The sequence below is a fragment of the Uloborus diversus genome, chromosome 1 (assembly GCF_026930045.1).
Source record: "Uloborus diversus isolate 005 chromosome 1, Udiv.v.3.1, whole genome shotgun sequence".
Classification (NCBI taxonomy): Eukaryota; Metazoa; Arthropoda; class Arachnida; order Araneae; family Uloboridae; genus Uloborus; species Uloborus diversus.
The window spans coordinates 95,221,051-95,293,139 of NC_072731.1; the positions used below are offsets into that span (position 1 = coordinate 95,221,051).

The 72,089-nt window shown below is 31.1% G+C and overlaps 1 protein-coding gene across 1 annotated transcript; it reads right to left on the reverse strand.

Annotated features, from left to right (window-relative positions):
• Window positions 1–27,824: 27,824 nt before the first annotated feature.
• On the reverse strand, window positions 27,825–42,901 carry LOC129232523 (uncharacterized). The gene is made up of 2 exons (XM_054866692.1): window positions 42,689–42,901; window positions 27,825–29,405 (listed from the first exon to the last, which is right to left on the reverse strand). Exons 1-2 carry the CDS (start codon window positions 42,899–42,901, stop codon window positions 27,825–27,827), a joined length of 1,794 nt encoding a protein of 597 aa, XP_054722667.1.
• Between the last annotated feature and the right edge of the window lie 29,188 nt (window positions 42,902–72,089).

Below are 72,089 nucleotides of genomic sequence, written 5' to 3' on the forward strand. Positions count from 1 at the left end.
ATTCATCGAATTAAAGACTGCTAATTGACGGTCTATAAAAGATCATCAGATTTTTCTCATTACTGAGAATAAAGGAAAAGTTTACAGCCGATAAAATTTCATTTAAGGAAAATGTTCACTTTTTGGAATACGTTTTTCTTTTAAAGTGGATAATAGCAATAAATCTCGTTATTATTTTTACCCAACTGTGCGTGCACAACGCAAATGAGGGTAATGTGTTTATGAGTTTGCGTATGTATGTATGTATGTTTGCTCCTATGTGGCGTTGTAGAGGCTAAACGCCTTGGCCAATTTCGATGATTCTTACGTCAATCGATTTGTCTTGGGAGTGTCACTAAACACATGACAGTAGTAAAATTCACCATATCAATAGTTCATCGCCCTATTGTCGATTCGGTATCGTGTCGCACGCTACCTGCGTGCGACACAAGCAGTAGCTATTTATTTTCTCGCATGAACAGCTATCTTTGGAAACTTGGGATCATTCCTTTCTGCAATAGTAAAATTCCGTAAACTTATTTAACAATATTTATAAGAAGTAGATGCAATTGGGTAAATGTTTTTCTGAACCTCCTGCAACTTTTAATTCCTCTTCATCTTCCATAATGAATGCCATGTAACTGAGCCCTGATGAATTGAGTCTACAATCTCTCTCTTTATCCGTTGCCGAGAATTCCAGGTTTTTTGTTGGGTTTTTCGTGTTGAGAGTCTTAATTTTAGCTATTCTTTACTTTTACAATTGTCTCTGGCGGATTTTTTTTCACGTTTTTATATCTGGGCCAAAGTAGCTCGTAATTTTTAGGTTAAGAAATATGTTGTCATTGTCAAATTAAAAAAAAAAAAAAAAAAAAACAGAAATGAAAAGTACAACTATACTAAGGCATAGAGTATTAAATAATGCTCAAAAATAGGTACTTCAAAAACTCTTAATTGATGTAGAACTGCTTCTACATGGAGGAGTTTGAGAGCTTATAAAAGCACATGTTACTACAAGGAACGCAGAACCGCTAGTGTTTCTTTTTGAGAAGAGTTATAGAACTGCTTGGTATACGTATTTGAGTGCTTGGGGATGCTCTTTAGTAGAATATGTCAAACTATGTTGAAAAAATTGCGTCCTGAAGGTTGAAAGAGGACGTTGTATCTTTTTCTCCATTTGGGCCAAAGAAAGACCCTAAGGCCAAAGTAGCCCGCGTTTAGGGTAAGTCATAAATTTATTTTTTTGAATTTTCTTGTTAATCATCAGTTTAGGAAAATTAAATTTACCCTCAGATTTTTTTATGGATATTTCTTTCCTTTACCAATTTTATGCTTAACTGGAGAATGTGGAGCAAAGTAAAATAGCGAGACTAAGTAAAATGGTGAAATATTTACTCTGCTTTTTGAACTACCAATCCTGTAACATTTTAACTAGTAGCACATGTACTCGATTCCATTCAGGAAAAAAAAATAGCACCGCAAATTATTAAGCATATGATAAGACAAGCAATTTTCAAATATTGACACTCATATTGCAATGATTTGTTTTAAGTCAAAAATTATTTTTGTTGATCCAAAATGATAATGCTTTTGTTTTTAACATTTTAAATATTAAGTGAGACCTTCTAATATTCGCTGATTTATTTAGTTAATATTAATCTAATTTGCATTTTAAATATATTGTACAATTAGTCAGGTAGGGGAATCTGGGGCAAAGTGAAATGGTGAAATATTTACTCCGCTTTTAGCGCCACTTATCTGGTAATATTTTAACTATGTAGTAACACATGTAGTCTATTCCAGTCAAGATAAAGTTACCTCAGAAAATAGAAGAATATGATAATAAAAGCAATTTTCAAAAAATGATACTCATATTGTAATATTTTGTTGAAAGTCAAAAATTATTTTTGTTATTGTTTAATGAAAAAGTTCTTGGTATTAACGTTTTTAATAAAAATTCAGATCGACTAATATCCGGTGCAGTATTTATTTGTTTAATATCAAGATTATTTGTGTTTTAAATACTTTGTACAGTTATTTAAGTGCATGCGGGGCCAGTGGAAATAGTTCATTTCGTTTACTTATTTAATACTGTATCAAATCAATTGCGTATTTATTCATTATTTTTCTCTCTCATTTACGTTCTTTAATTTAATAATTCCGTTATTTATTCAATCATTCCCTCATTTTCTGATTCATTCACTATTGCATTTACTCAATTATTTTTTCCCATACATTAATTATTTTTTAAAAAATGTTTTTGTTTATTTTTTCCTTTTTTTTCTCTATTCATTTATTCTTTTATTTACTCAATCATTTGTTAAAAAATGCCTTTAATTATAAAAAAAATCATTCGAAAAAAGAAATTTCATTTTTTCACTTTGCCTCATGGAAAAAAAGTGAAAATTTTCCACTGTTTTTTGGAGGTACAAGTAACTGCCCAAAATAAGAAATAATTTTTCAGTGCAAGTTTTATTATAAAATATATTGTTCTTTCCTTATGTACCGTAAATTTTGGAACAAAATTCATTTTGTTCATATTTCATTTTACCCCACATTCCTCTATATGCGGGGTAAATTGGACGGAGCAAAGTGAAATAGTTTATGTTATTTCCTCACTCAATCATTTACTAAAACACTTGCATATAAATTTATTAATTAATTTATTTACATATCTGCATTTAATCTTTCCCTTATTTACTCATTCATTCACTTATTTTTTTATTATTTCACTCATTTTTTACCCATTCATTTATTTTTCTTCATATATTAATTTATTTATTTTAATTTTTCGTTTATTGGTTCAGCATCTTTTTATTTATTCATTAAGCATTTTATTCACTGATTCATTTGTTCAAATATATCTTATAATTGAATAGAAAAAAAATCATTAGAAAATATTTTATTTTTCACTTTGCCTCATGAAAAAAAAATCACTTTTTTTAAAGGTGCAAATTTACTGCCAAAAAATAAAACTGTTTCAATGCAAGTTTTATTATAAAATACAATGTTCTTTCTTTGTGTACTGTATTTTTTAAAACAAATTTCCAATTTGAAATTCCAAATTTCTAATATTTTTGAAAAAAAACTCAGTAATCTCCTTTTTTTTTACTTTGCCCCACATTCCCCTACTCATTTTGGTGCAAATTGCTATATTTATTGTTACTTTAATGCACTTTTTGTTGCTCTATGAAATATGAAAGTAAAATCATTACTTGCATGCATTTAACAGCGGACGTCACGAAAACTTGGAAGTAGGTTTCCCCCACAATGCTTTTAAAGTAAAATCAGTGCATAATATTTCATCTTACTCTACAGTTTAATCTAGTTTCTTTACTCGAGTCTTTGCACTGTGCAGCTTCTTTAACTACTAAAATCACAGCTTCAAGTTGCGGAAGCATAAAATCAGCCCCAAAATGGGAAAATAAGACCTCTCCCGCAAACTTCTGGATATTTGATGAGAAATTAATAAAATCGTTAAGGAGTAGCGATTAGCTTGAAGTATCCTTCTGAACGTCTAATTGTAGTTAAATAATTCAGCTGAAAGAGTATGAACTAATTTTAAGCTGGAAATAAATTAAGTTTAGAATTGCTTCCGATATAGTCAATTAGGACTCTCAAAGAAGCCTTGATATTGTTAGTGTCAGCCACTAAGTAAAACGTACTTCTAGTATTCTTCTAATACGAAAATTAAAAGTTACAGAGACAGTGAAATGTGTTTTTTAATGTCCATGTATCAGATTAATTGACTCTTGAAAAGTTTAAGAAATGGGGACTGTAATTTTAGTAGCGATTTGATAAAAGCTTGTACTTTGGAAGTTATTAGGAATATTTTTTATCATTGAAAGAAAATGATTACTCTACAATATTTATGCTCAAATGAATATAACGATAGCAGTTGTTATCCTCTTTAAATTCCAGTTTCTTTACCATTTTAATTCAATTTTATTGTACGTTAGAACTTTATTTTAAAGTTGTCAGCGTATTAATTTATGGTTTTTCAGTCCTATTTACTTTTCTAGTTGCATCTGATAGTTATGTTTTGGAAATATTTCTCTGTAATAATGTATCATTTTTTTTCCAAGATAAATTGAAATATTACTGCCAAAAATAGTTTTTGCTGAATATTACAAATAAGCTTTTACTAAATCGATACAGTTTTGCAGCAAAGGTTTAATTGAATACATATTTGCTCATCTATATCGTTTTGTGTCAATATTCGTGTTCAAATAAGGTATTCTGATGAACTTCTGGTTGGACAAATGTGTTTCCTCCAAGAATAAATGAATGTTGTAAGATGTTTTAATCACTAGCCGGATGCCTTGTGGGGAGAGAGGATGATAGCATTCCTTAAATGTATATGTAAAGTACCGAAGAATTAGAAAGTTAGAATTGGCCATAAGTAAAAATTATATTCTCCGGGGAGGGGAGTAACTCCAAAAACTCATTTTGATGTACCACTGTTTTTTACATTTCTTTAAATCTCATAACATATGCATTTTCAAAAGATATGACTTCGTTAACATAAACAAAACTTAGCTTTATTGCCGTCTGAATTTCCAGAATAGAGAAAATATCTTTTAGCATTCTCTCAAATCCGATAGTTCTGATTTTTTACTCAGTTGTTTAAGATAGTGTTCCATTAAGTAATCCAAGTTTTTGACCTTGAGCGACGAACGGAGTCGAATCAAAAACCGAAAATATCGTGAAATTTTACTTAATTATATATTAGTGGTATCCGCACGGCTTTGCCCTTAGCAGAAAATTAAAAGGTTTTTTCTTGTTCTCCTGTATATTTACAAACAAATAATGTATGTTGAATTTCTCGAAAATTGGCTTGCCCATGTTATGGTTCCACGTTATGAGAACTTGGTAATTTACTCGTCCATCATATGATAATTTTGCTCTAGAAAATGTTCTTAAAATTGGAATAGAAAAAGAACAAAATCGAATTTTCGAAAATCACTTCCAGGTGTACATCCCATGCTATAAATTAATTCTGTGCCAAATTTCATGAAACTCGGACGAGCGGTCTAGGCGCTATGGGCGTCACATAGATCCAGCCAGAGATCTAGACAGACCTTTAGCTTTATTATTAGTGATATATATATATATATATATATATATAAATATATATATATATATTTTCACACAAACAGTCAAAATACAAATGAAAAAGCAAATGAAAAAAGCGAGAACATCAAAATGGAAAATGAAAAAGGTGAACCCAGAACCAACACTTTCTCAAGGGGGGGATTGGTCCTAAAGTTCACAAGGCCCTTTCTGTCTAGCAAGAGGGAAGGTCCCAATAGCTTTCCTGGGTTCACCTTTTTCATTTTCCATTTTGATGTTCTCGCTTTTTTCATTTGCTTTTTCATTTGTATTTTGACTGTTTGTGTGAATATGTTTGTACTGTTTTTGTTTCTAGCAGCTTTGCGCTGGCATTACGGTACACTTTTGTATTTAAATGTATGTTTTGTATTTTAAATGTATGTATATATATATATATATATATATAGTTTTAACCCTAAACGACTAATTTTTCAAAAATAAATGTTCTGAAGGTTTTAAAAGTAGATTTCACTTGCTGCAATATAAATCAAGAACTATCTCGTTAGACCCAAAAGTTTTCAAGATAAAGCCTTCAGAATGACAAAATATTGCTTAAACTTGTGAGGTTTGAAAAAGAAAATCTTTTAACGGCTTCATCTCGGAAACTATAGGGTCACAAGAGAAAGTTCTGGATTCATATTGTAGCAAATTTAGTCCACTTCAAAAACGTTCATAGTAGGTATTATTGAAAAACTAGTTGTTTAAGGTTAAAATCTAAAAAAAAAAAAAAAAAAAAATCCACGCGTCCAAAGTTTCAGGTTTTTTTTTGGTTTGTGAAAAGGTTGTGTCCGTCGCTTCAGGTCAAATACTTGAATTATTTATCGTACCAATATCATAAACATCTCAGCAAAAAGTTATAACTAACGGACCTGACGCAAGTTGAGATCTATATGGTTACTGGAATATTCAGTATGTACTGAAGTTTTACTCGTTTAGCAAACTCTTTTCTGATGATTTTATTTACGTTATTTTAGGAAAAAGATGAAGAAATGTATCGACAAAAGTAACCTCTTTAACTGATATTTAGTGATACTTCTACAAACAAATCAGTACATCATCTTATCCATATAAATGATGTGTGAGTACTTTTGAATTTATACTCTTAATTTTGTCTTCATGAAAAGCTCTATTTATATGATATGTAAAGAAACAGTTCAACCTTACTGGTGCAGGAAATACTTTTGACCAGTCTGACATCAACATCAAAACGAAATGATGTATTAAGAGGAGTCGGTACCGTATATACGCGTAATGTAAAATTGCTAAACTGTATGTACCTTTTTCTCAAAATGTTTTGAAGGTAGAAATTTACAATTTCACAGTTTTTTTTAAAAACATATCCAAGTGTCTGCTGAAGTACAATTTTGACGTAATTCTGTTTATTTCATAATTTATTTTCAACCACTGATCGCGTTTAACTGAAACAAAAGAACGTTTTCTACCTTACAAACAGCTGATTATGAAAATATAAGTGAAATGTGGAGTAAATTTCTCAGTGATAGTTAAAGTAGTTTTTTAGAAAAGGAATCAAGAGTTTTTTAAATTGACGTTTTGAGAAAACCGCTTTTGAAAGTAAAATTGTGCGTATATTTTAACACGTTTCTGCCTCATTAGAAATTAAATTGAGTTACTTTTAACCTACATAGGAACATGACTTTGTCATCACTTGAAAGCTTTTGGTTTGAATACTTTGGAAATACTAAAACTGAAATTTATTTTTTAATATTTTAGGGTACCAACACTCTTACATTTTTCAAAGAAATAAGCACTCAAAAAATAAAGTAACACAATCATTACCACAACAGCTCATTTTTTATTTGGTTTTTTAAATATTTTATCCACAATACTTTTCCAGGACATTGACATTCAATTTGAGCATTTTCATTGATTTACAGTAGTTTTCACCTAAGTCCTTTTGATGCACGAATCAAAGAGTCGACTGATGGTTCCAATGACTCCTGACAGAAGCGAATAAACACAAGAGCAATCATGAGAATCTATACATCCAAATCAAATCTTGACGTCACAAACCTTCATTGTCTTTATCAATTCAATTCTCATAGCTTCAGTTCGATTGAACAACTGAGAACGAATAGAACAAGATTTCATTTTTTCCGTGTCTGAAATTCAGTTCCTTGATAATAAATCATGTTAGGAAGTGTAATTTTCAAGTAGTACAGAAAAACAAAAAATAAATAAAAGAGCAGCGTTTGTATTGCATGCCTGCACATATTGTTCTTTTTGGAGTTCATTTTACAAATAAAACATCAGGATTTTAATTAAATTTTATTGTTAATGAAACGGTTAACATAAATATTAAAGTAAATGCAGATATATCTTAGAAAAATTAAGCTACTAGGTATTTATAAAGTTCATATTGTAATTATTGCATAATATTTATGCTAGAAGATAAGAAAAATTGCAAAATGTAAACATAGACATAAAATTAAAATTCAGCAGGGACTTTATTATCCATCGTAGGACAAAAGTTTCCCTTTTGTTTCTCGAGTAAACATGTAAATAATTTGCTATTTTTTAGCTATAAACTGACTATTGAGAAATGTTTTAAACATGTTTTATCTTACCAAATGTATGGAAGAAGAGATGCTACAACATATATTAATGTAAGAATTAATTTTAGCAAAATGTCTAATTTATAGATGGTTTTAAGGAGACATTTTTAAGGGGACACTGGACGTTCAAAAAAAAGAAATCTTTGACAAATTTTTGAAATTTTTATTTTTTAAATTTATTTGAATATGAGGACAATTTTGTGAGTTTTGTTTTATTTATTATAGTATAGAGATTGACTTAAAATAAGTTTCAGTGTTGTGAAATCAAATTAATTACGCAAGGGACTTTTCAAAGTTTTGTTAATTATCGTTAAGGTTGTTTATATTTTTTTAAATAATTGGTCTTCTAATTGAAATTTTTTAATGAAATTTTATAGTTAAGTTTGTATTAGTGTTTAAAGTATATGGTTAAAATTTCACGCAAATCTATCAATAATTGAAAAAGTTTGTTTTCAAGGTCCAGTGTCCCCTTAATTGAAATTATTCTTCTAGTGAGCAAGCAGTTTCAGTTTCCATTCCCTAATTAAATTGATTTTAATGGATCAGTCCGAACAAAAGCTGCAGAAACTCTAACTCAGTACGCGATATTTATTTCATGCTGAGTATGTATTTATACAAGCATAGAAAATCAGATGATATATTAGCATCTATTACCTACAGAAAGGAATATAAATTAACTAAATACTTTAACTATCGTTGACATTTTAAATTTTAATTTAATTAAAGAATACAGTTAATTTGTAAAGGGTACAAATGCTATTTTAAACTGACAAATGCTATATTTAATCTTATATTTTTAGCTGTAAAATTGTCATGAAAGTTCAACCTATTTCTGAGAGAATTTTTGTTCATTCATTTATTAAACTTTAATAGTTATCTTCAAAATTTCTTGTATTTTATTAAAAAAATCTTCGCTTTTCTTTACTAACTAGTGGTACCCGCACGGCTTCGCCCGTAATAGAAAAATTAAAAGACGGTTCGCCTGTATTTACAAATAATGTATGGTGAATTTTCTCGCCAATTGGCTTGTGCCCATGTTACGGTTCCTCGTTATGATAATTTCGTAATTTACTCTTCCATCTTATGATATTTTTGTTCTTAAAATTGAAATAGAAAAAAAACCACATCGAATTTTCGAAAAATCGCTTCGAGGTGCACACCCCCATGCTACAAACTAACCCTGTGCCAAATTTCATGAAAATTGGCCGAACAGTCTAGGCGCTATGCAAGTCACAGAGATCCAAACATCGATACAGAGAGACTTTCAGCTTTATTATTAGTAAAGAAGAAAAGAAAGAAGAAAGATAAAGAAGTAAAGAAAAGAAAGATAATTTTCAGAACAAATTCTTTCCCATTTTATTAAATTTCTGTGAAAAATGGGCTTAAAATTGGAATAGAAAAAGAACAAAATCATTCTCTCTCCCATTCCACGTCATGATAATTTCGTAATTTACTCGTCCATCTTATGATAATCTTGCTCCGGGAAACGTTCTTAAAATTGAAATAGAAAAAGAAAAAAATCGAATTTCCGAAAACTCGCTTCGAGGTGCACACCTCTATGCTACAAACTAACTTTGTGCCAAATTTCATGAAAATCGGTCGAACGGTCTAGGCGCTATGCAGACATCCAGACAGAGAGACTTTGAGCTTTATTATTAGTAAAGAAGATAAAGATAAAGAGTAAAGATAAAGAATATAAAGATAATAAAGCTGAAAGTCTCTCTGTCCGGAGGATGTCTGGATGTCTGTAGGATGTCTGTGACGCGCATAGCGCCTAAACCGTTCGGCCGATTTTCATGAAATATGGCATAAAGTTAGTATGTAGCATGGGGGTGTGCACCTCGAAGCGATTTTTCAAAAATTCAATGTGGTTCTTTTTCTATTCCAATTTTAAGAAAAAAATCATAAGATGGATGAGTAAATTACGAAATTATCATAACGTGGAACCGTAATATGGGCACAAGCCAATTGGCGAGGTACGAAATTATCATAACGTGGAACCGTAAGATGGGTACAAGCCAACTGGTGAGAAAATTCACCATACATTCTTTGTAAATATACAGGCGAACCAAAAGACTTTTTGATTTTTCTATTACGGGCAAAGCCGCGCGGGTATCACTAGTTGAAAATAAAATAAAACATTCAAAATGAAATTAAAATTTTAATGCTAAGTTTTATTTTTCAAAAGTATGTCCTCGTTCATAGTTATCTATTTATTTTAAAAGATATGTCTCTTATAAAATATTCTGCCAGAAAGTAGCCTGCAACGAAAATAAAACTCAGAGTATATTGAAGTAAACTAATAATTTTTCCAATAAATAGTACTGACATTTAAGAAAAAACCATAAAAAAACCCATAAAACACGATGTTGTTCATGTGAAAATAAAGAATTTATTTTTTGTGACCCAAAGCGGTTACTATTCATAATCACATAAGAATTGAGCAGCAAGTGTTACCCGCATATTTACAAAAATTCCAATTCTTATCTTGCATATAAAATGTATATAAACGTTATTTGTCATTGCGATCAGAAAGCAATATTTTAATTATGTTTTTGTCCAAGGAGTAATAGAAGGGATGTAAGAAATGACTATAGAAATATAAAAACAAATTTCAAAAGTGATGCATCACTTTTTTAAGTAGAATATGAAATGCAAAAAAAAAAAAAAAAAGACAAAAATCCATTTTTATACATTTTGAAAATTAATGTCCTGTAAAATATAGTTGTTTCATCTACTCTTTTGGTTTTTTGTATGTTGTTTTCATGCAAAAAAGTGATTTTTTTCAATCTTTAAAATTATTTTTTAATGAATTAAATTCAATGAAATTCTCTCTTCCAGAACATTTATATTCATTTACTTTAAAGCAAAAAATATATATATATATATACACAGTTAAAAATGGGTATTCAAAAATAATGAAAATTTACTCATTTTTGAATACTTTCATTACTCAATATAGCTCCGAATCAATAAGGTTCAATTTTGAGAAACACATGTACTCATTTCATGACTCGTATTTCTCGTATGTTTGTATTTGATGCCACATTTACTCATTTTTGAATCAATTGTATTCAAAAAAAATGAATACATTCAGAGTTTCATTTTTGAATACATTTTTTTTAACAGTGTATATATATATATATTCTTGTGCTCGGAATTTTCACATTTTTGTTTATGATTTTTTTTTCAGTAAAATAAAAAAAAATAGGGGAAAGAGAAAGATATTTGAAAAAAAAAAAATATTTTTATTGAATCTTTACTAAAAGGTCGATGTCTGAAGTAGCTTGCATTGCATGTATCTTTATTTCCTATTCATTTATGTCTTCTTCCCATATCCGTCCTTTTTTCAGAATTACCCTTATTAGCATTATATATATTTAATTATATTTCTCAGAAATTTTAAACCGTGAAATAAAGGAGTTTTATTTGTATGAAAAGCCCAGATTAAACTATTTGCTAAGCGTATTCGTAAGTAAGAGAGCAGCAGAAGAGAATTTAAGAAAGGTTGTTTTATGACTTTAAAAATTAATCACAATGATTGCAGATATAATAATGTGCCAAGGTCATGGTTTATGTGCAAAAGTAATTATAGCATAAAATGGCAAAGATTTTCCTGCAATAACATAAGTTATTTTCATCACACAAAAATTTTGAAAAAATAATCAGTTCCTATTCAATTGTTTAGCATTTGCCAAAGTAAAAACTGCGAAAACTATTGGAAATTTTGTTTAAATTTTAACCCTTTCACTATCAATATTTCTTACCAGAGAAAAAAGTCAAAATAACAAATAAAATATAATTTTATGCTATTCTAGAAAAATTTAAAAAAAAAGTCACCAGGGGCGCAATCAGCGATACACATCGCGTCCTTGTTAATGTAGTTGAGTATGTTTAAATCTTTTTGTCATCATACATTTAGTAATCAAATGAAAAAGTTATAGCAAGCAAATGAAACATTTTATTTTGAACCTTTCAAGCAATGTTAACGACGTATTTTTTGAAGACACCGCGTCATGTTCTGCGTCATCTCTTTTTCACCCACATGCGTTTAAGATATCGACAGAGCTACTGCGATATCCTCTTTGTTTTGAAAGTGACTGAAAAACACAAGATCACGTGATAGACAATTAAAATTCGACCAATCGGCTGAGGAAAGAAAGAACTGCCGGCAATCGCTTCGCTCAAAGTTTGTTTCTTCGATTCTCGATCACGTGACGTATGCGCGTATTATTAATTCCGCCTACTTGTTGTGTTTAGTTCTTATAAGGTCTATGGTTTTAACCTAACCAGAAACGTAATTCCACCGGATGGCTATTTGTCCTGAAGTCTTCAGAAAAATTGTAATCTGCTCTAAACTGGCAGTGTCCACATTCATCTAACACTAGACACATGAAGACACAGAACAAGATTTAAGTTTATTTAATATAAAAACACGTCCCCCTTAACTTGTGAACTCAGCTTTGTAGGCGGTTATCCCTAAATCAATATGCAAAATATTTTTAATACTTACTGCAAGAAGAAGAAGAAAGCATGAACCCTCACTGTAGTGCAGAAACTTAAAACACTTAAATGAAAGTTATCGAGCAAAAAGTATATTTGAGAGCGAATATTCACATAGATTACATAAAAAAATATCTCAAACTATATATAGTATATATATTTGTAATTTAGAAAACTAGAAATATTATTATGAAAATTTATCACACAAATGATTGAACAAAATGCAAATTTTGGTTCTGTGCCCCGCTTCGAATACATAAATCATTCAGAGATAAAGTGGATTAAGTCCATTTCGACTAATCCACTTTAGCTCTGAATGTAATACATTTTGGCAGCGAAATGTTATGTTCATAAATGAGAAGTTTAGAGCTAAAGTGGATTAAGTCAAGAGGAACTTTTTGGGCTTATTTAGATTTGTATGCCTCACATATCTTTTGCACTTATTTGCAGACACAAAGTCAAAGTAATAGAACGTTTTTGTTACTATTTCCAGCATTAAAATTTAAGTTTAACTTTGCATATGAATGTTAGAAAAGGTTTAGTTCAGGTTGGAAAAATACTGTAAACAACTAAAAACGTTGTGATAATAAGTTTTTAAACTTGTTTCTGCACTCTCGCAAAAAAAGGTTTAACAAAGTATACCATAATATCTTCATTCACAAGCAATTACATTATTCTTTCAGCTGCAGAAAGATATAAAAGTCCGTTTACAAACATTATGCTGACTGGTTTTAGAACATATCACAGATGCGTTGCTAACACATGGGAGAGGAATTTTTGTTTAAAGTGTACACAGTACTTCATTAAAAGAAACTTTACTCAGATGAACTAGTTTTTAAAAAATACAAATAGTTTGAGGTTAGTATTTAGTAATTGAAAAAGTTCAAAACTTCACAAATTACTCAGAACTACATTATGTTTTACATTACTGAACAACGCAGTTAAGTTACGCAGTCAAAAATGTTGATGTTGCATTGAATGAATACACATTTTTAATTAGAGAATGTTGCTATATTTTTTACGGTTTGGGTAAATTTACTCTGTTATTTATGTCTGTAGCTTGATATACTTTTATTTAAAATTCGAAAAAAATGACCTTTTGAAATTGGGATAGAAAACTGGGTTACAAAATTTCTAGATCAGAAGGGGCTGTCTTTGAAATAGTTCTTTTAAAGTTGTATGCGCCATTTTATCTTGTCATATTTAAAATTGCTATTCTTTTAAACACTATCTCAATCTTGAATACGACAATGTATGAAACCTTTTCACTTTTTCAAAAACGGAAACTGATCATACACATGTGTCTTTATTTAAACTTGGTAATTTTTCACTTAAAAAAGAAATTTTGAAATTTATCTATTGTATTTTTGTATTGAAATGAAAAAATTAAATAACTGACTTAGTCTCTACTTAGAAAACTGAGAGAATATTTTTTTTCTTAAAATTCATTTCATTTCATGTCCATCTCTATTTGGTGTATCATTTTGGTAAAGATCATTTAACATTCAATTACAGGACATTATTTATCAAGGAAAAAAATAAATATATTTTTCTTCTAATGTCATGCTAAATGCTCATGTGTCGTGTTCATGCTCAAAATTCTAGAAGCCATAGTATTTAACAGGATTGTGGATTCGGAGTTGAAGAGTCGGAGACGGACTGATTTAGGGGTAAAAGAGTCGGAGTCGTTTGAAAACATGCCGACTCCGACTCAGGGTTTTTATATATTTTTCATTTTCACTGACTCTCATTGCATTTTTTAAAAAAACTGAATAAGAAAATGCTTGTCATTATGGCAACCAGCTGGCTTGATTGTTTATCGAGCTTTCTGTAACAGCTACCTTCGCCGTCTCCTAATTCGCTTTTTTTTAAACTTTATTTAAGTGATAGCAACTGTCAGCAAACAGTTTTATTTTCTAACATTTCCTAAGTGATCACTTTCAAATAAAAATAATAATATTTTTTACCTCCATCTCAGTTATAAAATAGTAAGAGGAATGTATGAATCGCATGAGCAAGTCAGGATCTTCTGAGGGTGCTTGGTAAACTTTGAGGGGGTTCTGAGGGTGCTTGGTAAATTCAAATAAGTGTTGGCTTGGCGCGAAAATGCAAATCCAAAAGATCCGATAAAATATAAATGTTCTTTTTTTTTATTTTAAATCTACTCTTTTTTTAAGACTTTATCTAAGAAAGCTTAGTTATCACTAAAAATTTCAAAATTAAATCAGTACATGATTTCCTTGTTACAAGACTTATTAATTGTAGTAAATCCTAAAATCTTGTTATTAAGGTTTAATTCTGAAGCTGCCAATGAAACTAAAATTACAAATTGAGCCAAGAAATGTAGCTATAGTAAAAACTATTCGTACAAAGCTGTATACCGCTGCATTTTGGGTAAAATTTGCTCCAGACGTACATGTACCCAATCTTTCCCCGCAATATAGTGCAATATTTTCGTTGAAATTTGTAAGATAAAATTTAAGAATTAGAGGGATATTATTGGGGAAGTTTTCCAGAATTAAAGTATTTCAATTTTTAATAACTCTGAGATTAAGTTGAGGTGGTACCCACCAGATGGGTGTCACCCAGGAGGGGGGGAGGACCGCCTCCTTTCAAGAAAATGTTTTTGACTAAGCAAGAAAAAAAAATCCCTTAAATTACAGTTTTCAAAAATTGAAAGCACAGGATTTGATCAACATCTGTTGGTTAAACATTAAAGGGAAGCAAATTAACCCTATTCATTTTTTAATGGAATTTTTAAGCAATCTTACTTTAGAAATTTGCAACTATTTGATAATTTGATTTTCAAATCGAATTTCTAACGTTGTATACGTCTTAGGTTTACATTAAAATACAACGCGAAAATTTCATTAAAAATAATTAATATTTCAATCTCTGTTTAGGGGTTTCCCCCTTCCCATGAGAAAGGGGCGATTTGGAAAAAAAAGGTAAATAATAAAAAAAGCCGAAGTCGAACGTTTCAAAATCCAGGAATCGGAGTCGACAATTTTTCTTCCGACTCCACAGCCTTGGTATTTAACATTTTTTTTTTCTTTTACTTGTGAGTACTTACTGAAAAGAAATCAACTCATAGTAATAAAAAGCCAGATTTTACCTATCTTCATTTGAAAGTGAAGTCTGCAAGAGTTTTGACTGGGCTCTGTCCAGGATATTTTATAGGATACTATATCTTGTGAATTTAGGAAAAAGAAAAATGAAGAATTTTCGTAAAATTGAAGTATAAACCATTTTGAATGTATCAATGTACATTTGATTTCCGTACTATTTCGTAAATAAATGAGTTTATGAAAGGTTTGGTTTGGTCAACTGGAATTTTGTCTGTGGAAGGTCACTTTTAACCAGTAAGAATTTCGTGAAAGGACCGTAAACGGTGCCAAATTTCCTCTGGTGAGATCTTTGGTTCTATAAAACTAGCAGTTATATGAATCAACAAGTATAATAACGTTAGAATTCATTTTTGGAAGGCAAAGCATCTATGCATTAAGTGTTTCGAACATTTTAGTAAAAAGTGCTGAGGATATTGTTAAATAAAAGTAAAAATTTAAAAGAAAAACTAACCCATTCGAAAAACCAAGCTATGTCTTGCTTGGATCCGTTAAATGAAACACGGCAGAAAACATTCCATTATTTTCGTCATCGAACGTTAATTAGTACTTACATGAGATTTTACCTAACATTCTTAAACATCTACTAGAACAATTTCTTGTCTAACAATCAGTAAAATAACCTCTTCACAAAACATATATGTACATATGTTCGTACAATCACTCGTTTGATAAAGAAAGGAGGTCCTCTAAGTACCCAGGAAATCTGGAATAGGTATAAGGGTGAAATAAAATCTAAATAAGTGCCTTGCTAAAAAGCAGTAAGGGAAAATTTTAGTAACTTTTTCTTGCTTAATTGATTGTTATTGAAGGCTCCTGAGTCCACAAATATGAATCTGGGCATATAAATTACCAAAAAAAAAAAGCTAAAACAAACTTATTTATTTTTATATTTTAGTATTGCACTTAGTGCAGTATAACTTTCTTAAAAGACAAAAACTTAACATACAATTCAATTGCTAATCTCTTAAATTATGTCTTGTTTTATTTCAGTTCATTATTATATTCATAGTTCTATGAAAATATTTTAAGTACTACAAGGGTGAGTCGAATAATGTTTCTCTTGTTGACTGTGACCAGAGTTATGTCAATACACAATTTCAAAGCTTTGAAATGATATCAAAGATAAGACATAATTTGTTTTTCCCAATTAGTACCAAGGACATTGAAACATTTGTCATACCGCTTGATAAGCTTCAAAAGACCCCTTCAAGAAAAGTCAGGGCTTTGCATACGGAAGAAGCTTTTAACGGCCTGTTTAACTTCAGCATTGCTTCCAAAGCGCCTTCCGCCGAGATTCTTCCTCAAAGCCACAAACAGGTGACAATCACTTGGTGCATGATTAGGACTGTATGACGGATAGTGTAGGAGCTCTCAACCAAAAGTTGCAATATGATTTTGTGTTGTCGTCGCCAAATGTGCTCTCGCATTGTCAATCAGCATCAGAACGCCAGACCTGAGTAGGACAGGTCGCTTTTTTCTAATCAACTCTTTCAATTTTGACATGATGTCACAGTACCGCTTCGTCTGTATGTTTCGCCCTTCATATAACAGAATCAGACTTCTTACCGTGTTGATATATTTTGAGGTTATATCGTTTTTTCTTAAGTATGGTAGTACCCCTTTGTGCAACTTAATGCCACATTTATGTATAAGATTTTTCTTAGAGCAAATATATCTCGAGAACGCATTTTATTAAGAGCAACCTAAAGAACATGTTTTTTTAAGAACTATAACAGCAGTGAGCGATTATGTTTTTTTTTTAAGTACACTTTAAAAATGAATGCAAAATAAATTAATGCAAAAAAATTAGATAAAATAAATTAAATTAGATAAAAAGTAACAAATTGCGTTGATTTTATTTATTAGTTTCAACTAAAAAAATTTTTTCTAATTCGCACATTTCCATTTCCAAAACCTGGATTTAATCGGCTACGAACTCGATTACTTACCATCCAAATACATCTGTGCCGTACTTAGCTTATGCTATTTGAGAGAGGGGGGGGGGGAGCGCATTTAATTTAAATGCTGATATACATTATGGCATTATGTGTATTAGTGTGTTTGATTTTTGTTTTGGTTTGTTTGAGTTTACGCTATTTTAGGATTTATTCAATGTTGTAAAACTACTTGACTTATTTCAACTAAAATCATGCGTCTTTGATTCAACAGCACTTTAATCAAATTCATTAGGGTTTGTGTAACTGTACTTTTTTTTAGTCGTAAAACACTGGCTTCTTTAATATTGTGTTTGTCAGAGCTGCTTTTAGTTTTTTTTTTTTTTTGTATATTGACTCAAAAAAAAAGTTTATGCCCTAAAAAGTGAATGAATTTGCGTTCCAAGACCAGATTATAGCATTTGACTAAAGCTGCTATTGCTTAGAGACAGTTTCCAAAAGAGCTGTGTTTAGGATTAAAAATTATTTGAAATTGAATCTAGAGACACGCCTAACAGAATTCTTAAATTTAAAAATACATATTTTGTACAATACGGTCCAGTTCTTTTTCCAACACTGAACCCTTCATTCTTTCATTATGAAAAGACAGTCTGTTTAGAAATTATAGCCAAACTAATTAATTACAAAAGAAAAATGCATGCATAATGATTTTTTTCCAATGGTAAGGCAATGCAAATGAACGGTTAAAATACTGGATGCATAATATAACCATGGAAGAAAACAATATATACTTTAAAGAATGAAGTATTAAAAAACTTGGAATAGAAAATGAAAAAGAAATACAGAATGAAAGAAAGAAGATAGATTTCAAGAGAAAAATGTAAGCTAGAGGAATGGAAAAGACACTGATGAAAATCAGTCGCTTTGAGTCAGTAGACAAATACTTTTAATTTTGCATTGATTTACTTTTTTTTTCAAGTATACAAAAATAACACGTTACTGATAATGCCGAGTTTGCAAGAGACTATCCATTGGCCGCAAAGCTATGCTTGATGTGCAATAGAAGCAATAAATAATATTGTTGGATATCTAATTAAATTGCCCCAAGCAAATTATTCCACAATGGAATCCTGCAGATAGCTCGACTCAGCAGCAATGTATGATCCACATGGCAATCCCCCTTGGCTATCTTGACTGATGCAGGAATTGCTATAATAAAGGGGCAACAGATGAACCACGTCACAGTCACAATAATTATAACGCAGATATGACGTCATTGCTAGTAGTCCTGCCACTGTTGGGTTCTGATATGAAACATCCAATTTATACAAGGGGTCGGACATACATTGTGCACTGCTGGACCAGGACTAATGGGTTAAAATTAGTCTCCCGAAGGCATTATTCGGCCATAAAGCATGTTATTATAGAACATCTAAGTGAGTTGTTAGAAGTAAGAATTTCTGCCCGTTGTGATTGAAATTAAAGTATTGAATGAAAATTGTAGATATTTGATATTTTTTTAATAAACGTGTTAAGTATAAAACCATACATAAAATATAAAATACTTCAAAATGTAAATGATATACCTTCGTAAAACCTCAAAAAGACACAGCCCCAATAAATAGGTACTTTATAATCATTAAAAGAGCTGTAGTCTGAAAAACAAATAAATAAACAAAAAAACTACTAAAAATGGTTGTATCAAATTAATTTCAAAAATAACTGCTGTAAGACCAGTTTTGGCAACAGAAATAAATAAATAGAAATACTAACAATAACTGTTTCAAACCAAAACAAAACTGGAAAATCGAGTAGAATAAATGGCGATAACTCTTACTAAAAAATTCATGGTACTATTATCTAAAATTAAATTATATTTGTCAAGAATAATTTGTTACACATTTTTGAATATAAAAAAAATTTCACTAATTTGGTTGGGGCAAAATTTACGTATGCTCATCCTTTTCCTTTACCGTAAATGCGGATTTTTTCAACAATTGATGGGAATGAATAAGTCTTATTTTTATGAAATGACCATATGATTTAGGATAATTAGAATATTGTCCACGATTGCTTTATATTTTTTATAACCTTTGGGGGTGGGAGGATTTAAATATTTTTCTTGCATTTAACAGAATTAGAAGATGCAAAGTACTAATGTGCATTTTTCAAGAACCTTATCTTTTTTATTAGTAAGAATTCAAAAAACACAAGTATTTTAAAATTCTCTAAACTAATTAGGAAAATTAAACATCACTATTGAAAAATTATTCTACTTTAACTATGGCAATATTAGGTATTAAGAAAATATAATAAATTATTATGTCAAGCTCTATTTTCTAGTGTCTTTGTCTCAGCCGTTGAAAGGCGTATTTATTATTACCTTTTGAGTAGTCTTAAAAATCCACAACATCACTACGTGACGACAGGATTAGTAATTTTTTAAGTACATATTTGTAAATTAACAAGATTGATAAATTTGTGAATAAATAGGATTAGTAAGGGACTCTTGTGGCAAAAGTATCGTATGCCGGAGGTTGTGGATTCAATTTCCACCGGTTCCCGGGGAGATGTTTCCTCTGTTTGAGCGGTAAATCTTTCTTATGTTGTCTTATCTATCATAAATAAAGTAGTTTAAACCTCAGGGAATGGCACCTAATCCTTCCGTAGTAATTATTAACTACAAATACGTCATTAATAACAGCAGGATTAGTAAAAAATATGGAATGAACGGTGAAAGATTCCATTGATATTCGTCGATAATGATGTGTGCTGCAGTATCTGACTCAAACCGAAAAAAAAAAAAAACATTGATTTAAGAATAGACTGAAAAGAAAACAGATTTTTAATCGACAATGACGTCACCCAAGGCCCGACTACCTAAAAGTGAGGCCCAAGACTCATAATAATTTGGGGCCTCCCTCTCTGTTCCACCACTTTGTGAACAAAACTTAACTTTGCATGAAACTCCCAAGAAATAAAACTTTCGAACACATATAAAACCAATTAAATAAGAGAAATACTAAAAAATACTAAGTTTCAATAGAGTATTTTGTAATTAAAAAAACACCAATATTTTATTATTTTCTAAAAAATATAATTCTTTAATGCAGCGTATAATTTTTAAAACAAAATTAGGGGCCGCTTAGGAAGATGGAGTCCCAGATCCAGGCCTAGTTTGGCTTTTGCGGTAATCAGGCCCTGACTTCACCCATTGACATCTTAACTAATGTCGTGCATATACTTACCGTAAATGATCAAACATTGACGAATCTTCCATCAAAGTTTTAGTACAAGTTAGTGAGTACTTCTTGACTTTTAACCAAATAATGTGAATAAAAATATTCTTGAGAGCAGTAAAATATATAATGTGTACTCCTTAGACAATTATGCAATTTAAGTATCAAATTTTCTATTGACTTTTAGTAACCTGATGATCATTTTAACCAAGATCTAATTGTTATGTTTTTTACTTAAACTTATTCACTACATTGTAGTACTTCTTCCTTCCATTGTAGTACTTATTTTCATCCTACGTGTTGAATTCTTGACATTTCACATATTAATTTTAGTTTAAAGGAAAAATAAAATGATTTTTTCTCCATTACGAAACAGTTACGTAGCTTTCTTGAAATGCATGATTACTTCGTCAAAATCATTCTGAAATAAGTTTTTTTTTTGTGATTATAAGTAAAATAAAGATTCTGAGCAGTTTGTGAAACTTTGATCCCAACTAGAAACTATTTATCCACATTAAAACATACTCTCAATTACACTGCAAGTATCACACAAAAGCTGCAAGTATTGAATAAACTTCTCACTCACACCTGTTTATCTGGCATGATAAATTAAAACTAGATTTCAAAAATACAAAAAAAAAAAAAAAAAAGCAAACATCACATCTTAATTTTTCTACACAAAACCTCTTTATTGCATGCGAAGAGAATCCTCTTCATGATGTAATATACAGTATGAAAATTTCTTTACAGCATGTTTGATAAACAAACGACAACTATATTTAACACCTGTGAAGCATTACAGATAATAAATTAATAACATTAATGATCACAATAATGAGTCTTGAGTACGATGAGCATCACTGTTTAGCAATATTACCCATTGTTCTTACCATTAGCTCTTTTCTTTGTAAATATGCAAACCACATACAAAGATTATAATTTCTAACAAAAATGCTATTGATTAAGCAAAAATAAAATGCATATAACAATGTCAAAATATGGAGACTGACGGATCAGAAAGTTGTTTTTTTAGTTGAAAATGTACACTGACGTAACATGCCTGTGTGTGTGTGTGTGTTTTTTTTTCCAAATTTAACAAAATATTGCTACTAAACGAACTGTCATTTAGCCAATTTCAAGAATAAACTGAATGTATTTCAAAAAAAAAAAAAAAAAAATCATACGTAAATACAAATTAAAAATAGTTTTAAATAAAAATGTCATGTGTGCTAAATGTATAAACAAGTTTTTGCTTTTTGATTATTTGATCACTAAAAAACACGGGTCTAATTTGTGACTACAAGACACATAAATGGAATTCATTATTCATTTATATAAATGACATGATCAGATAATTACTTACCATATTTTTAAAAATCCATTCTTTTAAAAATTTTGCAAATTGGAAAAAAAAATACAAACTTAAGAGAATGAATTACTTTACGTTAAAATTTAATTTTTTTTCTTTATGTGTGAATGTCAATTTAAAAAATGCAGGCATGTATTCCAGATAGCTTTTTCAAAGAAATTTTCAAAGATTTATTTTTCTCTCCATCAATTTTTATTTTTGCATGATTAAGATTTAATGAAAAAACTGTCTATCATATAAAAATAATAATGTAATTTTTTTTTTAAACTCATATCAAGATTATTCTTAATTTTTAATCCAGGTTAAACATTTTTAATAAATTCATTACATGACTGCTTAGTTTTAAAGCTACAATAAACCATTTATACGACACTTAATGTTTTGGACTAATTTAAAAGTCGCCTTTTACGGTTATAAATAGCTTTCCTTGACTGAAATAAGTCATATTATTCACATAAAACCAAAGTTCATAACAAAATCTTTTCGAACGTATATGTACAAATGTAGAAAAAATCGTCTATAGATTGGGAAACAAAGAACACAGTTCTTTGTAGTCTGAAAACTTCTTATTCACTCAATTTACTATATTTTACAAACATCATAAGTCATTTAGCTCCCCAGCAAGCACTCCTTTGGCTTAGTGATATAATTCAAGGCAGTAATCAAACCACATTTTTGGAGATGTTCCATTAATGAGCAAAATAACAAACTTGGTTCGGTTGCAAATAATCCTTTAAACTTTCAGCATCTGTTTCAAAGGTACTCACATTATTACTCACTTTAGAATAAATAGATTAAGAACACTAAACACTCCATACAATAGAAATAATTTCTTTTGCACATAGAAGTAATAATTAACCTTGATTTCAGTTAAATGCGTTTATTTCACCGAAAATGTCTGCTACTTCAATTGTTTCAGCTTATGCAAAAATATAAAAACATAAATTACATATATACTGAAATTAATAGACACGAAAAGATAGATTCAGAAAATTCCCTAATCGACGTAGTTATGGTGAAAACGGAAAATTTTCAATAGTACAAAAACATACGTGATTACATGTGGTTACAATTTTATTTTCAGAGAAAATGTTGCTTAGATTACCCGTACGCACAAGTGCTGTTTTTTTTTTCGTTCAAAAAAGCAAATCCTCATTGCCTAAACTGGATGTCTTGTTTTAATATTTAATCCACAAAGTATCTTTTGTATAATACTGTTTAACAATTTAAGTTTCGTATCAAGCTCCATTAAAAACAAAATCATGATGCCAAAAAATAAACAACAAACATCAAACACGCATTTTATGTAATTTTTTGCATAGTCGGAAGTGATGGTTGACCTTTATTTGAATCAAAACATTTTTTCCCCTCAACTGCCATAGCTTATGTTTTAAAAAGGAAAGAATTTGAGCAACATACAATGTTTAAAAAAGAAAAACACGTGAACGTTATTTACGCCATACATGTAATTTTGCATAGTCGGAAGTGATGGTTGACCTTGATTTTGATCAAAAGGGTTTTTGCGTCATTGTAAAACTGAATAAAGTTCTTCAGTATCGTTGATAGAAAAGATTATTCGGATCATACAGTGCAACAATTAAAGTTTTGAACTTAGTTTTTATGTCTGTTTATGTTCAAAACTAATACGAACATCAAGCAGCCCCCCCTCCCTCTTTTTTTTTTTTTTTTTATTAGTCGGAAGTGATGGTTGAATTTGACTTCAGTCAAAGGGCTCAATTGCAAAACTGATTTATTTTAAATCGTAAGTAGAAAAGAATTTGACTATATAGTGTTTCTATGAAAATTTTGAACTAAGGTTCTGTGTCAGCTTATGTTAAAAAATAATACGAACATCAGCCACGCCATATATTTAATTTCTTTTGCATAGTCGGAAGTGATGGTTGACCTTGATTTCGATCAAAAGATTTTTTTCTTTAATTGCAAAACTGAAAGTTCTTCAAAATCGTAAATAGAAAAGGATTTTTGTACTATACAGTGTAAAATTAAAATTTTGAAGTGAAGTTCCACATCAGCTTAATCTAAAAACAAATAAACATCAAGCATGCCATACAAATATTTATTTTTGCATAGTGAGAAGTGATGGTTGACCTTGATTTCGATCAAAGGTGTTTTTGCTCAATTGCAAAACTGAATGACTTCTTCAAAATCGTAATTAGAAACATTTTTATGGACTATACAGTGTAAGAATTAAAATTTAAAGTGACGTTCCGTATCAGCTTAGCCTAAAAACAAATACGAACATCAAGTATGCCACTCATGTATTTTCTTTTGCATAGTGGGAAGTGATGGTTGACCTTGATTTCGATCAAAGAGTTTATTATACTAATGAACACTACTTATTTACTTTTATTTTACGCGGCAATATAAAAACATGTATATATTTCGATATTGAAGCTAATGGATATAAAATGTGAGCAGCGAATTGCATATCCGACATTTTTATGGCCAAAGCAAGATCTATTCATTAAATACATAAATAGTCAAGATCTTAAGCTATAATTTAAAATAAACGTGTCAAGTTGAAACTGAAATATATACTTTTTTATTTTTTAATCATAAGCTATTTAAGCTAGATTTCTGGAAATATTTATTGGGTTATTTACTGAATTGTTACAATTTTCCATAACGTTTCTTAAAATTTCACCCACATGATATGCATTCACAGGTATACAAAGAAAGCCTTGTAAATACCAAATACTTCTGTACAATTTTCATACTGATCTTCTTCATGCAATAACATAACAAGCGTTGTTTTCACTTCATATAAAGCAAATAGTTTGTTGCTGAAAACTTTAAAGTTTACAAATTTAGGTTTTAAAACAATTGAAAACAATGCCTACAACTTAAAAGTGTTAAAATGATCAAAGGTACAAACGTCTCCTGGGGAATGTTTACTTTGTTACTCACATGTACTAGGGATATTTTTCGCCCCAAAGTTTTTTTTTTTTTTTTTTGCAAAGAACATTTTAATCAGAATATATTTTTTGTATTACGCAGTAAAACAATTAAAATGAAAAATTAATTATGAAAACTAATTAATTTTCTACCTTATGTTAAAATCAAAAGGAATGAATTCCAAACTGCGAATATCAAACACACCATACAGGTAATTTCTTTTGCATAGTTAGAAATTATGGTTAACCTTAAATTTCAGACAAGTTAATTATATCTACACTAACTATGGCTAAGACGGAAACTCTCATTAAATACTAAAATATCGAATAACTTGGTAACAAAATCAACTTTCGTATTGAATTTTTCTTATTCTGCATGTACAAGGGCTGTTTCATTTACAACAGCAAATTTCTCAATTAACGAAACAGATTGAATGGAATTCTTACTATTGTAATTAGAAAAAGATATTTGTGTGAAACAGCGTTGCTGTGAAGAACTTCAACTTTAGTTCCGTATCAGCTTGAACATAAAATACGAACATCAAACATGTCACACAAGTATTTTATTTTGCATAGTCGGAAGTGATGGTTGACCTTGATTTCGATCAGAAGTTAAGTTCCTTATCTGCTTACACTAGAAACAAAGTACGAACATCAAGAACGTTATACAAAGTATTTTCTTTTGCATAGTCGGAAGTGATGGTTGATCTTGCCTTCGATCAAACGATTTTTTTTTTATGCAGACGAACATTACTTATTTATTTGTTTCAGTCTCTATGAGACAACATGAAAACATGCATTATTTAAAAACGGAAAATAACGGAGACAAATAGGCAATAAATCGCACATAAGACGGAGCTATAACCAAAACAGAATCTTTTTATGAGTTTCAAAAACATATAAAAACTTCCGCAGTTATGTTGAAACATTTGAAAGAGACTGTTGTTCCTCTGATATGTGTTATTTTCGAACACCTTAATTTATAGGCAATGTTGTCACTCAATGGTCAAGCTTAGCACTACGATCTAGCAGTCAGTCAAACATTATAAAAATATTTATTCAATTCTTATCCGAGTTGTTTTTTGATGATGTAAAGTTTTGCATTTTGTGTTTTATGTACTATTAACTTTTAACGTAGCAGCAGAAGTTACTTTTAAGCAGAGAGCATTTTGAACAGTTTTATAGTGTACCTATGAACACTAAGACAGTTTCTAACAGTTTTAGTGCAAGATTCTGATAAGAAATAATTTATCATTAAAAACGAGAGCTTAGAAATTTTTATTTTACCTTGATCTTGATAAATTTTAAAAAATTCACTTTTCATGAATATTTATCTAGAGAAATGACAGCTAAAAGTTTTTTTTTAAAATCTTTCAAGACAATCTGATGTACTATGGTTACGCTAAAGATAACAATAGTTATGAAATGGTGCAATGTTTTTGCTAATGAAAATTTAAATGAAATGTAATTTTTGAAAAACGGATTTGTACTAGTTGACATTTTGAATGAAGAAATCAAAGGAGTTCATTCCATAGAAGTTATTGAACTTGATACTATTGGTTTTGAGTTGTATGTTAAATATACCAAATTTACTGCGCAAACAAACATATTTAAAGAATTAAGAGGTTCTTAAAGTTTCTGAATCTGATATTTATGGAATTACTAAATTCTCGGAAATATCGTACCTCATGGAAACTAGATTGTGGTGTTTAATATTTTTAAAGGAATTATTTTTGCTGCATAGAGCAGAAAAATTAAAGATCAGAAGTTAAGTTTTTCTTCAGCTTATATTAAAAGCAAAAGTATGTCAAATAATGAATTATAAATTACGAACATCAAACATGCTGTACAAGTTTTTTTTGCATAGTCGGGAGTGATGGCTGACCTTGATTTCGGTCAAAAACATTTGGTATACTAACAAACACTACTCAGTACTATTTTAAAGTTAGGCAAAGTCAGGGAAAAAATGTATGCGTTAAAACTTGTAACGTAATTGACACGAAACGTATAGGCAATGAATTTACCATCCAAACGTCGAAACTGTTCTCGAAGCCTGTTATATGTTGCTTAAGTTACTTGTGCGTACGGGTATTTTATTTATTTTAAAATTATTTTAATTTTTTGCAAAAGCATTTTATTAAACTGTCAAAATTGAATGAATCGCTTGAATACTTATTTAAAAATTCATTTTTATATTAATTCGGCTAACTATTACACTAATTTAGCTAATGTCAGTGCTGAACTTTTGTATTTCAACAGGAAAAGCTCTCTCGACACCAAATGAATAATCATGTATATTTTTGTACTTACAGAATCATAACGAACTTTAAATACTAACTTAAAATCATTATATTTGTGTAATTCACAAAGTATTGTGATCTTTCATTGATTTCTAAAAAAACGAAATGTCTAATTAAATTACACAATAGCTACTAATTTTGTTTGCAGCTAAGTTCAAATCATATCATTCTCAGTAACTCGCTTCTTAGAGAACAAGATATACAATGCGCAAAATACGTATGCACGACTAGATTTAATATCGAACATTAACACCAAAGATTCATAAATTTTCAACAATAATCTAAATTTACACGGTTCACAGCTCACACAAAAGGCCGAATCACATCTTAGAATTCCGGGTCGTATAAAACAACCATCGACTAAAGTTCAAATCGAGTAAACAATAACTTCATATATCGATATATATTATTGTACACTCTAAGTAATTCATCTAAAATTGTCATAACACTAATTATAACAGCAAGTGATCCTAAGCAATGTCAGACAATTGCTAAAGTACCACATATAATTGATGGACTATTGATAAAATAATGAGCATATAATTCCAAATTCAATTGTAAGTACTTCAAGGAATATAGTTAAGTAGTAACTGTATTCCAAATAGCCAAAGATGGCAATAACTAGTTTGCCAAGTGAAGTTAGTCATAATTCAAGGAATTATGAAAAGGATATGCATATTCTACTATGTATCGTACTTCATCTCCAAAATGATGGTTTAAATACTGCCGTGAAACCAAACTTTCTAACAAAAACTACTGGGAGACCGTTGTTGCCAATGGACATTTTTCACTGGCAAAAGTCATAGGCGAATTCTCACGAACAAGCGGTCCTTGAATCATATATAGGCCTAATATCACCATACGCACCGCCCCCTTCATCGTTCGGACGGGGTGCATTACTTGCCTGGAACTTATCTGCCGAAGATTTAGCTGAAACCCTTCCGTTTGAAGAGCGTCCAAACGTATTCCTTAAATCTGTGGCAGAGCTTTTGCGTCCACCTTGTATGTATGGACTGTTTCTGTGCCGGCTTCCATCAATGGTGAACGGTCCCACGTCATCAATGGAAGCATAAATGTTTTCAGGTGGTGGTGGAGTAGGTGGTCTCCCTCCTCCAAGTGCATGGTGAGGATATTGGTGGGAGTATCCCATATTACTTCCACCCAATCTACTTCCGGACGTAAATTCGGTGGCGGATCCAGAACGTGTTCGCGATATGGATGGAAGGGTCGGTTGCGTATGGGTGGGGTACGCAGGGCTTTCCAAAGTAAAAAGTACACCTCCCCCACCTGACCTGCAAGATGGTGGCACAGGGAGTGATCTAGAACTCATAGCTGCCACACCAGGCAGGGTACTGGCTCCCCCTTCTGCCATAGGATGTGGTAATTTAAATGTCAGTTCTCGGAGAAGAGCATCCGGGATTCGCCCTACCAACGACTGACCACTTGGAGATACAATTTGTGGATTGTAAACAGCTGATATGCCTCCTTGGCTAGATCCTTGAATAGTTCTACTATTATTAGGGTAGGGCGGAGGTGGAGGGGAACTTGATGCTGAGCGTGACGAAGATCCAGGCCTCTGTTGCTGCTGCTGTTGTTGCAGAAGAATTGGAATAAAATTTAGGGAAGCTCCCATGACTCTAGATACGGGATACTGATTCATATCAGTTATCTGACTCATATCTCCTGAAGGAGAAACACAGGAACTTCCATCTGCCGTTACACCTTCTGGATACGTAAAGTCTGGTCCCAGCATACTTTTATTTAAATAATAGTTCTGCTTCGCTTGAAAGCTGTTGCTGGGATGTCCATCTTTGTTTCGTTCTAGAGAATGAGTCAACTTATTATTTTGGCTTATGTCCATTCCTCTAAAATTTGTTTTATTGCCTAATCTGGTTTCTGCTGGACTACCGTCACTACAAAACCTCTCACTAGACCCAGTTACAACGTCAGGATAGAGATCCCCACCAGTTGAACCCTGCAAGCTGCTGGTAGCTGAACAAGGTTGACTCTGGTCCATATCGGGATTCAAAGGAAACTCCCCTGCAACGCTAAGCTCGTCTTCTGCGAATTCATCCTCACTGACTACTGTTCTTCCTTCCGCTTCACTGTCCTCTATGTCTGAATCATAACTTCTACCGCCTTTCATGTCACCATCTGAAACGCCACTGACTTCTTCATAGATCGGATGAAACTGGCGTTGGTCTTTCTTTCCTCCTTTGCCTTGGTGCCTTCGGTGATGGTGCTGTTGGTGGTGCTGACGAGGACGCTCAACTGGTGCAGATGGCTGAGTGTTGTTGGTACAGTTGTTACTGGCAGCGTTTTGAAGGGCGAAGTTAGCTCTATTTAAGGAATCTGTCTGTGACTGGACATAGTTTCCGTACTTGACATCAAGTAACTAGAAAATAAAAAATATGCATTAGAACAAAGTTGTAAAGAACTAAAACTATAAATACAACACAAATCTTAAATAGCAGTAAAATATATCTTGAAAGGAAAACAGGTTGCTTTATACATATATATTTCTACTCTAATTGTCTTACGCTCTATATTCTGCCAATTTAAATAAAATAACTAAGTGTTCTGAATGAAAATTTGAATATCTTCTTTGAACAAAATAGCAATAAAAACTTTTTTGTGGTTATCTCATTTAGACACAAACATAGTTCACAATAATTATGTTTTGTTCGCCTGACAACAATTTTGAGCTTTTCGTTCCATAACCTTTCTTTTTTTTTTCCTTTGCCAAGAGCTAAAACTCATTTTTTAAAGCACTTTTCCAAGATATGTGTTTGGGGAATAGATAATCAGGACTTTTCGAAAGAAAGAAAACATCAATATTTGACTATTTTAGTCTTTAGTGAAAACCCACTGTGAATGTTCGGAATAAAAATACTGCGTCTTTTTTTTCTGCAATATCTTGTGCATTCCAAGCATTGTTTCTTTTATCTTACTAAACTAAGAAACGCTTTAAAGCGTAGTAATTGTTTTAAATTGAAACTAAATTAAGTTACATTTTAATGTAACTAACTATTTATGGAGATCATTGACACTTTCCTCATTTTTGGATAGTCGTTCCGACGTATGCAATCATGAACTCAAAAGGTTCGGCTTAGAATAAATTCTAAAAAATCAGACACACTTGAGATATGGATGTCAAAATCTTTGCAACTGAAAATTCTAATTCCTATTAATGACGCTAAAAGATTGTGTAGTTCACGTTTCGGGAAAGTTAAAGATTATCTTTTTAAGAAAGCAAATTTGCCCTTTCAGAGACAAATGTAACCGGTCTTCGAGTATTTACAACACCTCATATCCGGAAAGTGGTTCCTGCGCGCGTGTATGTGTTTTGAAAACGTTATTGGGTAACTTTACATTACAGTCAAAAACAACATTTTTCATCATTTTCATTGCAGTTTTTATGCATTTTTAAGAAAATTTTCTAGAAGGTAATCAGATCAGAAATTTTAGTCAGTTCGTTTCGCCAACATTGCGTCTAGACTTAACACTAAAAAATGTTGAAGAAAGAGCGCAAATATTTGAGGCATATCAAAAGTTTAAAGCCATAATAGAGCAAATTAGTTGCGCGGACAACCATATATCCGAAACACAACTAAAAATCGTACTGTGATAAAACCAAATAGTAACAAATAAGAAATAAAAATATTTTTGCCCCCCCCCCCTTTTTAAATTATATATATATATATATATATATATATATATATATATATATATATATATATATATATATATATATATATATATATATATATATATATATATATATGTGTGTGTGTGTGTGTGAATTTTTCAACAGGTATTGAATTTATTTTGCTTTGAATTTAAATACAAAAATACCAAACATGATTCTTAAACATATTACGTTCAGTTAAATTTAGTCAGTTGAGTAGTGAAGAAATATCTGCTTAGTTGAAAGTGTTTTGAATAGATGCTATTAATTCTCTTTCACTATTTGACAGCAGAATATTTTTCCTTTCTGTTCCTCAAACAGTTAGGCAATTACGGCGTATTTATTTTTAAAATGAAAATCGAGTGTCTCTAAAATGCCACGGTGGAAAAAAAAATACAAGTAAAGTATCATCAATGCAAGAAAAAAAGTAGGTAAAAAAAGGGAAGAAATATCCAGGAATAAAATTTATTGATTGTTATTCTTACGTCACGTATGCCGTTTAGCAATGCAAAATAACATTTTTCTCATTGGTTTATGGGGAAAATTATTTGATGAGTTTTGTGCATTGAATAGAATACAGAAAGAAAATTGAAGCTAAATCAAGAGCTTTAAAACATTTTTAATAAAATACCCATAATCAAGCAAAAATGGAAAGGAAGGGGGGGGGGAATGACTCAAACGATGCCTGTGCAATAAACAAAATTTATAAAAAAAAAAAAAAAAAAAAGCTAAACGAAAGAATTACAACTTTTTAAGTAAAATTATTTGCATCCTAGTTTTTGAAAGAAACAAAAAATGAGCTTGCGGTTTTAAGAGCATTTTTAATCACAAGAAAATTTACGTGCCCTACGAAATTTGTTTTTATACAACGACAACCGATATAAAGTTATAATTTAAACTGTTAATGACAATTTTCAATAACTCCTCTCTTTGAAAATAGCTAGGGAAATTAATCATAATTTTACTACAATTAGTATGTACTCTTATTGCTTCGTACTTACTCGTGGTTATAAGATTGAGCTTACTAAATGAATGAACAAACGAAATTTAGAAAAGCAATCAACTTTCAGGAAAAGTTTTTTTTTCTTCTTTTTTTTTCAGGGTTACACGGAAATTACTTTATAATGCATGAAGTTATGAGCTTTGGATAAGAACTTTTCATCAGAGCCAATCATCAAAAACTGGTGCAAAGTTTGAGCCATATAATAAATCGTTTTTCAAGGGAAAACCTTTTTTTTTTCTGTTTCTTTTCACGGCGTTGAATCATATCTACAAGTTGTTTTGCTTTTAAAAGCCTCCCTATTTACAAGGTTCCGGGAGACTAAAAACATACCTTGGCAACTAGTCTTTCAGGAAAACGGGAAAAAAATCCATTGCGAAAATAGTTTTTCACCTAGCCTATTTTCACTTTCATTTTAATACAAAATTTAATGTAAAATAATACTATACACGCATTGATTACCCTTTTAAATACTTTTTTATTATTTAATATTTTCGATAAAATATATCTTTAGAATATTTCAAGGTATGGGTTCCTCTGCTTAAGATTTTGTTGATATGATTTCTTTATTATTTAAAATTCGTTGCGTGGAACAACCATGTCACGCCCATGTCAAAGCGAAAAACTTTGAAAAGACTCAATCATGGTGTCTATTTTTTCCAGGCATTTAAGACTTAACAATCTTTTCCTGCCGCTGCCTATTTAGTAACCACTATAACAAATTTTGAACTGGAAAAATGTTGTTCAACTTAAACTGACGTTCCTCTTCTACTATTAGTTACAAAACGCATTGATCATTTTTGCAGGAAAAATTAGCAAAAACCACACAGATCACAAAAGCGAGACCCTTCGTCTCTCCAATATCATTCTTTCGTCTATTGACCTAACCGCTTGAAACAGTAAAGTCACACAAAAATCGATACGTAACATAGGTAAGGCTAGGATCGCTCAGAGCTTTTGGAGCCGGCCCAAAAATTGTGCTCTCTGGTTATCCATCAAGCAAGAAGAATGTCTTGTCAAGTGAATCGCTCAGCAGCACTCACTTTTTACTAACTTTTCTGTGACAAAACAGCCCTCTGTGTCGGAAGCCGTGATTGTCAGAGATTTGCTAATTGAAGAGGATCATGTGTTGTAAATGACACACAGCAGTCCCTTGATGGAAATGAAAACGAGGATAACAAAAGAGTATGACGTTATACTTTTGACTGAACTGTAACCTGTCTTTGGAGTTACCGGAATAAGGGTGTTTTTATGCATCTTATTTATGAAAGGTTTCATCATTTGGTAGGATTACTTTTTGGATGAGATTCTTGCCTTGGAATGTCACTACGTATTAAATGTTGTTTCGAAATCATTGACTACTCTTTAAAAAAAGATTAAGAAAAAGTAAAACTGTTTCAGCTAGTAATTTTATTTTTATTACTTATTTTTTACTACTATTTTACTGCAGGAGTAGTAATTACGTAAGTATTTAATACTTAGTAGTAGTAATGTACGTAGTAATAGTAGTAGTAATGTACGCAAGTATTTAGTTTTAACGTTGTTTTTCTTACTTTACTCAAGGGTGCCTCTAACTTAAAGTATTTTGGATTCAGAAATTTCAACTTAACGAATGAAACTCTTTATTGAAAAAATAGGAGCATGCATACACTGCATTTAATCTAAGTTCAGAGTCAGTCATCATTTAAAAAATTATGTCTTCAAATGTTTTATTTCTGCTCTTGAAGGATAGACGCCCCTCCAAAACATTTAGGGGAAAATAAAGATCCAAATTAATATGTTCATGACATCAAAAAACATAAATACACGTAATTAAAAAAACTTTAAAGGCTTATTCATAGCTCAAATAAAATACTTTTCCTAATTTATTGAATACAAACTAAGCAGAGTTCTTGAAAGGTAAATTTCGAAAAACAAAATAACAGATATAATTTACTAAAAAAAATATACTGTTCCTTTAAGAATACGCAGAATCATTGCTAATTATACTTAACGCAAAAAATAATGTTTGTATCATAATAAAAATAACACTGCAACTAATTAATTGATTAGAATAATATGATTAGTAGCATAAAAACGCACTTGTGATGCTCCGGAAGGTCAAAATTATCATAAGCATATTAACCAGACAAAATACCGATTAGAAATTAGATTAATATGTTTTTCGATCACTTGATTTTTGTGTTTATATTAAGGGCAACATTGCAGCAGTAGAGTGACGTGGTGAACATACATTTCGTTAAAAAACGAATGAGTCCCCCCCCCCCTTTTTCTGTTTTTGCATTAGGATGGATAGGGTAAGGTACATTCAGTAGTTCTTGAACTACTAATTCCTTTTACTTATTCTTATCGTTTAATTCATTTTCATTTTAGAAACTAGAAGACATTGAAGTATTACAAATGAACAAAATAGTTATTGAACTTTGTCAAACCATGTACTCTTTGTTTTGTAGCATTAGTTTTGCATACCCCCAATGCTTCGGTTATATTAAAATTTGCTAAATTAGTTAAAGTTTAATGTATAAACTGTGACAGTTTAAATACAAATAGATAATTAAAATTTAAAGAAAACGTTTTCATGGAAATTTTATCCCAAACATTTTATTGCACAAAAGTTTCAGAAAATAGAAAGAACGATGGATTTTAAAAAATTTCATAACCGTTTGGCTTCAAATCTTTCAAATTACAACCTTAACTCCTTCTCAAAATCACAAAACTAAGATTATCTCTATACCTGCTCTTCAGGAAAATTAAACTCGAAAACACTTTTTTCCCCATTAGTAGGTAGTTTTAAACCTCAAATCGTACTTCAAAGCAATGTTAGCTTGTTCTTTGCTCTTTTTAAATATCATTCCAGAATTAAAACAACAAACTATTGCAACACCTTTTTAGAATTAATATTATTAGATATCCTCATATATGTAAAAGCCAAACCACTGATCAAGTAACGCTCTGACGATACCAACAATGAAACTCGCGCCATAGCATGCGTAGCGTCATCATTTCAATGTTGAAGCACCAGAAATTAAAAAAAAAAATACATTTATAATTAAACAATATTTTTTGACAATGTTTGACATGCAGGGAAATGCTTTACTTTAACAAGGCTGAATTGGATCCGTTATTTTAACTGTTTTATTGGTATGACTGATTTTGAGAGAATGAAGGGACGAAAAATGGGTAAACAATGAACGCCATCTACTGGAGTTTACTGTAAAATCATTAGAGTTAAGATTAAAATTTCAACCATCAAAATATCACCGAATAGGTAATTGCGTCGTTCAAATGGAGAAGCAATTTTCACCGGCCATAACTTGACAGGCGATTTTCTAGTTACTTAAATATTGGCACGGTTGAATTCAAGAATTACCGTTATACTTTTGCAAATTTTTGTAGTTAACCACGTACATTACGTATTTTTGCGTGCCCCAAGGGATATGCTTATCATTCATTGGCTATGAACCATTGTGTAAACGGCATTAGAATTGAAGTCTTCGGGGCAGAAATGTGACAAGCCACAAGGGGTGGCTTTTCGATCAAAATTTTTGTTTATCATAACTAAAATTAAAATAAATATGACAATGGAGTATGTCATTTGGAGAAAAATATATATGGTTTTATTATTACAGAAATATAGAATATATAATACCTTTGAAAAATTCTACAAATATTTTTTATAAGATGGAAACTGGTCTCTAGGAAAATTCATATCATGTGGCATTTCACATTCTTACCCCGAGCCCTTCATTTGTAAAAGAAGTGCCTGCTGTTCTTGTAACAGAAGATAAAAATATTTATAGTATATTTTTAATTTTACCCATCGTATGTTATTTTTTTCTGAAGTGAACTGAATAATTACTATGAACAGTTGTTTTCTTTAAAAAATAATAAGCTACTATTTTCAACAAAACACCTTGTTACGCTTACGATATTGGAACCAAACATATTATAAACCGTTATCATGCATTGCATGCTAAAACAAAATTAAATTTCGTTGATCTCATTGCTCTTATCGAAGTTTCGAATCCTATTTTGACTGCAAAAGAAAAAAAAAAACTCTCCAGTGTTCTGGACAGAAAGGTTTACCCTCGAAAGTATGAATCGTCTGCTCAAGGTAATGGGCTGTTCAAATGGAAAAATATTTGTCTTCAGCTGAAAATCGTATTTTTGGCAGGGTCCCATAGCTCAAAAAACCCTTCAATGGATTTTTTTGTCAAATGGTCTATAAAAGAATTCCGTTTAGTTATCTTTATTTTTCCTCTCTGTTTTTACGTCTACCTTACTATATTTTTTTTCCAGAGCTTTCTTCTGAAATACTTCAGGATTCCATGGCAAACTTCTTTCTTTTTAAGGTTGTAGTCAGGTATGTGTGTGTGATTTTCTGGAGATGATTAATCTTTGTGAAAAATGATTCCATATATTTCCAGTGTTCTTTATCCTCCTTTTGGTATTATTAAATTTTGTTATCATAGTAGTTTCTTTTCTTACTTTGTCATGATTGCATAGAACAAGCTTTTTTCCGGAAAAATATGAAATCTTGTAAACGGACGAATGTATTTATTAACAGATGATATTTTCTTGTAATTTATATCCAGGATTTTCTTTTTAAGAAATAAATTCAACAAGATATATTTGGAAAGTTTTTAAAATAAAAGTACTCAAAAACTGTTGCATTTTGTTTGTTAAATCAAAATATAGTCCATTTAAAGTTACGTAAAGCGATTGTTTTAACTTTATTAATCTTAGATATTGTAGTTAACTACACTTTGAGAGGGAAAACTTATTTTACTCCATTCAACACAGTTTTGTGGTGTAGTTCCAAATACAAAAAGAATGAATCTTTTTTAAAAAATTGATTAACTGAAAATAGAAGGAAGCTAATAGAAGATATAGATCGAGATAAAATAGAAATGTTCATTCCTATAGAGTAACAATTCGACACAATAGTTTATCGAAATGTAATAGACTTAGTTTTACAAAATTCATGAAGCCGAAAAAAGGCCTAAAATAAATTTTTTTTTAACTCCAAGCAAGTATTTTGTGTGGATTATTACCTATTCAAGAATCAAGGAATTAAAACAAAAAAAAGTTATTTCAATGGCAATCGAAGAATTCTCAGAAACGTAATATAAGAAAAAGTTAATTTGCAATGCTAAGCGTTATAATATTTATTTCGAATGCTTATTCACCAAAAGTGCAATTTATGTTTATTCTGGCATACTAAAACAATGAAACTACAGATAATGTTCTTAAAATGAATAAAACTGTTGCATAGATAAAATAAAGAAGTTGAAACGAGAAAGAAAACTGTTAATGCTATGTGATAAATTATGTATGGTGCGATCTCTCTTTCTTAATTGAAAGTTCTTATCAATGCTTCGAATTTCTAAAAGACTACTTCCAACTACCAAAATATCAAATTACTTTTTCTTCTGTTGATTTTAATTTTATTTTCTTTTAATTCATCATCAAAGGAACGGATTGAAGTATAGTTTCAATTACCATAATGTCTACTTCACTATTCTCTTTCACATTTTGTATAAAGCTTACTTTGTTTATATTTTTAAAGTTCAAAAACGCGAATAAATTTTTAAGTTTTCAAACAAATTCTAAATATGTCTCTAGGTCTCGTTATATTGTTTGCTGCAGCAACTGAGTACTAGAGTACTACTATTTTATTTTAAATTGAAATTCTATTTTCATTTTTCTTCCCTTACCTTCAAGAAGCACCTACATTTGTATCATTTTTAGGATCATTAATCTTCACAAACAAGTATCGACTAACCACGCCCAAAAAAAATTATAACTAATTAACAATGGTAACAATTTTTGATAGTTACGTAACTAATTTTAGTAAATTCATAGAAAAACAGATAACAATTAAAGTAATTTGCCTTAACTAACCCCCCCTCCCCCCATTTTCATCAATACTTGTTGGCACATCCATTGATTCCTATTGCAATCATTAGATCATAAAGCGTTGAAAGGTTTTCGTAGACAAGCCCAAAAAATAATCAAATATATGCATAAAAAGAAAAAGACGAAACGAAAATAGAAGAAAGAAAGAAGGAGAGAAACAGAAAAGGAAAAGTTTTATAGCATAAAAATACAAACATTTTTAATAATTTCCTGAAATTGAGTCTAGAGAGCTCGCTATTTTCATATCAGACATAATTATCAAATAGCACTTATTAAAAAGTCTCTTTTCTGACACATATTTTCCATTTAGGCATCAATAAAAAATATTCTTGATTAAATCTCAGAAAAGTTTACATCTGTTGGATCAAAAACATCATTCTCAAACTCGCTTCTCTACAACCAAAGCAAGGGCATTCCTTCAGTTTTGGAAATGTAAAGAAAGACACAGTACTAAACCACGGATGATATTATTGAACTAGTTTAGCATAGAAGCTATCTCAGTTCATTTTGTGGCTAAATTGCAGTATTCTTCCAAAGATGTTTCCCGAGTTTTTCTCCACAATTACATATTAAGATGAGTAAAATAAAAATGGATTCAAGAAAATAAAATTCCACTTTCCTTGAAAATCATGAGCAGCAAGGAAACGAAATTTCCTTAGATTGCTCTTACAATGCTAATTTTGTTTCTGAAGACGCACATTAAATTATGAAATTTTGGTAACTTCCGATTTCACGATTGTTTTACAAGAGTAGTCTATTCACGTCAATTAGTTTTGCAAATTAGGGTGGCTGAGGAACAGCTGCAGATTTTTATACAGTGAAGTTCTATGAGTAGGGTGAAAGTATTTGAGTTTATATTGGAGGAAAAGAGTAGTTACTCGTGGTTTGTAGCATGACATTTCATTTCTATATTTACTAAATTGCCAAATGCTTGTAAAAAATATTTATCCACTTCTCGTCATTGTCATTTCTCATGACGATAACATATTTTTTATTTATTTATCTTTTTAACATCCGATTTTTTTTTTTTTAAAAATTCCATCTCCAAGTTATTATTATTATTTTTTTTTTACTTTCTTGTTTTTCCAATTCATTTTTTTAGACAAAATAATAATAATAGTAATAATAATAATGAGAAATATAAATAAATGAATACCTTCGCATGTTTTTAATTTAGCGACCAAATTAACGGGTTTGCTACATTTTCCCCCCTTTCCCTTTACTACTTTTATTATTATTTTATAATTTGAGATCATTATATTAATCCGTCAAAATTAGAGCTTGGCTCTAATTTTTTGGTTCTAAATTTAAGTAAAGGGGAACGCAACGGTGTGCACAAGAAAAGAGTATTTTAAAAATTCGATTTCGATCTTTTATTCCACTTTGAAGCATCATTTTCACATAAATTTGCTGTTTTGGGGCAAAAATTCATCGCAAGCTTTTAATTTTTCTTTAAATTGAAAAGATTCATTTTTTCTTTTTTTTTTTTTCTTGCCGTGTTTATGTTTTGGCTTTGTGTTTTTGCAGTGTTTGTTTTAAATAATTTATTCTTCGCTTTCTATTGATACATTTTCGAGGAAGTTTTCGATCACTGATTCTGATTTTATTGAATGATTTATCTTTTCGCCCATCTTGGCTCACATTTTCTTTTCATTTCTTGACAGCCATGAAATTTGTCACAAAATGTACAACCCATCAGAATATGCCATGGTGATTTTTTAAAAATATTATTTTGTTCCTTTTATTTAACTTTTAAGGGAAATTTTCTTTTAAACTCCCTGTTTTGGAAACAAAAAATAATCTTCTTAGTCAAATTGAGCAGTTGAGTTTATTGCTTAGAAAATAAAATCTTCAAAAAGTTCCCGTATGACGCAACTAATTCGTTTCACGTCACCACTTTAAACTTATATGAAGAGCTTTCGGATATTCGCGTGGGTTTCTCGTTGCGATTTAACTTTGTTCTTAGCTAAAATAACCTGTTAACAAATAAATAGTTTACTTTAGATTGGAAACTGATACCAAAATGTATATGTAGATTGTTTTAATTAGCGGTTAAAACTTTTTTTTTCCAAAAGTGAAAACTCAATGTTCTCTCCTAAAAAGTTTGGCGTAAGAAATATATATATTTTTTTGCAAGCATAATTTATATTGTGCTATGGTATGAAAAGAACGCTTACGTTTCAGATTCAAAGAAAAAGATATAGTGAGAGACGCTAAACACAATTCGTTGACTTTAGACCAAAAGCGATACATGTATTGTGTGGAAATATTCATTGAGTTGTTTTTGCATAAAATTCAGATTCTAATACCAACATTTCACTTTAACAGATACATTCAGTGATTACTCACAAAATTTCACTTAGCTTTGCTAACTCAAACATACATTTAACATAATTTTCCAGAACAAATAAAACATTGAAACATATTTACTCTAAAGATTCAAATTCTTGCAATCACTTCGAAGCGATGAGACCGTCAAATATTCTAATATGATTAAAACGAAATTCCTGTCAAGCAATTAGAGAACACAGTTGCATTAACTTCAAAGAAAAGGTTTCCCGGGACATTTCTCACTTTGATTTCGCAGTTTTAGAAGCTTTATAGAATCTGTTAATGGGGTATAGTTATCTTCGTAACGAAATACATTTGATTAGTGTACGGTACTTACTTAATTCCGAGACCCATTCCTTGTCGAAGTACATTAGCATGTTTCTAACAGTCGTAACAGAGGTTTAATGATAAGATGTGGCTAATCCATTCGTAGGTGTAACATTTGAAAAGCACCACTCGTATTACTTGAAATTCTACTCCAGACGATAAACTTAACTAAAACATAACAGGCAAAGCAGACAAGCTTGAAAATACAATTAAAACTTTGAAATTTGCGCGTTTCTTTTGGATTAAGTTCTTCCTTTTAAATGATTAACTTTAATTATAATATCACTATAATTGTTTATGACTAACGCGAAGTGCGCATAATTATTTTACAAAATCTGGTTCAGATATGGTGTATTTTTTTAATGTTTTTGTACAGTTATTTATAAATTTATTTAGGTATTTTATTTTCTTTTATTTCTTCTTAAAATTGTATTCCCGGACAAACACTACAGATTTGAGAATATTTGCACAATTGCATGAGATAAACTTTAATATAAATTCCCGAGCAATGGATTAGGAGATAAATCATGACTTTTTAAATAATCGCAGTAAGCAATTTAGATAAAACCACTTAAAGTAGAATAAATTGTAAAAGTTATACTGCTGAGACAAAGTCTTCTAGAGTACTTCGTTGTCTCGAATCATGTGCTTGAACACTGCAAATCTTCTAAACGAAATAGAAATAACAAATATAAGATTTCCTACTAACGCACAAAATGCTGGAGTTTAATGTTTGAAAATTGTTTTCTGCAAAAAAAGAAAATTGCCCAACGATCTAGGTCAAAAATCAATACGCCTTCATTAAAGCATTGCATTTTTCATTTCTTACTTATTCGTTTTAAATTTATGCATTCAGTAAAAATAAAAATTGATTTTTTTAGCAGTACACGTAACAGTACTTTTAAAACAGTACTTTTAAAAGTTAAATTAAAAGTTAACAATTAAACTGTACTTTTAAAAATGTATATTTTATATAAATGACTTTGACTAAAAAAAATTCAAAATTGTATTTTTTACGTTACTAATGCAACGATATGTTATTTTTCTAACCGATTGGATACTCAGCCGTTATGATTTATTAATAATAAGAACATAGAGTAAAAAGTTTCTAAAAGATATATATATATACACGCACACATATATAGGGAGGGGGGAAGAGAGAGAGAGACCGACAAAAGCTGTACATTCTTAGAAGCTAGAAAAATAAAGTATTTCAGGCGCAATATAAATTATTCCTGGAGTCTTTAATAAAATTTAATGCAATATGAATTCTAAAAAAAGTGTTCTTCTAAAAAACATATAGTGGCCGAGTTATTTTTCCGCCAAGGAAAGACAAACTATTATTTAATATATATACGGTTCAGATCCCCCCCCCCCCCTCACCCTTTCTATAGTTTTCCAACACACTTTCCAACAATGAGAAATAAATTATATTTTTATTTTTTAATTTTTTCCTAATGCCAACTTATGACACTGCTGTAATTTCTCTAACTTTAGTTAAAATGTTTTAGCTTTAATTTCTTAAATAATTTTCATTTTGGGAATAAAGTGTATGTATCGAAATATTTTCCTTTTTTCCAAAAGTAAAAATAATATTTTACTAAAACTATGAAATCGTACTTCACATTGAATTCTTTTACACAATTTCCTTCTATAAAAAAAAAAAAAAATCCAAAAATACTGCAAAGACAACGTAGAAATATTTAAGCGAAACTTTAACATTTATTAAAACGCAGAATATAATTACCCCTAACATAAAATTAAAATCACTTACATTTACGATAACTTTACCAAAACACTAACTGCTTCACATAAAATGGCGTCTAAGACCCCCATGTCATTATTTAATGTACCATTGCAGACTTTGATATCTTTAATATGGCATGAAATTTGAGTGCCATTGCAGCCTGCTTGTGACTTCATTGTTTATCAAGGGGATAATAGTGCATGAATACTGAAAGAGATATATCTTAATAGTTTCGTTCACATACCGCTACTGGTCGTTTGCTTACATGACAGCTTATGACGTCAGCGGTTATTCTCCAATTGTTCACCAACCGATGCTTCATCGAACGCTTTCGGTTGATCCTGGTTACTTGCGCAGAAGAATAATGCTCATGTGAAAAATGCTTATTATTGGTCAAAAATGTCACTTGGTTCAATTAATCAATCAACCAGCTTAAATTGTGTTCTACCGGTGTATCTACCTGTGAAGCTATTAGAATGACCCCGGACACTACCAGTTAACCAATGCAGTCATTAAAGATAACAGCTAAAATTACTTACAATTCAAATTTAAGTTAGTAATAGATTCAAAAAGCAGATAATGTTTTTAAAGTAGCTACTACAACAATTTAACCATCACCGACAGAAGAAAATAAGCCACATCCATACGAAATGTGATTAGACTTACTTCTATGGGGGTGAGGGTGTTAGTGTCCGGGTTAAGACTAGGGTTGAGGTGGTTTGGCAGGCGAGTTGGATGATGATTGATCAAGACGTCGTCGTAGGTGATTCCAGATGCACCCCCCATGTCGCATCGGCCTTGGTGGTGACTCTTGCACGGCAAGAAATTTTGGACTTTTCTTTTGTGTCTGAAAGGAAGAAAAAAAAAAGTAAGGTACATGATGAATGGAAATGAAATAACAACTCAATCGAAAGCTCTTTGTAGAAGTTTTATTTTTTATTCATCTCTGCGGTAGTTTTTTTATGATGAATGGCAACGGTATCCACGAAAACTCAACTGGAGGAAAGCTATTACCGTGTGGATTGATGATGGTTCACGGAGGTGGGATGTTCTGAGATATTTGTTTTCTAACCACATAATTCGTTATGGAGTTAATTCTAGGTGGTATCTTTGCGAACTGATAATTATTCTTTTTTCTACAACGCTTATTTAATGAAAAATTTGAGGTGGTTATTTCATGAATTTACGACCATGTTATTAATACAACCTTGACAAAAAGAACAGCGATGATCTTTATAGCACACTTTATAATTTTACTTATCGTATAGTGTGCATTTAAAACTTTCTTCAAATCGATAAAAATGTTACTCAAACTGTCATTTTGTTCATTATCAACTCTCGCAAACGTGACGGAGATTGTAAATAATGAAAACATGTTATTCGGTAAATGTATTTTGAATTTGAGTAGCAAAGCAACAAGCTCACTTCTTTTTTACATGATTTTCTCATTGTGATCTTCAAGAATGTTTACAAACGTGAATCCTTCGACTTTGATTTCTTAAGATCTTCACACTGAGTTCAAATTTTTCTATTTACAGAGCTGAAGTAACGTTTTTCTATTTACATTCAGCAATTAAATAGATGTGATTTTTTTTTTTGAAAATCTTTTAAACCAATGTTTTTGTTTTGTTTCTCTTAATTTTTATAAACGTTTTATCCACTTTGATCAATTTTAAACAATAATAAAGAAGGATACAAATAATAAAATACATTTCTTGTTACTTGATAGACGGTTCCGATTAATATTGTTTCAGTCAAATGGTGATTATTATCCCGGTTAGTGATGGAGGATTGACTTATTGATCGTAGAAAACTTTAACACTGAATTTTTACGCAAACATTTAGCACGAAAACTGTCGCAGTTGTTGCACTGGTTTTATGTATTTCACAAAATCAATTGTTTTATGCATTTTAAGAAATCTTGTAGTGATAAAACAGATGATATCAGAAGTAAATATGATACTTATATGATAACTTAATGTTGTATCCGGAAAAATCTATAGATTTTTATTAATAAAGATAATAAATATTTCCCCACATTATCTTTTTTTAAAAAAATCGCTTTCCATAAATGAAAGAAAAATATTTTTTGTTCTTATAGTGCTTCAAAAACCAAACAGCTCAATCAATATAAGGAAAAAAAAGGAATGTATTATGAAAGGTTTTTATAGCTCATGTTTAAGTGGAAAACTGCGCCCGAGCCATTTATCATCAAATTATGTAACAGCATCACCATAATAATTTTGGTATGCTACTTTTTTCCAATCTATTACGAAGATGACCAGCAAAGTGGAAGGATAAAAAAAAAAAAAAAAGCATTAGATCACAAAGAGAGATAGCTGATCGATTAAAAGAGATGATAATATTTAAAGTCCGATCTTGCAGCAAGCTGCAATATTATACAGAAATGCTTTTATCGTGCAATTTAAAACAAGGCAGTTGGGCAAAAATTATGGAGAGCAGAAGATTAGGGAGCCACACCCGTGGCACAAACATCTTAATCATTCTACTGCGCTAATGAAAAAAAGGGGATCGAAATAGGACGTGGAAATATCGTCATATCAACATTAAAAAGTTAAATTTAGCAACGAATTAATTTATTTTTCAGGAAGAAACTAATATTATTTTCAATAAATCGTTGATTAATCGGAGCTGAAATGAAAAAAGTACGTGCATCTTGGAGACAGTCTTGCATAATATAGACGCACGAACGGCGTTCGCAGAAAATTTTTGGCTCTGCAGAAACGTTTTTTAACTGCTAACGTTAATTTTAAAAAAAATATATTTATATATAATTCCCTGTAAATTTCTGTTGAAACCTTTTTTCGAAGACCTTTTGAAAGCACATGTGCGAAAAAAATAATGGCTTTGGCAGTTTTCTTCTGTTGGTGAAAAATAGGCATAAACAATATGTTATTGTAAAAATAATAATAATAATAAATGATTTAAAGCATTTTTTTTTTTGTCTTTTTCATATTTGAATGTAAATGTAATTCTTTATTCAAGGGTGAACTAGGCAAAATAAGTATTTGCAGAAAATTTTCCAGTTAGGATTTGTCTTCGCAGAAAGCTTTTCATTTTATACAAGTCTGCTTGGAGATTTTCATAAACCATAACAATGCTTTTGTGTTGAATTCTTTTTAAATTATTTATTTCGCCACTGGGCCACTCCACGAAAAAGTCAACCTTTTGTCCCTCACGTGACATATAGTTCAATAAAAAGTAAGAGATGTAAAGGGTAACGGCAAAATGTTTTCTGAAGAAATTACACATAAGTTTGTAATTTGTTAAGCAGAAAAAAAAAATTATTAATATTTTAATGTATTATGTTTCATGAAATACATGAGGCATCATGTGCGGAACAAAATGACTCTTTTCAGTGGAATGACCCTACTATGCTGTTTAAATGAATGAGGAACATGGGTTAATTGCTCTGTTAGACGTATTAAGAGCCATTATTTTGAAATTCAGACAAAAAACGGAAATTTTGGCAGTGACCATTTTTGATTTTCCTAATTTTTTTATATGTCAAAGTAGGTCATGAGAAGAGAACATTCTGAAATTTTTAGCCTTCCAAAAAAATTTTTTCGCTCGTTAAAAATTCCCAAAGTTTGACGTTTTGCAGCGCTTTTTAGAAAAATTCTAAAAGTCGCATTTCAGTGCGCTTTAGCTCTTTACAGAAACACCACCCCACGGTTATGTTTATATTAATTGGTTGTATTGTATCTAGTGATGACGACTTCATAGTTATTTTGGTTGGGGGTTGTTGCTTTCTTCAGATAAGGGGTCGCAAAGTATGGATTTTATCCGTTTTCGCGCAAGTTGAACCTGCGTTATTTCCCCCAAAAAGCCACCCCCCCCCCGAAAAAAATGTAACATATACTGAAAGTTTATACTATGAAGAGAGTAAATGACACAAAATTTGTTTGAGGTTTAATTTTTTTTAGGAGAAAAATGCCCTGATATTTTTCAAATTATCAAAAATTGTGCTTTTTTGATCGCAATTAACTCAAAACAGCATCACTAGGAAAAAAACCTTTTACATATTATGGTACCTGGCTATGTGTAAAACATCATGAAAAAAAAGCAGCATGGGATCTCTTCTTGTTTTCCAGAAAATAATTTTTTTTGTAGCTCATTTTATGCGTTTTCTCGTACGTAAAACGTGTGTCCAGTATGCAGATTAGATCTTCTAAAACTTTAAGGATGTAGTAAGAATGTATATATGTGTGTATAGAGAAAGAAAAAGACTAGTAATATTTTATTTTTCTGATTTTTACAAATTGATGTTATTTTAATTGCAGGTAATTCAGAAAACGATAAATCGATATCATATATATATATATATATATATATATATATATATATATATATATATATATATATATATATATATATATATATATATATATATATATATATATATCGTATCAATCCCAAAATAATTCTTTCTTATTTATGTCCGTAGCAATGGAAGAAATATCATGAACAATATCTGTTTCACTTTTCTCTAAATGCCTTTTTTCTATGTCATCTTCAAATACCTCTAAAAGGCTGTCGGTTCTTGATAAATCAGTATTATCCGCTTTTTTTTCCTTTGTACATCGGTTAAAAGCAGCTTCAATTTGACTTTTTGTCAGATATTCGTTCGGTTGGAATATTTTTATGTCTTCAATCATCTCTATTCTCATTGCATGTTCTGCAACAAAAGAGAAAACAAAGAAGAAAACATTTTGGAAATCTCATATGAGGGGCGGGCTCTCCCAACTCGTAAAAGTACACAATTTTCATTGAAACAAATAGAATTTCTTTATGAAAAGTTCCTTTATGGTAAAAAACCGGCAGAAAACAGACGTCCGACCAAGTAGAACATGCAATGAGAACAGAGATGATTGAAGACATAAAAATAACCCAACCGAACGAATATCTGACAAAAAGTCAAATTCAAACTGTTTTTAGCTGATATCCCAAGCAAGAAAAAGCGAATAATACTGATTTATCAAGAACTGACAGCCTTTTAGAGGTATTTGAAGATGACATAGAAAATAGACATTTAGAGGAAAGTGAAGCAGATATTGTTCATGATATTTATATATTTATATATATATATATATATATATATATATATATATATATATATATATATATATATATATATATATATATATAATATGGATTTATCGTTTTCTGAATTACCTGCAATTAAAATACCATCAATTTGTAAAAATCAGAAAAATAAAGTATTATTAGTCTTTTTCTTTCTCTATACACACATATATACATTCTTACTGCATCCTTAAAGTTTTAGAAGATCTAATCTGCATACTGGACACATGTTTTACGTACGAGAAAACGCATAAAATGAGCTACAAAAAAAATTATTTTCTGGAAAACAAGAAGAGATCCCATGCTGCTTTCTTTTTCATGATATTTTACACATAGCTAGGTACCATAATATATAAAAGGTTTTTTTTTCCTAGTGATGCTGTTTTGAGTTAATTGCGATCCAAAAAGCACAATTTTTGATAATTTGAAAAATATCAGGGTATTTTTCTCCTAAAAAAAATTAAACCTCAAACAAATTTTGTGCCATTTACTCTCTTCATAGTATAAACTTTCAGTATATGTTACATTTTTTTTCGGGGGGTGGCTTTTTGGGGGAAATTACGCAGGTTCAACTTGCGCGAAAACGGATAAAATCCATACTTTGCGACCCCTTATCTGAAGAAAGCAACAACCCCCAACCAAAATAACTATGAAGTCATCATCACTAGATACAGTACAACCAATAAATATAAATATAACCGTGGGGTGGTGTTTCTGTAAAGAGCTAAAGCGCACTGAAACGCGACTTTTAGAATTTTTCTAAAAAGCGCTGCAAAACGTCAAACTTTGGGAATTTTTAACGAGCGAAAAATTTTTTTTGGAAGGTTAAAAATTTCAGAATGTTCACTTCTCATGACGTACTTTGACATATAAAAAAATTATAAAAATCAAAAATGGTCACTGCCACACCTTGTCTGAACTTCAAAATAATGGCTCTTAAAGATTATTTTCCCTTTTTACGTCAACAATTTTCGCTTTTTAAACTACTGCAAATTTTGTACCCCGTAACTGATGAAAAAATAAGTAGTTTGCCTGGTGTTATACTTTAAATTTCGATAATAAAAAAGTTGACCAAAATTGCACGTTTTTTTAGACGAATATCGCACCAGACAACGTGAAAGTCAGTACATAACTTCATTGGGCGGTGGAACCTAAGGCCTACGGCTAAGAGGTGGGGTGCGTGCGGAGAAAAGTACATAACTTCAAAATAAACAACATTTAGCACGAAAGATATTCTTGAAGTTGTGTTGATAGTGTTCTGAATTCAATTATTTATTTCTATCAGTCAGTGTTGAATTATGACAGTAAATATTGTAATATAGATTAAGAAATAATTAATTAATTTTTAGAACTTCTGCAGCTATTTCTACAAGTTAGGCGTTGAGCGGATTGCAAAAGAACATTTGTTAGTTACTTGCACATGGCAAAAATTCAAAATGCATTCAACGACTACTATATTGAATTTTACTGAAGTTGAAATTTATATTTTTAGACTACAGAAATATCAAATCAATGAATGATTTTCGTTCTAACTCCCCTTTTAATAACAATTCATTTAATTAAAGCAGTACGTTCATCTTCATAACAAACTTTTTCTTTTTTTAAGTTAAAGTGTTATACATAGCATTTTTCTTTCATGATTAAAAAGAGAGAGAGAGAGAGAGATAGACAGAGAGAGAGAGAGAAAAGAAAAATATTTTAAAACAGTCATTTGATAACGTTTCTTATTATTATCAAAACATTGGTCTATTTTGTTACGCGAATTGAAGCCATAATTCAGTCGCATGAATAAAAACAAAACGAAAGAAATATCTAAGTTTATGACACAGTATTGATATCGCATAAAAATGCTATTCTTTTTCTCTCAAGAGAAAACCGAGCACTTGCCATTGTTCAAACTCCATGTAAATCAAATATTGAGCTTACAGGCAAATCATAAAACGGCCAAATGTCGACATTTTTCTTAGGAAAAGCAAATAATTGATTTTGCCTGTTCTTTCTCTTCTACTTCTTTCTCCATTCAAAGCAGTAAAGGAAATTGCATCTTTGTCAAAGATGATGGATATTAAAAACAACACAAATCGGATGTTGCAGAGAAGAGAGAGAGAGGCAAAAAATAATGAATAAAAAAATGTGGACAAACAAGCTCGTAAGTGGATATGAAGTAAAGGCTTTTTATACATATATGTCTGGATATGTATAGATATATTTCTGTATATATAGATATCCACTTCAGTCAGTCGTCCTCCTTGTTTTTATTCATGCTCAATTAATCTAGTGAAATCTATATGCTTTTCACGTTCACTTCCAATATGCTCAGCGATATCTTCTTCTGCTCTGAAGTGTGTTTCTCGGGGGTTGCTGGGATTTATGGAGCCTTCTGGTCTTTTTTAAAAGGTCTGCCAGATAAAAACCTTTATCCCACAAAGTGAGGATTTTTCCTTTTCCACATTTTTGACCTGGTCGTTGGACTCGTGAGAGTTATTCACATACATTGAAAATGTTTCGTCACCTCAGCAATACTCTTTTAAGGGAAAAAAACCTAAAATTATTTAAAAGTAAGAAAATATGCTGATGAAAATGTAATTATTAATGTTATTATTTTAAATTTAGGTTTAGATGTATAAAGCAATAATATTTCGTTTTGTTAGATATTTCTCATGGACCAAGTAAGAACAAAATCAAATAAATAAATTTTATTTCATAAAAAAAATGAATACAATCGACGTAGTATCAGAAAATTAGCAAAAAAAGAAATACCACGTTTTGAAAGCTACGAAAATAGCATTAAAAAGAACAAAATATGAACTTACGAGAAATAGTGAATTAATTCTAAAAATAAATATGGTATCTTTAAGTGTAGTATGACCTCAGGTGAAATAAAAAAAAAATGAAATTGATGTCAAAAGACAATAAATAAATACAGTCGAGCCCGCTTATTAGAAATTAGAATATCGTTAAAAGAATATCCCGCTTAATGTAATACATTTTCAGTGTACAAAAACAATGCAATGTGTTATTTTAATCCCGGTTAATGGAATATCCCTCTTATTACAATAAATTTTTCATGGCAAAATGACTAATTCATTAAGCGGGTTGGACTGTAAATGAGAGGGAGTAAACTATAAGTAAATACCGACGTTCAAAAGAAAGGTCTTTCATTATTTAGAGATCATAATGCACCGTTCATTTGAATGATAAGTTATTTAGACCCGTGCATTCACGAACGACACATCTCTAATTAATTTTGATATGGAACGAAGATATTTATAAAGGGTTTAAAAACATATATCCATTGCTTTAACAGTAAAACTTTATTTATTCCACTCGAATTTTAGTAAAATCCTTCGTTAATCATTTAAAGTGCTTTTTCTTCCTTTATTCTATTATTATTATTTGTTTTCTAATATTACGAGAACTGAACTCACCGTGCAAAATAATATAGAACAGTGTGATCGTCTTTTTATTCTTTAGTTCTTACTTTGGATTTTTCTTTCCCAATTGAAAAAGCTGAACAATATAGAGCAGTCACATGTCAGCACGCAGTTGTTTGCCGTTGTTTGTGTTGCAGTGCATGGCAGCAGTCGTTTTTACAAAAGTTTGCACACCACATCATTTCCGAAAAGATTTAAATTCATGTAAAAGTAATTCATTGCTCTAGATGTCCGCACAGATATCATTTTACATATCAATTAAATAATTCTCTTACTTCTTCAGAAAAAGTTAAGACAATAAAATTTCAACATTCGTCAAATTAAAAGTATTCATCTCATTGTTAAATCATCATTTTAATACTTCACTTGAATAGTTACAATCCTTATTGGGTGTTATTTTAAGGAATACTTAAACATTTTAGTGTAGTGAAGGAAACTGATTAAATAATTTTATCCATTCTCAAAACATTCACTTTCAGTTTTGATTCAATTTGCCATAAAGAATCATAATTCAATTAAGAACATCTTCCAGTTTTCAGTTCTTAAAAATTACATAATGTAATTGTTTTTACAAAGCTCAATTAAGTACTTTTCAGAAAAGTCTTTTAAAAATCCCTGTCTATTTAACAAGAATGCAGGATGTATTATCCCTTTGCTTTCCAGCAAGTGCAAAGTTTGATGATTTCGGTTAAAATTTGAATAACTAGTAAATTAGATGTTTTAAAATAAACGGCTCGTTCTGAAAAAAAAAATAAAAAAAAAGATTTTGAACATAAGAAATGTTAACGATAAAAAATTTGAAAAAGAAAAGATTTAAAAATTGATTTTTTTCTTTTATCGATACCAATAATAATTGTAAAATAATCATTGTGAGCTTCCGTATGATTAAGTATGCTTTATTAAATTTAAAAAATTCCATAAAGAATTTGCATGCAAATTGTAGAAATTCCATTACCGTAAGCAATTATCATGCAACAGATAGGAGAAATCGCCAGATTCAACCGGAATAAACTAAAGTAGAAAAACATCTTTTTAATAATACGCACAAAAAAAAAAAAAAAAAAAAAAAAAAAAAAAAACCTCGAAAATAAAGATCAAAATTTTTTAACTAGACATTTTCTCCACTACACAATGGCAACTCCTCTACGCAAGCGATCTTTTCCTCTCAGGCTCAATTACGGCAATTATGCAAAGAACAACCGCTTACCTTCATGAATGTGAAAGAGGAAAATGACAAAGAAGAAATATGATAATCGCATTGGAAGGACGCTCTTCTCGCGTAACTTTCAACAGAATTTTGCTTTTGTTATGCCACAATTTTCACGTGGAAATTACTTTACGGAATCATTATTCCGTCAGCTGAAAGAATTTACAGCTTCTTTTTCTTCGCTTCAAATTCTGCGACGTTTCAGTACGAAAATTCAAGCAGTTATTTAGTATGAAATTTAAGAGAAAAATAACAATAAATTGAACATTAAACGTATTTTTTTTTCCTTCGCAAAAAAAATTTTTTTCGAAAAATAAAACAATCTAAAAGGTATTTTACATTTTATACGAATATATTTTCTGAATGTGGCCACCAAATATTCCTAGCTAATTTATTTAGTTAAATATTCATTGATTTCATGGTAAAGAGTTACGTTTTTTGTGAAGATTTTTAATTTGTTTTGGTATCCGAATGTGTTCGAAGGCACTTAAAAAAAAAATACCTTAGACATTTTTTAATTTTTTTTTTATCTGCATATATTTCAGAAGTATGAGAAAATGTTAAATCAAGCTTTCCTTCCTTTTTTTTTTCTGAGCAAATGCGTAGAAAAATAGCGTTTTTACGTGTCTTGCGCTAACAGCTATGGACTGAATTAGGTTCTACTCACACAAAAAACTTTTTAAAAATACATTTTTATTGCACAAATGTGTGTTTTGCACTAGAATATTTCTTGTTTTCAAAACAATTTAGAAATACAACTGAAAAAAGTTAATACAATGGGTTTTTAAAAAAATGTATTTTTATACATTTCTGCGTATAAAAATATGACTAATTCTAAAATTCAGCTGAGTTTTTAGAGGAAAACAGCTAGCATGTAACAAAAAACTCAGAAAATTTTACATCAATACTTGAATATCTTTTGAGATATCACTCTCACAAAGAACAACTTTCTTTAAAAATATCATTCTTCAGAAAACGCATTTAAATCCAACTTCCGGACTGGAGTATAGTGTACTACTCCGTAATAATAAGGCTAATATGAAACTCCAGTTGTAACTCACGTAAAGTAAAAAGTAAGACAGTTCTGGAAAGCTAATGAATCAAACTACAAAACGGAATCATAAAATTGTTTTTGAAAATTTCACTGAAAATGCCGATTTTAACGCAGTCTGGGATACCTTAGCTTCTCTTTTCTTCCAAATACGCAAATATTCTTGGTGACTAAGTCATTTGCAATAGTAGAACTTAATGTTAAGCAATATATATTTTTCTTTAACATCGTAGTTTGTAAATAAAACAAGGCGCACAGCATTTTATTAAATATATCTTTAAAATACAAAAGTGGTGATAAAGTTTAAAAAACGACCATTGTGTGTGTGAAAACAAAAATACTTGAGCATCACTATAAAAGCATTAGAGTTTTCCAAAATGAAAAGAACCGGATAGCCGAAACATCCGTAGGAAAAACAAAAGTTAGGAGAAAGATGCTTTATAGTTATAAACGCATTTGTATGCATCCATCATGCAAAAAACAAGGCGATGAAACTTTTGGTATCAACAATGTTTTATTTGTACTTAAAGAATAGAAAACACTTACTTTACTTGAAAAGAAAAAGCAGTTTCTGAGATGAGTTCTTTTTTTCAAACTAAAAATAGCTTTTCAGTAATATTTTTAAGAAATGATTAAAGCTTTTTTCAGTTATGTGTTTTATTGTATTGCATTTGTTATTTTTCTTCCCTTTGATATACGAACTTCAATTGTTATAAACATAATTCTAACTCAATTTATAATACATTTTGTTTAATTCATGAACATCAAGCAATTGGATACACTTCCGCAAGAGTAGGTAAGAGACGTTCCTAAAATATTTTAAGAGCACTTTAAAGAGCTTGCTTTTTTAAGTATATGTTGTGTGTCTCAGAATTTGTATTCAAATAGATTTGAACTTTTCATAATACCATTTCACTCTAGATTGTCAGTTCACATCGAGTTCATCCTAAGTAATAGTGCACGTATGAGTTTCCTTACTATACGTTTGACTTTCTGTTCTGCTATGCAATGAATTTCAGGTGTCAAAAACATTCAGTATGAAATAGTTTTATGTAAAAACATAATGAGCTGCATTACAAATTGGCTCCCTCTTTGAGCACTGGCGCCCTTTGAAATCAATTTCATTTAATTACTTTAATTCTTAAGATTACAATTTAATCGCCTCTTAATCGTATCATTAGGAAATACAGTGAAATCTCGTTACAAGGAATACAACCCAAATTCAAAATAATAGAATACTTCCAACTTTTTGGAAAAAAGTTTATTCTAACCAAATATAAGTGCAAATTAGGTTAAGCAAATTTAAAGCAAATTAGGCCTTGAGCGTACATTTCATTTCAAATACACTCAATTAAAAATAATCTCAGACAGAATAATTCAAACGTTTTTAGCGATGAAGATTTACATTGAGTCAAAAAATTAGAGTATTCAAGTTAAAAGGGGAAAAACACTTTCAAATGAAACAATATCACTAATAGAATGCGTCATTTTTTTGCTGGATTCAATGCTATAATCCTTTCTCACGCGGATTCCTCAACCTGTTTACATTAATCGTTTCTGACAGTGTTTCCATACCCTCTTAAATGCGGCAATGAGCTCAATTTTGTTGGTGGGCACCAGATCTTGAACCGTTTTCTTTGGATTTGACGGTACCACAAATTCTTGATCGTATTGAGATTGATAGGGTTGCTTGACCAGTTTAATACCGAAATTCAATTTTCTGTTTAAAATCTATAAGTCGATTTAGAGATTTGACACGGAGTAGAATCTTTTTAAAAGATAAAATGTGTCACTAAATATGTAACTGCTGTGCCTCTGATAAAGTATCATGCTGTATTATTGATAAACAGCGGAAGTCACGTATTGTTTTATTTTAAGATATATATAACTTCCCAATTCCAACAGCCCTCATGCACCCACAAACCAAGAAGGATGTGCCAAAGTGGAGAGAACGTCTTACACAAGATTTCTCATATGAGTTTCTTTTTAAATATCAAACATAAACACCTTTTTTTGTTCGCAAATATTTCAAAAATAGATTCATCATTGAATTTAATACTTTTTCAACCTTATTACCCCTTGTTTATGCTTTTCTTTGATCCAGGAGAGTCGTGCACGTCTCTGCTTCATGTTTATCTTTCGTCTTACTTTGTAGATTCGCAATTGCAATTGCAGTTTATGCAATCGTCCAAGTGTAGTTGACGTATATAAGATAACTATATATTCTGTTAAACACTTATGGACGCAAAAAGCATTTTTCAACGATTATTTTGGACAATTTACTTTAATTTGGGTTCATCTCTGTCAGGTGTTACAATTTTTCTACCTCGTTTACTTCGGTCATTTTTGAGTTGGCCAGTGCTTCTATGTTTCTTTAAAATCTTACATACCATAGGTTGCAAAACGTTTTTTTGAATTGAGTTGAATAGTTTTTTTTTCTAATTTTGAGAAATGATACAATATCTAACTTCGTTTTATTTCCTATTTGTCACCTTGACGACCCATTTTGAGCAATAAAACGCTCTTAAAAGGGCGTAAAATTATCCGGGCGCCAAGCTCCATACTTGTGACAAACTATAGAGTAACAGGTATGCAAATATTTTCGCTACTTTTTAAAATTCACATTGAATGAAAAGATTATTCTAACTTTGACCCATATACAAAAGCTATTTTTCCAATGTGTTGATGAACCATAAATTGTTAAAATAATATCTGAGAAGTTGTTTAAATTGATTTATCCATTCATGAATAACGAATTTTAGTCTTTTTAAGTTCCATGCGTTCATTTCCCCAACTCAGAGACAAGTTTTGTTCAATCAGTTCTGATATTCCATTATTTGAATATGGGTATCTATACAACGAAATGTTCATTTCAACGAAATACATTTTCATTTCCGTTGTTCATTATTTGAATTCCATTACATCGGAATTCCGGGAACAGCGAACATTATTTTTGGTCCCTTGAAGTTCCTTGTAACAGGATTTCACTGTAAATAGTAAAATTTACTGTCATCGTTAATTTTACACAGCCATGCAAAGAAACTCCTCCCTCGCACTCATAAAGTCAACATCTGCATGAAAATTGCGAACATTAGTAAAACAATTTTACTTTAACCGGTGACTGATGTCGTCCAATTACTTTGCACGAATCGTCATTCAATTTTACCAGAAAATCAATGACTGTGCTTGACATTAATGGAATAAAAGACAAACAAAGCGGCTTCCCGATGAACAAGGTGGCACTTATTGCATGTGGGCCCAATCCGATGTTTCTATTTCTGGCTTCTGAAGCCATTCTTTAGAGTCTTATTCCGGCAACAAGGCGTCTCGCTGTTGATCTAAATGCCTCTTGTCGCTTTGGAATGATGTACGGCTTTTGCCCTTCGCTGGCTAAATTATCTGTGCCTTTGGTGGAAACAATTCTTCAACGAAAAGAACTTACCCGTAATCCATTTCTATCAGAGGAGGAATTTGGAAAGAAGAAGGGTGCAACTGAGCGCGGGAATGATGTCATACTCGGATATTCTTTAGAAGAACATGACAAATGTGATGGGAACAACATGAGACAGAACAACTCATGCATTTGTATTTGAATTGCTGAGGAGGGTGTTTTCAATAATTGGTAAGAGCAAATTAATTTTGACAACTGGATTCAAAATACAATGAAATCTCGTTACAACAAACTTCAAGGGACCGTAAATTTTGTTCGTTGTAACGGGAATTTCGTTGTAACGGAGTTCAAGCAATAAAATAAAATTAGATCGGAACTGAACATGTATTTCGTTGAAACGGGTATTTCGTTGTATTGTTATTCGCTGTAACGGGATTCCACTGCATAAAAAAAAATTGTAATCTTTCTTTGTTTATAAGTAGGAACGTGAGTCTATTTAAACTAGTGTATGCGTATTAAAGAAGTCTGTACTGTACATAAGAGTACGAAATGGAAATAAAAGGAAACGAGTCATTTTAGCAGTGCTATTTACATGTCTATCTAGGAGGTAGGGAAATGTGACAAGAAATCGGAACCTTGAGGGTACAATTCAAACTTTCCTAATATGTCTTAGTGGTGATAAATCGAGTCTCAACAAATACACATAAACATTTAAATATCTTAATGATTTAATAAAAAAAACTCATATGTTGTTACGTTACTACCTCTTCAGTATTTTAAATGGGAACATCTTCAGAACATTGAATCGTCTATTTCGGACCTTCCACGAAGTTCTGTTGTTGCCATTTTTAGGCTTTGAATCGGACACGATTTCCTCAATGCCATTTTTTTTTCTAAATAAGAGTGAAGGCGTATGCGGTTCTGGATTATCTTTGAACAGTTGCCATTTACACTCATGCACTTGAAAATTAACTGAAATGGTCAGAAATATTGGGAACCCTGATGGCAAATGACATTAAAGCCTGGCGTTTGCCAAAAAATATATTTCATTTACATGATTTTCAATTCGTGATTCCAGTTAGGTTCTACATTATTAAAAGAAATATATCCTGCCAAAAAGTGAAATAAAGATACTAGCAGGGCTTGTCCAAAAATATTACGATTCTGGGTGCATCTAGTGTTGGACAAACGGTTGAAAAGGAGAATCGAATCAACACATATTTCTCCTTTTTCTATTAGCAAATATTTTTTTTTAATGCTACCCATTTCACTGGCTACAAGAACAATTGTAACGACTGCAACAGAAGTTAATTGAAAGTTATGCAATTTATCTAGTGAAAACAAAAAAAACTGGCATCCTTTCCAATAACGACACCACTCCTAATATTTTATATTTTACTTTACCGTGCCTTCTTTTTACTATACCTTGCATAGAAAAACAGCATGAAAAACTACACTTTACAGGCAACTAAATAACCAAAATTGAAACAATAATTACTTAATTGTTGAATAATATTTTCAATAACTTTTCACGAAACAATCTTTTGTTTCTTTGCCTAAGAAAAAACAACCAAAAAGCTTGCCTCGAAAAAAAAAATCGGATTGCTTTTGAATAGCAACGTGTTCAAAGAAATATGGTGAAGTTCGTGTGGGGACGGTAGATTAATAATAGAATATATTCGGTCGGTCGAGTTTATTCGTCTCCCCCTCGTGGAACAGCGTAGTTGGTTTGTGAATCATGGAGAGTGCATAAGTAATGAGGCCGTGCTACGGAGATTCAATAAAAGCTGCATTAGGGTGTGCTAATCCGCTTCTACCGAAGCTCCTTTGCTTCAGTTTTAGCTCCAGCTCCGTCAACATCACAGCTTTTCCTTGTTACTATCTGAACAAAAAAAAGTATTTCTTCGGAAAAATGGCAAAGGTAATAAATTATTTGGAGATTCGCAACATGTTATGAAACTTGTGAAATAAATTTTAGTGAAAATATACTGAAATTTAATTCCTACGTTGTATTAGAAAGCATGGTTATTTACTCTCTGTTGAAAATATTTTTTGACTAACTGTCTAAGAATTAATTTTACACTCACAGGAAAATATATTGATAACTATGTATAAAGTACATAAGTTTTTAAAAACTTCAATTTGAGAAAAAAATAATAAAACCGCAAAACACGGATGTTTTTAAAAGAACTTGTTTACTTCCAATATTTTCCAAGCAGCATTGTGAAAAGCAAATGAAGCTATTCATGTACACAAAATATTGTATGGATCTATCCAACTATATTTACGCATATTGAGGAGAAGAATGGCATCATCAGTGGCGCCGCTGGAATGTTTGCCCGATGGAAATAATATTCCATAACGTTTCTTAAAATGTCTGGTATATTGCATGTAATACGTTTATTAATGTACTAGGATTGGTAGTGCGTGTTCAAAACAATTGTTTTGGTGAGGATGGAGGGTTAGACTCCCAACTCCACTTGGTTGTGCCCTTAGACATGTACTGAACACGAGTGTTAGGAATAGAGTTTTCTCTATAGACTTCCTTTTTGACATGAAGGGGAGGGGGAGTACTTATTGAACCAACCTCTATATCAAATTCAGTACCAAATACAGGTAGTTATCAAAATAATGGAAACAATCTGTGACAAGAGTGTTGAGAATCGCTACTCTGCCATAAATGTTCTGTTGATAAAGGTGCCTTCTAACTCCAATCACTCACACTGGTGAATCCAGATGGTGATTGAGTTCTCTGGTCATTTTCGCTGATATTATTCGCTTTTTATAGACATTACAATCCTCTTCAATACCGTCGGTTTCTTTCACTAAGCTTCTCTTTCCGTCCACTATTTTGCTTTGCCGAACTTGTCTTACCGCACTGCGAGTATACTGTCATGACTTTAGATACTGTACCTCTAAAAACACCAAAAGGTTGAGATGCTTCAGTTACACTTGCTTCAGCTAGACGCGCTCCAACAATTTGCTCTCTTTTAAAATTTGAGAGGCCCGATATTTCACGCGCTTGAAAAAAATCCAAGATGTCCAGAACTTATGTTAACCCACCATATACTACCAGAATATGTACATTGTTATTTATTGAAAAAAAAAAAAAAAAGATATCTAGTTTTATTCTTTTTTACATACGAAGCACTTTCAAAAATGTCACTTTTATACACAGGGGTTTCCATTATTTTGATAACTACCTGTATCTTTTCGTTTCCTAAAATGAGTGTGTTAATAAAACCAAATCAGTAGCTGGAAGATGTTAGACAGAAACCACAACTCATTATACAATTAAAACTCAAGCTCCAAATGTGTGTACCGCGAATCCGAAAAATTTAAGAACCCCTGTTGTAGTCCGTAAATAAATTTTTTTTTATGAAAATTGCTTGATCAGAAGGCAACCACGGAGCCTAAAACGGACCTATTCATTAAAAATATTCTAAGAGGACTGAAAGGGCTATACGCTCATTCAAAAATAAACGAATATACGTAGTACATAATAGTTTTTAAGAGAATCGGGAGGTATCCTCTTCTTGCCCCTCTCCAAAATGATGAGTCTCATCTGTAGTAAAACAAAACAAGGGTTTTGTTATTGTTTGTGATTGATGGTACACCAGCTTATGATAGGGGAGTTATCAATGAAACTATGGAAACCTTAAAAATGACTTGATTTCTTCTCTGATTTTCAAAGGAATTGATGTTGTACGTTGAATTTCTAAATTCAGCAGAAATTCAGCTGCATGCACCAAGCTGTTCAAAGCATAACTCACGAATTGTAACAATAACTAAAGGCGCAACTGCTTTAGCGTGGAATTCCAAGGGAAAGGAATATAGCAGAAATATATGCCTAGTACCAACCAAAAAAACTTGGTAAATGGCAAAAACAATCAATTATTTTTCGGTCAGACGGTTTTATCCCAAAAAGAAAAAAAGTTCACAGGTTGTACAAAAAACTCATTCAACAAAACACACACACAAAAGAGAAAAAAAAAATCACGGAATTTTAAAACCACTGAATATTCTGTACGTTTTGCATAATGCATTTAAAAAATCACGATAAAAAAGGAGAATTCTTAACTTAAACGAAAATAAACGAACATTTTTCCAGTCAGAAGAGTTTTAAATTAAAAATGATCTTTGTGATAAATGTTCTATTTTGGCAACGATCGAAATGATGAATCGATAACTGGCACTGGAGAAAACTTAACAGTTTTCATAATTATACTGCATAAACACACGATGAAAAATAAGAGATAAAAAAAACTTGAAAAATGAGCAAACAGGGGGAAAGAAAGTCTTAGAAAAATTTGCCAATTAAAGTTCGGTGGAAATGATGAATATTTCATAAAGGTAAAACTATTTTTTACTCCGTTTACACATCTCTTAATAATTAAGCTAGACTTTTTTTTTCTTTGGCTTTCAAGAAACACATTAAACTTTAAAATCATATGCATATTGAAAAGCCTAGTTTTAGATCGTCAAGGAATATCGTGTCCCCCCGTTCTGTAAACAAGAAAAACAGTTTTTATGAAATTGAGCAATGAAAAAATTTTGACTTTAAAAAAAGGTGTTTTTATGCATTAGTTAAGCGTTGTAAATGTAAAGTAACTTTGCTGAACAAAATTATTTCTTCAAACTGCGAGAAAAATATGTATAAATGAGATGCAACGTTACTTTGATCTTTCGTGATAGTAGGTGTTGTTTGTCGCATAAAAATTTGTCATTTTATGGGACATGGATTATGTTGAATGGAAGAAGCATAATAAATAATTATTGTAAAATGTATTTTTGAGTAATATTTTAAGGTATGCTTGAAACAAAATAAAGAAAAAAAGAGACACTTAATCTGATTTAAATAGTATCTGCACTTGCGGCACATGAAATAAAGTAATTTTTTTCAGCTAGAGTCCAGGACACCTCTATTTTTTTTTTTAAATTTACTAACAGTATTATGCTGTAAAAGTTTTAGATTTTTACACAAATTTTAAGAGGGTGGTCAATGACCCCTTAATTTAACATTAGTCGTAGCATAGAAATTGTCACAAATTTAGAAACATTAAATCCCCCCCCCCTTTTTTGTAAATAAATATTTTATTACAATGTATATGCAAATTACTCGTGTATATTATTCTATGTAGCATTGTTTTTTAGTTCAATGAGTTTTTTAATCTCCACCCCCATACTTATGAAGTTTCGGGGAGGAGGTTGAGCACCAACTTTTAGTTGAAATAGGAAGCTAAAATTCTTCCAGAATATTACCATCCCCAAGTCTGAAAATATTGAGGGGGTGTCCTGTTATCTAGATTTTTTTTTTTACATGTAATTTTAAACCACCCTATTACGCAATTTATACATTTGAAAGATATGTTGCAATTAAGTATCAGAAGGTTGCGTATTTAGAAATTGGTGTTAGTAAAAAAAGAGAGAGAGAAATATATGGGATGATTTTTTAAAAAGGCGAATCGCTTTTGAATAAAGTATTGTTTCGAACAAAATAACTGCTTTAATTCAACAATGCATTAAAAATATTGTATCGTTTAGTTTACAATCTATTCATTCGTATTTAATGTCCTTCCCTTCATTTTATTCACAGAATCCAAAATGCGTGAGGAAACTCGCAAGCGTATCCCCCTTCCTCAAAAGTTTTCAATTCTCGCCCTGCTATTACACTTAAAAGCAATAGAAGCGCAGATGATGCGTTGACAGGCCTTTCCCCAAACAATGATAAAAATCCATTGCCCACATACCATTCATTTATTCATGAGTCTCGACCGTGCCTTCTGCAGAAGACGAGACACGGGAGCTACTACAAACACGTGGCTTCGTGATATTTACCATCTGGTCCCCTACTGATTAAATCCATTCCCGAGAGAAGGCCCACCCTGAATATATGTATTCCCTTCTTTTAATATCAGCATGCCCTACTTTGCTTCACCCCCTCTCCTTCCATATTCCATTTGATGCACCTTTTAACAAACCACGTGACCAATATGGTATTCGATGGAGTTGAGTTCGTTACTGAAGTTATACATCCCTGGAGGGAAAATTCAATTATGAAGAGCAATAAATACAAAATCATACAATAACCTTGACAAAAAGGGAGCAATACCATCCCCCTTGGCTACAATACCCAGTAAGAGTAGAATGTTTATGGATTATGCGTATTTTCCTATCTGCAGATGTCATTATGCAATGATGCATTTTCCTTAGATATTTTCCTTTTAATGATAGTATTGTTATGACTAAGATTGGGTCAGTTAGGGAACTTATAACAATAAAGACATAAAACATAACAATATGAAGGAAAAATACGATAACAAAAATACCAAGGGGTTTCTTAATTTATATTATTACTATAAGAAACGGATTTTTATTGAGTATGGGAAATTGGAACACATTTCCATTTCTTTAATGATATATGATTTAGCAATCATATTTATATTTTAATAAACATCAGAGGATTATAATAACTAAACGAACCTTTTTTATTCTTGTTATTTTTGGCTAAACAATCCTGTTTTATATTAAGATACAAAATGTTTTTCTTTGAATTGAACAGGAAACATCATTTATGAAAGAATGTACAGTATTAAAGCATTAACGTTGCTTCCATCATTTATTATTCACGCATTTTCAGCTATTGCAATATTTCAAATTGATCTCTTATTTTCCCTAAATGAGTAGTTCCCGTATAAACATTTTCCCCCAAGTGTTGCGGGGGGGGGGGTAGCAATAGATAAAAATAGTATTAGTTTAGATGCTTAGAACAAGCAGTTCAGACAAACGATTGAGTATAATTTGTTTGCAAAACCACATCATAAATAAGCAAAATAAACGAATCGACAACGGCGGTAGTACAAATAATAATAATAATAATAATACATATGGTTATTTTCGTAAATAATTTCACAGTATTCCAAAATTAGCCATTCCCATTATGTTTCTAGAAATTGGCAGATATTTTCAACGCTTGGAAGACTTTGAAGCAGTCATAGAATCTATTTTCGCATTTCAAACGGCGAGTAAGTATTGTTTCTAGCTGTTAAATAACCCATAACTGCACTTATAATGCACTGCACTTAGTGACTTAAAAATAACTATCACATACCAAATAATGCATAAATATTGTCAAAACCCATCAGAGGAATGGAAAAACTCAGGTCTTGCATGAAATAGTTCTCAAAATTAAAACGATACACGAGAGAAAAAAAAATCTCTAAGTGGCCATTGGAACACTACGAGCGGTCTTCGAGCAAGCGTCAGTTTTACTTAATAGCCGGCAGCCGAGCGGTTACGGTTTTCCAAGCGAAATTAAACGAGGTAATGAGGCATGACAGGTGTCATGAGTTCTGAGTCACGCGACGTATAAAATGCGCAATACACCCGTCTCCCCCTGTTTTGGAGTGTTGGGTTAATAAGATTGGAAGGAGCACTTCATTCTTGGAAGATGGGTAGGCCGTTGGCGGTAATATTGTGAGGAATGAACTATTTGTTCCATCAGTTTAAGCTGGGAAAGAATACCTCTCGCTTCACTTTGGACGAAGATTTATGTCACAGTTATTGCGCTAAAATTTTAAGTCTTTTAAAGATCCCCTTTAAAGACTCTTTAAACGCTTAGTAGCTCAAGGGAATAGGGAGATTTTTGATCGTGTGATATTGTTATATATTTTGCTGTTCTCTTGGGATAAGAAAAAAAAAATTTTTTTAATCCGACGGCCGCATATCATATTAAAATGAATCTCGCGGGCCAGTACAGACATAAAATTTAAATGTGTCTTTTCCTGGAAAATATTTGAAAACAGGAAAGAAAACACAATCAAAATCAAACGCAAATCAAAAATTGTTGTATCATTACCACAGACTTTTTTTATTAAATCAAGTATTAAAAGTAATGTTTCATTTTGGTCTCATAAAAATTAAATTACCACGTATCTTATTTTGGCCCTTTAATTTTATTCATAATACTAATGTACTACTAAAAATATTACACTCATTCTGAAAATAAAAAAAGAAAAGAAAATCACAAGAACGTATGATCCCTACACAATGTGTTGACAAAAGTGTCCTATACAGGAAAATAAATATATTCGGTAGATTAGTCTAGATATTTTCAATAATAACACTTTTCACTGTATAAACTACGTCAAGAATCAGAACATTACAAGTAATTGCAATAATAACTGTAAAAACAATAACAACTATAATAATTATAATCACAATATAAATAACAATTATAATAACAAAAACAAAAATAATATTAAGTAAGTTATACCCATTAGCCAGGGCTAAGGCAGAAATACATGAAATACACCGCCAGCTCAGTCATTTCCAACCGAGAACCGCAGTTTCGTGCTTATTAGCACTCATCAGTCCGGCATAGGAAAGTGACCGAGTTGGAGATGGAAAACCTCTTAAGGAAGTCAAGAGTGCCAAACAAACTGGTAGCTAATATAGAATTGGCAGACTAGACGAGTGACCGAAGCAATGGTTCGGTTCAACTCGTATGGTATATTCAGTATACTGAACATACCATGTCTTGCCTTCAATCTCCGAGTTAAACCGAACCATTGCTTCGGTCACTCGTCTGGTCTGCTAATTCTATATTAGCTTCCAGTTTGTTTTCCACTCTTGACTTCCTTAAGAGGTTTTCCATCTCCAGCTCGGTCACTTTCCTATGCCGGGCTGATGAGTGCTAATAAGCACGAAACTGCAGTTTTCGGCTGGAAATGACTGAGCTGGCGGTGCATTTCATGTAACAATAATATTAGTAACTATAATAACGTTAATAATAATAACTCTAACTTCAATAGCAATAATAACTGCAATAACAATAATAATAATAATAACAAAAAATATATTAACTCTAATAACAATAATAATAACTATAATAACAATAATAATAATAATTACAATAACAATAATAATAACTATAATAATAGCGTGTGTAAATAGATGAAAATAGAATGTTTTGGAATAATTTTACATTAGTTGGATACTAATATTTTTTTAGCCCACAAAGAAGTTAAAGTATTAAAAGAATTGAGTTCGGGAGCACTGGAAAACTCCGATTCGATTATGCCCTGGTCGTATTAGGGAAGAGACTATCGGTATGCGATTAAGCAGTTACATGCTTATGTCAACTGAATTATTTATTCCGAAAACCAAAAAAAATGTAGAATTTTAAAATTTCGAAAAAGCATGTTGAGCGTCATATTGAATTTTTCCAACAGAGATTACAATAGTTTATGCTAAAAGTTACACACAATAAAGTACATTTCTTTAGTAAGAAGCATTATAATCTATATCAAAAAATTAATGGTCACGATCTGTTTCATTTTTGGTTACAGCATATGTTCTTAATTAAAATGATACAAAAATTCAAGTAAAAGTGAACTTTTTGTTTTTTATTTTAAAGGACAATTCTGTACACCACCCTAGTTCACACAAATCGTTTCCATCATACAATCAAGATCCATGTTTTAGTAAACAAAGTATTTCAATCTCCAGAAAATATGGCACAGCGCTTTTTTTTTTTTTTTAAACTACTAGTTTACACTTTTTTTTTTTTTTTTATCTGACGTCGTTTATTGTACGACAGCCATAAAATTCCGAAGAAGTCATGGTTACTGCTGCTTTCAAATATTCATTCCACATCCGGAAACAAAATGGCCACTATCATAAACGAAACTTAACGCTGATTATTCATTTCTACTAGACCATGTAAAGAAACAACTCATCGTAAATTACCCATAAAGTAGTTTCTCGGAAATATTTTTTAGCGTTTGGCTAAACGTTTCCATCTAATACACGTGCAACAAATTCGAAAACAAAATATTAAGAAAATAATAATCATAAAAAAAGCCCTCTTAAATATAAACAAACAAGTACACATCAGCAAGAACGTTTTAAAAATAGAGCAAGAGCTCAAATAAGATATTAAATGCTCAGCGAAATGGAATAGCTGCCATTTTCCAAAGAAAATTTTTTCGGTCAGAGAACATTAAACGTTTAATCAATACGCTTATCTTGTTCTGTTTGTATCTTGTCACATATGGTGTGAACGTTTACTGTTGTTTTACTTATTTCTCGAAGTTTAAAAACTTATCTTTAAGTTCTACTTTAAACTATGAGGGAGGGAAAGGAGGATGAAAGAAAAATATAGTGGTATTCTTCAACGATGAAAAACAAATAACAACTCTCTAGTCCTTTTTATAAGTCGAATGTTAGTTTCAAGTTTTGAAATAAAAAATTATTAAATAAAAACAAAAAACTTGACTGCGTAAAAACCAAAAAAACTAAAAAGAAAAATGTATAAGCCCAATTGTTTAGAATGTTATTAAGTACTACTTAATACCTACACCGTTGAAATAGTTTTATAACCGTACACAGATAAGGCAAATCATAAATTCAAAAGCAGAATAGAAGGATCAACAGTCGGGGCCCATTCTTTTCTGATTCAAAGAACCCGTTAAAATTTGAATGGTTCCCGACTGTTGATCCTTCTATTCTGCTTTTGAATATGATTTGCCTTATCTGTGTACGGTTATAAAACTATTTCAAAACTATTTCAACGGTGTAGTTATTCAGTAGTACTTATTAACATTCTAAACAACTGGGCTTATACATTTTTCTTTTTAGTTTTTCTGGTTTTTACGCAGTCGGGTTTTTTGTTTTTATTTAATAATTTTTTATTTTACACTTTTTAGTTAACTTTCATTGACTTAGTTATTATGATTATAAGACGGTACATTTCGCAACCTTGTCATTTCATTGGAAGAGTTTGTATCGTGAGGTTTATTAAGTAACTTGCAGTGGTCTAAATTACTGATAATTAGTCCCTCTAGGGACCTAACTCGGGTTAAAGCTACATGGGCTTGACCTTCGGCGAAAATGCGCGAATTTAAATCAACCACAGCACAGCTATATAAACAGCCTGTATAACTAACTCATGATGACGCGAAATCGAAAACGTCGTTAGTCAAATCTTTCTCGCAAAACTAAAAAAGTCTCTCAAGAAAGTACACGTCGCGGAACTCAGTCCCTTGAATCAAGACAAGAACAAATGCAACATGTTAGAAATGAAAATTGAATTAGTAGACTTTCTTTCTTTTGGTGCTTATTGCACGGGTTTATTTTGATGAGGACTACAATCTGAATACGCATCGTTACGCATAATATATTTTTTATTACAGTACAAAATACATATAAAGAACACATGAAAGAATTCACATCAAAAAGAGAGGAAAGTACATCGGGAGCAAGGGTGCCTTGACCCACCGCCTCAAGTGAGAGAAGCAATCGCTTAGACCACTCGGCCAATGAGACCCCAATTAGTAGACTTAGTAAACAAAAAATTTCAGGCAGCGAAACTGCGTGCGACACAGTGTGCAACACCCAACGTGCGCCGATCCCAAACTGACAAAATATGGCAACTGGTTGTTGAAATGGGGAATTTTGATTGCTGTCATGTGTTTAGTGACACTCCCAAGGTTAAGACAAATCGATTGACGTAAGAATTACCAAAATTGGCCAAGGCGTTTAGCCTGCAGAACGCCACATAGGAACAAACACACATACATAAGACTTATAAAGACATTACCCTCCTTTGCGTCGCGCACGCACAGTCGGGTAAAATTCAAGCAGCGAAAGCTACTTGCATTTGTCGCACGCAGGTAGTCTGCGACACCCAGCGTGCGCCGATCCCAAACTGACAAAATGGCAAATGGTTTTTTAATTAGTACTTCTGATTACTGTCATGTGTTTAGTGACACTCCCAAGGTTGAGATAAATCGATTGACGTAAGAATTACCAAAATTGGCCAAGGCGTTTAGCCTGTAGAACGCCACATAGAAACGGACATACATACATAGACTGATAAACACTTTACCTTCCTTTGCGTCGCGCGCGCGCAGTCGGGTAAAAATTACTAGCTTCGTTCATATTTTTTCTTTCTAGTTTTATTCTTAGTTTTATAATCAAGTTTTATCAGTAAATAATAAAACATATGTTAGAATTTGCAAATGTTTCGGATTTCTGGGTTTCGAATTATTGGGTTCTACTTCGAATGAATTGATTTTCTTTAACATGGTGCTTTAAAAACATTTCTCAAACAACCCCTCCAGAAATGTTATTGACTTTAGCTAGTTAAAGTTTTGTTTAAAAAAGTTTTTGTTTTTTGAGTTTTTGACATTCTAATTAAAATTAGGAGGTTTAACGATATTTTGATGACTTTTTACGCCTTAGTAAGCATAATAAAACTCACAAAACAAGATACAGTGGGTGTTTTTCTAAAAATAAAAAATAAAAGTAGTTTTGGATTTTTGACCAAAAATGGTCGCCAGGGGGGGGGGGGGGGGGGGGGGTAGGTTTTAAAATGTCACCACTTCTAAAAATATTTGTAAGGACAATGTCTATATGCAAGCCAAATTTCATGATTTCATCACAAAATGCAGTTTTCTGCTATATTTTCTACCATAGCCCCTTTACTAGTTGTGAAAAATCAGTAGCATTGTAATTATCTATTTCTTTTAAATAGAGAGAAGGTCTTTTAAGCAGTTTTTCTATGGTTCAAAAGTCTGTTAATTTAGAATGAGTTGACAAGCGTTGACCGCGTATTCAAGTTTGTAGCGGCATAAATTTGTATAGATAAAAATAAAAAAACTTTAAAACTAGTGCTTTAGTTTTTAGCTATAGCCTGCAACAAAATACAAAACTAAATATTTGGGGAGGAAAGTCTCTTCTTCAATTTCTCATACTTCAAGAAACAATCTAAAAAACTGCCATCCTAACCACTTAAAAAATTAACTTTCAAGAGGAAACACTTATTTTTATTTAAAGAGTCAAAATATTTACATTTTCCAATACAGTGATATTTATTTTTAAAAAACTTTGAGGAAATAGCCTTTTATGTAGGAACGTTTATATGATAGTGGAACATTTTCCCTAATCAAGAAGAAGAAGAAAAAAGTAGCAAGTTTTCCTAACAGTGTAGCATCACTAAGAATTAATTTTTAACTTCAGAAAACTTTTGAATATACATCCTTTTCCCAACCACTTCTATTTCTTACTTCCCAAAATATTTCGCAACAAGAAGAAAAAAAAGGACAAAATGACTTTACTTATTACCAGATAGACATCGGACACTAAGCTGGTGCTCAGTTTCACCTCTCCCACGGCCTTTCAAAGTAATCAAAAATATTATTCTACTGTTAATCAAGCTGTCAACCACACCACTGTTGCCACCAAAACACTCCAAATATACGTGGGAGAGAAATAAAACGGGAGAGAGAGGGGAAAAAAAGAAAAGCAGGCTTAACACTATTTTTTCTCTCAACCAGAAGCAAAGGCAGGACAACTCCACTTATTAAGCTAAGTGAGATGTTCGGAGGGTCTCCATGGCAACCGCACGCTATCGGATAATCCAGGAAACCATGCGTCTGTCAGGTTACCATTCACAACATCCAGTGCACCTGAGGCTTTAGCACCCCCGTATTGTCGCTCCACCCATGCCCATTAGCTCTCAGTGCATCCCTTCCCAGAGGAATGGGTCAGGATGGGGATTGGCTGCCAGTGATTAAGGACTAACACACCACTTAGGCCCTTTCCTTCTTTTACTAGGACCATGACTTATTTGCCTCAGAGTCAAAATCATTAAGACATACACACACACACACACACATATATATATATATATATATATATATATATATATATATATATATATATATATATATATATATATATATATATATATATATATATATATATATACAGTTTCGAGGTGCTTATGTTTCTACGTCTCAGAACAAAACCCTTCAATACACACATACGCATGAATTATATCTTATGTAAAGTGCTACAGCTCTGAAATTAAATATTTGGCACAATTGAATGTTTCCCTTTTATTTCAAATTTTTCTCCGAAAGAAGACATACAGATTTCTAATTAAATAAAATAAGAAATGAGAGTCTGATTACATTTAAATTAAATTAAGTCTTTAAATTCTAAAATAATTTTTAAAAAATATTGATTTCTTGAGTTTTCTTTGAAGCCACCGAAAAAAAAAGATTCCTAGTTGAATTATTTGCCTCTTTTTGCGTGATGTGCAAAAATTTTACGAAATTTTTTCTGGGCCAATCGGCATAATCAGTACTTTTTTTCTTTTTTTTTTTTTTTTCATTTTTGTAATTTATTGCACTGTAGCTCTTTTGCACAAGCTTGCTTACTTGGTTTCCACTAAAAATAAAACACACACACACAAAAAAAAAAGGCAAATTAAAACATTCCCCTGTCAGTAGCATGGAATAAAAACGCTTTTCCTTTTCTATCTCAGAAACACGTTCTCAGATCATTAGGGCTCGACCGATGGCAATTTTTGTCCGATGGGCCGATGCCGATTGTTGGCCGATTGTTCAAAGAGGGCCGATGGCCGATTGTTTTCCTCCAAATGGCCGATTGCCGATGGCCGATGGCCGATGCCATTGGCCGATGGCCGATGCCATTGGCCGATGGCAAAAAAAAAAAAAAAATCAAACAGAAATGAATTGATAAAATTGTCAGGGATTTAAAGGATCATTGATTCATTTCACTTTACTTCTTTTCTACGAATAAGGAATTGTAATCACAAAAAAAAAAAAAAAAAGATTTCGACCTAAATTTCTGTTTTACGATCATCCAATTTATACTTCACAAGTTTTTTCGGCACATCTGTACATGCATATGCACCTAAGAACATATAGATGACCGAAATATCCATTTTGAACGCCTCCTCAGTTAATTATCGCAAATTCTCTTGTGATGTCTTCATGCGCGTAATTTGCGTCACTCAAAAACGTTATGAAATAGTACGTTGAAAACTCATACGTACGTAGTACAGACCCCGGAGAGGTTTTTTTGGGGGGGGGGGGGAAATGTAGGAAATAAGGAATCAAAAATTTAAAAAGTAGGAAAAGTAGGGAAAAAAAAATCACTTTAAAAAGTAGTAAAAAATAGGAAGAGATAGGACTACACACACATCAAGAGGAAACAACTTTAGCGTAAATTTTATTTCTAATGTAAAATAAACTAACAGTATTTTTGATTTAAAACCGTCCCAAAAATAAAATAACAGTTCTTTTGAAGTATTCAAGGGATTTAATGAAATACCGAGTTGCAGAAACAAAACGAAAGAAAGAAGCTGACAATCAGCAGTATTAAAAATAAACTAGTGAGAACAAAGATATTAATTAAAAAAATATGAAAATAAAATTCAAACAAAGAAACACCCTTAAACAATACAGTAATAAAATTTTTTAGTGTGAAAGAGTAAAATGCAATGTAACGATCGCAAATTAATAAAAATAATAATAATAATAAAATAAAACTCATATTTTGGTGCAATAAAACCATTTTTGTTAAAGATTTGTTTTTTCAAAAACAAAAACATTCTTTCGAGAGCATCCATTAATCATTTGAAAATACCAACACTTTTCAACTCCTGTTGTCATAAACTATGATACAAAAAGCAAAGCAAATATTAAATTACTTTTAGTTAAAAATAATCAGCAGCTACTACCAACGCCTCGGAAGAGTTTCTGAATCTGCTTCAGTACTTCCGAAGAAAAAATTCAAAAGTCCCTTTGATTTCCGAATTATGTCACCATTCAAAACGTCTTTAATCAATTTCTTACATTAATGCTCTAAATTCTTCCTAAACAATAGATAAAGCTTGGAAAAAAAATCTCTAATTTTAATGAATGGTGTTAGTTTTAAACAAATAAGAAGTACGAGAAATACACCGCCAGCTCAGTCATTTCCAGCCGAGGACTGCAGTTTTGTGCTTATTAGAACTCATCAGCCCGGCATAGGGAAGTGACTGAGCTGGAGATGGAAAACCT

Excerpts from the sequence above, each read along its gene's own strand:
- LOC129232523 (XM_054866692.1), bottom strand. The coding sequence starts at position 42,901 with ATGTACCTTACTTTTTTTTTTCTTCCTTTCAGACACAAAAGAAAAGTC. Across the intron at positions 29,406-42,688 it reads ACACCCTCACCCCCATAGAA|TTACTTGATGTCAAGTACGG; the intron begins GTAAGTCTAATC and ends TTTATTTTCTAG.